Source organism: Lolium perenne, chromosome 2 (genome assembly GCF_019359855.2).
Source record: "Lolium perenne isolate Kyuss_39 chromosome 2, Kyuss_2.0, whole genome shotgun sequence".
NCBI classification, from domain to species: Eukaryota; Viridiplantae; Streptophyta; class Magnoliopsida; order Poales; family Poaceae; genus Lolium; species Lolium perenne.
The window spans coordinates 67,639,955-67,712,043 of NC_067245.2; the positions used below are offsets into that span (position 1 = coordinate 67,639,955).

Sequence of the window (72,089 nt, forward strand, 5' to 3'; positions counted from 1 at the left end):
TGGGTTTGCTTGACGAGCCTAGCATGTACAGACATGGCCTCGGGACAACGGAAACCGAAAGGTTGAACACGAGTCATATGGATGATATGATCAACATGTTGATGTTCACCATTGAAGCTACATCATCTCACGTGATGATCGGTTTTGGTGTAGTGGATTTGGATCGTGTACCACTTAACAACTATGAGGGATGTTGTATTAAGTGGGAGTTCATTAGTAATTAGATTAAAACATGAACTAATTATCATAAACATAGTCTGAGTAGTATTTTGAATTAATTTTGTAGTATTGGCATCCGCTTTCTACCATGCGCTAGTCTTGTTATTGAGATAGAAATACTGTTAAAATCTGACAAGAAACTTTACGGATTGGTACCGTATTGTTAAAGAATCAAGAATTGATTAAGTCCTATTGCAAATTTTTAGTAAACCTCACATTGTTGATTCAAAGAACTATGGTTTCAATTAGTACCTAAAGTTATCTTGTCTCCGTGAAACTTGAAGTTCAAATTTGTTTGAAAAGTAAGGAGCTGAAAATTTAGTTTTCAGAAATAATCAAGGTATGAGATATATGTGATATCTAAGACCTTATTGCAAGATGATAGAATATAAATTTGGTGAGACTACATAAACTCATAAGTTTTATGGGAATGTATGAAGGTTGAAGACGCCAGGCGTCACAATCCTCCAACTATTGGGGCACTAATAATATTCGCATATCCATGAAGTTATCATCCTTAGTATGCACCGTTGCTAAGACTCGTCGTTTCGAAGCATCACGTGATGATCGGGTGTGATAGATTCTACGTGTGCATACAACGGGTGCAAGCCAGATTTGCACATGCGAATACCAAGGTTAAAACTTTACGAGCCTAGCATGTACAGACATGGTCTCGAAAAGTCGTCATGATATAATGGATAAAATTATGAGTGAAATTGTTCATCATATTACAAAGTTACTAATAGTGAAATCTGAAACACTTGTCATATGATGATCAACTTAAAGTAAGAACCTCAAGGTTATTGGTATTTGACCAACAAACCTAGAAGTTAATAATGTTAAAGTGTTTTTCTGAATAATGAGGAAAGCTAAAAGAGAAACTGCAAAAGATATTTTGGCAAAAAGAAAAGAAAAGACTAGAAAGTCAAGCTCAGGTGTATATAAATGATATACATGTTATGGTTGTATTCCTAGTTAAGTCACACTATGAAATTTTTGTTTTCTATGCAACGTATCCCTACATAAAACTACTTTAATAACATCACTAGAGTAGCACATAGATAAATTATGATACAAAACACATTGCAATCATAAAGAGATATAGATAAGCACTTCACTATGCCATTCATAACAGTGAATAAGTATTCTGTGAAATATAGCCTAAGAGACCCACACGGTGCACACACTGTCACCTTTACACACGTGGGACAAGGAGTCTCCGGAGATCACATAAGTAAAATTCACTTGACTAGCATAATGACATCTAGATTACAAGCATCACCATATGAATCTCAATCATGTAAGGCAGCTCATGAGATTATTGTATTGAAGTACATAGGAGAGAGATGAACCACATAGCTACCGGTACAGCCCCGAGCCTCGATGGAGAACTACTCCCTCCTCATGGGAGACAGTAGCGTTGATGGAGATGGCGGTGGTGTCGATGGAGGAGCCTTCCGAGGGCACTTCCCCGTCCCGGCGGCGTGCCGGAACAGAGAGTCCTGTCCCCCAGATCTTGGCTTCGCGATGGCGGCGGCTCTGGAAGGTTTCTCGTACCGTGGCTTTTCCCGTCTCGAGGTTTTAGGTCGAGGGGGCTTAAATAGGCGAAGAGGCAGCGTCAGAAGGTCAACGGGGCGACGACACTATAGGGCGGCGCGGCCAGGGCCTGGGCCGCGCCGGCCTATGGTCTGGGCGGCCTGTGGCCCCCCTCTGGTCCTTCCCGGGTGTTCTGGAAGCTTCGTGGAAAAATAGGATGCTGGGCGTTGATTTCGTCCGATTCCGAGAATATTTCGTTACTAGGATTTATGAAACCAAAAACAGCAGAAAACAGCAACTGGCACTTCGGCATCTTGTTAATATGTTAGTTCCAGAAAATGCACAAATATGACATGAAGTGTGCACAAAACATGTAGAAATCATCAATAATGTGGCATGGAACATAAGAAATTATCGATACGTCGGAGACGTATCAGCATCCCCAAGCTTAGTTCCTGCTCGTCCCGAGCAGGTAAACGATAACAAAGATAATTTCTGGAGTGACATGCCATCATAACCTTGATCATACTATTGTAAGCATATGTAATGAATGCAGCAATCCAAAACAATGGTAATGACATGAGCAAACAAATGAATCATAAAGCAAAGACTTTTCATGAATAGTACTTCAAGACAAGCATCAATAAGTCTTGCATAAGAGTTAACTCATAAAGCAATAAATTCATAGTAGAGACATTGAAGCAACACAAAGGAAGATGAAGTTTCAGCGGTTGCTTTCAACTTGTAACATGTATATCTCATGGATATTGTCAATGCAAAGTAATATAACAAGTGCAATATGCAAGTATGTAGGAATCAATGCACAGTTCACACAAGTGTTTGCTTCTTGAGGTGGAGAGAAATAGGTGAACTGACTCAACAATAAAAGTAAAAGAATGGTCCTTCAAAGAGGAAAGCATCGATTGCTATATTTGTGCTAGAGCTTTTTATTTTGAAAACAAGAAACAATTTTGTCAACGGTAGTAATAAAGCATATGTATCATGTAAATTATATCTTACAAGTTGCAAGCCTCATGCATAGTATACTAATAGTGCCCGCACCTTGTCCTAATTAGCTTGGACTACCGGGATCATCGCAATGCACATGTTTTAACCAAGTGTCACAATGGGGTACCTCTATGCCGCCTGTACAAAGGTCTAAGGAGAAAGCTCGCATTGGATTTCTCGCTATTGATTATTCTCAACTTAGACATCCATGCCGGGACAACATAGACAACAGATAATGGACTCCTCTTTTATGCATAAGCATGTAGCAACAATTAATTTTCTCATATGAGATTGAGGATATATGTCCAAAACTGAAACTTCCACCATGGATCATGGCTTTAGTTAGCGGCCCAATGTTCTTCTCTAACAATATGCACGCTCTAACCATAAGGTGGTAGATCGCCCTTACTTCAGACAAGACGAACATGCATAGCAACTCCTCGAGTTAAACATCCTCAGTCATTGTCAAAACAATGACATACTCTGCCTTCGTTTGTAGAATCCGTCACAATATTTAGAACTCATCTAAATCTAGAATAGACTTCTTCTAGCTCATTGTGCTACCTTTTAAACAACACTTAGCCTAATTGAGATTGAAATTTTATTTTTATATGTGACCAAACTAATATCGGTGCAACACCTTACAGCGATTTGTTTGTCATTACCCCATACAAAACTATATATATCCTTGGTTCTTCTAAAGCACTCAGGGATATTCTTACTGTTGTCCAATGATCATTACATGAATCATTCTGGTATATGCTTGTAACACTTTAGAGCACAGGACATCTGATTGTGTATATATTATCCGTGATCTAAAATCACTCATGTGTTTTTACTCATTGAGTGTCATATACACTCAAGTCTTGTTAAACCTTCACATGAAAATAACACCTTATTATTTTTATATTGAACTACTTCAATATCCATTCTATGTACTTTGACTTAAACTTATTATGCATTTCAATATATCTTCATAGATCTTGACGCTAAACTTATTATGTGTTTCAATATATCTTCATAGATCTTGACGCTAAATATGTTTCAGTCCATGTCCTTGACATCAAGTATACAATTACATCATTTATAATCAATGATATGTCATCCACATATAATATTATAACTATGTCTCAGCGCTCCCACTTAATTTCTTGCAAATGCAAGCATCTTCATCGTTTCTGATGAAATCAAAACTCTTTGATTATTTCATCCGGTGAAGATTCCATCTACGTGATACTTACTTCATCCAGTGAAGTTTGTATACTTATCTAGTATTCCACGGACTAGCAAAAACTCTTTGGTTTGTATCTAGTATACATCCTTCATACACACTTCTAGTAAGGAATGTATTTCTGCCATCCTACTATCATATCTCATAAAAGAAATATGTAGCGATTACTAGAATAATCCACATAGACTATAAGCATTGCTACGGAAGATCTAATCTTATCGTAGTCAACTCTTTGAACTTTGTCGTAAACAACTTTTCGACAAGCGAGCTTCTTCAAGGATATTCCATCCAAGTCCATCAATTTTATAGATCTTTTTACTTTCAAAAAAGTATTCACCTATCTTGGATTTCATGGCACTTAGCCATTTTAACGGAGTCAGGGCCCATCATAACTTCTTTGTATGTAGTTGGTTCATTATTGTTCAAAATCAATCCTTTGTCCACAAATCATTTATTTTATCACAAAGTAAAGCATACCTACAAGGTTCAATGGGTGCTTCGATCTCCATGACTATAACTCTTTGTAGACATGGAAGCTATGATCGTCGAGGCCACTTCCGAAACCATTTCCGATGCTACGCTACTCTGATCATCATGCTCAGGTTCATAAACCTTATCAAGTTCCATTGTCCTCCCACTCAAATACTTCGCTAGAAACAATTTCTTGGAAATAAGTAAGAAACATCGACAAACACTTTTGTCTTTGACTTCATAGTGGAAAGAATTCCCAATCAATTCTCTGGGATAACCAACAAAGACATTCATCCGATTTTGGTTGTAAATTTATTTACTTATGCTACGCATACCAAAATTTAAGAAAGGACTATTAGGGTTTATACCCATGCCATAACTCATATGGTGTCATTTCAACGGATTATGATGACGTTCTATTTAGTGTAAAAAAGCGGTAGTCTCTAAAGCATAATCCACCAAAAATATAATGGCGTCATTTTATTTTATCTCATCATTAATCCAACAGGTTTGGATACATCTCTCGGATACTCCATCATCACTATGATACTCCAAGAAACGTGAGGTTGTATAACAATTTCATAACTCTCTTAGATGTTCGCTAAAATTCGTAATTCAAATATTTCCACCATGATCCAATCAAAATATTTGACTTTTCTATTACGATGATTTCCACTTCAAGCTGAAATTTATTTGAATCCATTCAAATATTTCAAACTTCTTCCTTATTGAATAAATATATCCACATATATACACTCAATTCATTGTTGGAAGTTTTCATGAAGTAGAAGAATCTCCCGCACACAACTATGCCCAATGAACCACATACATCATCATGTATGTTTCCACTAAGTTAGTTGCCCATTCAACTCTTGGCCTATGAACGGTATTTCAGTCATCTTCTTTAGAAGAGATTTGCAAGCGCCAAATGATTCAAAAATCAAATGACTCCAAAAATACATTTCCATGGAATTCCTTCATGTGTTCCTTTCTAACATGACCTAAATGGCGTTTCCACAAATGAGTGAAATTCACATCATTTGCCTTATGGCATTTTAGCGTCAGTGTTATGCATGTGTGCTTCACCATAAAGATTTATAATAACTTATCCATCGTACATGGAATGCTATCATAATTTGAACAACTCATTGTTTTCATTTAACCAGAACAAAACAACAATTTTGAAGTTCTTTATTATGAATCTGAAGGGCTAGATAGAATGCCAACGACGAACATAATAACACTTTATTTTTGTTTCAGACGTGCATTTGTCGTCGTGGTGAACAGACAGATGCCATAGGATGGCTTAAGTTGGGGCCGAATGGGCGCTAGAGGATTCGGGTGAGGGTTTTGGTAAGGATGGGATGGATTCCGGATGGATCTCCTAAGAACTTGGCCTTGGCCAGAGGTAGAAGAAGAAGAACACAAGAGCTTTCTCCCCTTTAGATCTTTCTATTCATTGATCACAAGAGGTTATAGGTTTCTGGATACAAGATTCAACATATGCCTCATGCCCGCGATGGGGGTGTGCCCCCTCTCCTTATATAGGGGAGAGGGTGGCTTACAGGGGAAGAAACCCTAGGAAACCCTAATGGCATCTTTGAACAGACAAACTACTTTACAAAGCTACTTTAATCATAGGTGACGCCGGTATCTCTTTAATCAGGGAGGCTGACGTCCTCCGGATGCTTTCAGCGTCACCTTCTTCTTTATCGTCAGTGCTTCGTTTAAAGCTACTTTGCTTAGCTCATCTTTGTCCTCTAGCCCTTGAGAGAATCTTTGACCAGTCTCGCCGACGTGCTTCAGTACACATCTTATCGGTAACCCGGTGTCTTCTTAGCTCATTCCGGTATACCCCTCTTGGGGATACTGGTATGGATTTACTTAGTGATGACCCACAAGTATAGGGGATCGCAACAGTCTTCGCGGGAAGTAAAACCCAATTTATTGATTCGACACAAGGGGAGACAAAGAATACTTGAAAGCCTTAACAGCGGAGTTGTCAATTCAGCTGCACCTGGAAATAGAATTGCTCGCAAGAGTTTATCAGTAGTAACAGTTTTATAGCAGTAACAGTAGTGAAATAACAGCAGCAGAGTAACAAAAACAGCAGTAGTGATTATAGTAAACAGCAAGATTAAAATACTGTATGCACAGGGATGGATGATGAGCGTTGCATGGATGAGATAAACTCATGTAACAATCAAGATAGAGCATTTGCAGATAGTAATAAAACGGTATCCAAGTACTAATCAATCAATAGGCATGTGTTCCATATTTAGTCGTATGTGCTCGCAATGAGAAACTTGCACAACATCTTTTGTCCTACCAGCCGGTGGCAGCCGGGCCTCTAGGGAATCTACTGGAAATTAAGGTACTCCTTTTAATAGAGCACCGGAGCAAAGCATTAACACTCCGTGAACACATGTGATCCTCATATCACCGCCTTCCCCTTCGGTTGTCCCAATTTCTGTCACTTTGGGGCCTCGGGTTCCGTACAACAATACGTGTATACAACTTGCAGGTAAGATCATAAAACAATGCATATCATCATGAAACAATAACATGTTCAGATCTGAGATCATGGCACTCGGGCCCTAGTGACAAGCATTAAGCATAACAAGTTGCAACAATATCATAAAAGTACCAATTACGGATACTAGGCACTATGCCCTAACAATCTTATGCTATTACATGACCAATCTCATCCAATCCCTACCATCCCCTTCAGCCTACAGCGGGGGAATTACTCACACATGGATGGGGGAAACATGGCTGGTCGATGGAGAGGCGTCGGTGGTGATGATGGCGATGATCTCCTCCAATTCCCCATCCCGGCAGAGTGCAAGAACGGAGTTTCTGGTCCCGAGACGGAGTTTCGCGACGGTGGCGGCGTACTGGATGGTTTCTGGCGACTTCGACTTCCCGTCTCGCGTTTTTAGATCGAAACCCTTAAGTAGTCCAGAGGGGGGCGTCAGAGGCTGGCCGAGGGGGCCACACGCTAGGGCGGCGCCCCCCCCCCCTACAGGCCGCGCCGGCCTAGTGTCTGGGGGCCCTGGGCCTCCCCCAGGCCTGCCCTTCTGGCTCCGTAAATCTTCTGGAAAAATAAGCCCTTCGGCATAAATTCTGGGGATTTTCCTGAAAGTTGAATTTCTGCACAAAAACGAGACACCAGAGCAATTCTGCTGAAAACAGCGTTAGTCCGTGTTAGTTGTATCCAAAATACACAAATTAGAGGCAAAACAATAGCAAAAGTGTTCGGGAAAGTAGATACATTTTGGACGTATCAACTCCCCCCAAGCTTAGCTTATTGCTTGTCCTCAAGCAATTCGATTAACAAGCGAGTGCGATAAAAGAACTTTCACGAACACATTTGTTCATATGATGTAAATATTCTCATGATATGGCAAGTACTTAAGCAATTCATAATAAGATACATGCAAATAAAATCATCTAATAGCTATGTCAATCATGGAAAAGGTACCAACAAATTAACAATAAGCATCATGAATCATGTCTATCAGCAGGATTGCAATGTTCATAAAAGGATATGATAAAGTGGTATCTCGCTTACCCGTATTTGTACAGCAAAACATAAATATCCTTAGACAAAGCATTGATGTTTTATCCCTAGTGGCAACAGCACATCCACAACCTTAGAACTTTCTGTCACTGTCCCAGAATCAATGGAGGCATGAACCCACTATCGAGCATAAATACTCCCTCTTGGAGTTACAAGTATCAACTTGGCCAGAGCCTCTACTAGCAACGGAGAGCATGCAAGAACATAAACAACATATGTATGATAGATTGATAATCAACTTGACATAATATTCAATACTCATTGGATCCCAACAAACACAACATGTAGCATTACAAATAGATGATCTTGATCATGATAGGCAGCTCACAAGATCTAACATGATAGCACAATGAGGAGAAGACAACCATCTAGCTACTGCTATGGACCCATAGTCCAAGGATGAACTACTCACGCATCAATCCGGAGGCGAGCATGATGATGTAGAGCCCTCCGGTGATGATTCCCCTCTCCGGCAGGGTGCCGGAGGCGATCTCCTGAATCCCCCGAGATGGGATTGGCGGCGGCGGCGTCTTTGGAAGTATTTCCGTATCGTGGCTCTCGGTAATAGGGTTTTCGCGACGGAGAGTTTAAGTAGGCAGAAGGGCAGAGTTGGAGGCGGCGCAGGGCCCCACACCATAGGCCGGCGCGGGCCCCATGCTGGCCGCGCCGCCCTATGGTTACGGGCCCTCGTGGCCCCACTTCGTATGCTCTTCGGTCTTCTGGAAGCTCCGTGGAAAAATAAGACCCTGGGCGTTGATTTCGTCCAATTCCGAGAATATTTCCTTTGTAGGATTTCTGAAACCAAAAACAGCAGAAAATAGCAACTGGCGCTTTGGCATCTCGTTGATAGGTTAGTGCCGGAAAATGAATAATAATGATGTAAAGTGTGTATAAAACATGTGAGTATTGTCATAAAAGTAGCATGGAACATAAGAAATTATAGATACGTTTGAGACGTATCAAGCATCCCCAAGCTTAGTTCCTACTCGCCCTCGAGTAGGTAAACGATAACAATGATAATTTCTGAAGTGACATGCTATCATAATCTTGATCAATACTATTGTAAAGCATATGAAGTGAATGAAGTGATTCGACGCAATGGTAAAGACAATGATTAAACAACCGAATCATATAACAAAGACTTTTCATGAATAGTACTTTCAAGACAAGCATCAATAAGACTTGCATAGGAGTTAACTCATAAAGCAATAGATTCTTAGTAGAAAGTTTTTGAAGCAACACAAAGGAAGATATAAGTTTCAGCAGTTGCTTTCAACTTCAACATGTATATCTCATGGATAATTGTCAACACAAAGTAATATGATGAATGCAAATAAGCAAGTATGTAGGAATCAATGCACACAGTTGACACAAGTGATTGCTTCTAAGATAGAAAGAAGTAGGTAAACTGACTCAACATAAAGTAAAAGAATGGCCCTTCGCAGAGGGAAGCATGAATTACTATTTTTGTGCTAGAGCTTTTATTTTGAAAACATAGAAACAATTTTGTCAACGGTAGTAATAATTCATATGTGTTATGTATAAGACATCTTATAAGTTGCAAGCCTCATGCATAGAATACCAATAGTGCTCGCACCTTGTCCTAATTAGCTTGGATTTACATGGATTATCATTGCATAACATATGTTTCAACCAAGTGTCACAAAGGGGTACCTCTATGCCGCCTGTACAAAGGTCTAAGGAGAAAGTTCGCATTGGATTTCTCGCTTTTGATTATTCTCAACTTAGACATCCATACCGGGACAACATAGAAAACAGATAATGGATCCTCTTTAATGCATAAGCATTCAACAACAGATAATATTCTCATAAGAGATTGAGGATTGGTGTCCAAACTGAAACTTCCACCATGATTCATGGCTTTAGTTAGCGGCCCAATGTTCTTCTCTAACAATATGCATACTCAAACCATTTGATCATGATAAATCGCCCTTACTTCAGACAAGACGAACATGCATAGCAACTCACATGATATTCAACAAATGTGTAAAAGTTGATGGCGTCCCCAGAAACATGGTTACCGCTCAACAAGCAACTTATAAGAAATAAGATACATAGCAACATATTCAATACCACAATAGTTTTTAAGGCTATTTTCCCATGAGCTATGTATTGCAAAGACAAGGAATGAAATTTTAAAGGTAGCACTCAAGTAATTTACTTCGGAATGGCAGAGAAATACCATGTAGTAGGTAGGTATGGTGGACACAAATGGCATAGTTTTTGGCTCAAGGATTTGGATGCACGAGAAGTATTTCCTCTCAGTACAAGGCTTTGGCTAGAAAGGTTGTTTGAAGCAAACACAAGTATGAACCGGTACAGCAAAACTTACATAAGAACATATTGCAAGCATTATAAGACTCTACACTGTCTTCCTTGTTGTTCAAACACTTCACCAGAAAATATATAGACTTAGAGAGACCAATCATGCAAACCAAATTTCAACAAGCTCTACGGTAGTTCTTCATTAATAGGTGCAAAGTACATGATGCAAGAGCTTAAACATGATTTATTTGAGCACAACAATTGCCAAGTATCAAATTATTCAAGACAATGTACCAATTACCACATGAAGCATTTTCTGTTTCCAACCATATAACAATGAACGAAGCAGTTTCAACCTTCGCCATGAACATTAAAAGTAACACTAAGAACACCAGTGTTCATATGCAACAGCGGAGCGTGTCTTTCTCCCATACAAAGAATGCTAGGATCTGATTTTATTCAAACAAAAAACAAAAATAAAAGCAAACAGACGCTCCACAACCTTAGAACTTTCTGTCACTGTCCCAGATTCAATGGAGGCATGAACCCACTATCGAGCATAAATACTCCCTATTGGAGTTACAAGTATCAACTTGGCCAGAGCCTCTACTAGCAACAGAGAGCATGCAAGAACATAAACAACATATGTATGATAGATTGATAATCAACTTGACATAATATTCAATATTCATCGGATCCCAACAAACACAACATGTAGCATTACAAATAGATGATCTTGATCATGATAGGCAGCTCACAAGATCTAACATGATAGCACAATGAGGAGAAGACAACCATCTAGCTACTGCTATGGACCCATAGTCCAAGGATGAACTACTCACGCATCAATCCGGAGGCGGGCATGATGATGTAGAGCCCTCCGGTGATGATTTCCCTCTCCGGCAGGGTGCCGGAGGCGATCTCCTGAATCCCCCGAGATGGGATTGGCGGCGGCGGCATCTCTGGAAGTATTTCCGTATCGTGGCTCTCGGTAATAGGGTTTTCGCGATGGAGAGTTTAAGTAGGCGGAAGGGCAGAGTTGGAGGCGGCGCAGGGGCCCCACACCATAGGCCGGCGCGGGCCCCATGCTGGCCGCGCCGCCCTATGGTTACGGGCCCTCGTGGCCCCACTTCGTATGCTCTTCGGTCTTCTGGAAGCTCCGTGGAAAAATAAGACCCTGGGCATTGATTTCGTCCAATTCCGAGAATATTTCCTTTGTAGGATTTCTGAAACCAAAAACAGCAGAAAACAGTAACTGGCGCTTCGGCATCTCGTTAATAGGTTAGTGCCGTAAAATGCATAATAATGATGTAAAGTGTGTATAAAACATGTGAGTATTGTCATAAAAGTAGCATGGAACATAAGAAATTATAGATACGTTTGAGACGTATCACCGCTATCCACCATATCCCTTTGCAACACACCGAAGGAGATCCATCCCCATAGTTCATCCATTCCATCCTCCATCTCCTCCATAGCCATAGCCATCACCATTGTAATAGAGATCTCCTTGAGAATTGGCGACCATTGTAAGAATATTGTGATTTCAATATAAGTATTTTGCACAATCATTTCTATCTTTGTATTTGATCTTGATATTATGTGTGAGTAGAGTCCTCACGGGCTGCGGGTTGGGGGTGAATTCTCGCAGCAATTATGTGCCTCTAATCTTATGTTATGTGTAAGGATTGAATAGGAGTTTTGCGATCGTGTATCCTTGTCTCTTTGCCTCGTCTTTGATGATCTGCAGGTACCCATGTCATTAGGGAGGATCAAGAGAAGAGGTGGGATGAGTGAAGAACGGTGTGCAATCGCGAAACCTCAGTGATAGAAAGGGGAAAGTACCGGTACATGTTTAGTGATTCATTCGAGATCATAGCATAATCATCTAGCTTAAGACTTTGATATGTATTTACTTAAAATCTATTGTTTCTTACGGCTGTGAGGACAATGGTTGGACCATTAGGCTCTTGTCACCTCTGGCTTTAGGGGCAAGGGTATTTACGGATGTGCTAGTCACAAATCTCTTATCTCTATTTTATTAGTTACATATATGAGCGTTATTTATATATATGTACGCATAGATGCAGGAGAAACCTTAGCCCTGGCCTATTTCCATCATTGAAGACAACCCCCTTAAAAGTAAACTAGATATGTCTGGTAAACTGAAGATGAAATACACTAGCAAAGTCTTGTAGACGTTTCCTTCATAAACCATTTAGCAGTGCTTCCAAAGATTTGATTAAACCTAGGTCTTCTTGGGAAAAAGCTTACCATACTACAATTCGTAATCTAGATCGGAGGTATCAACCCTTTTTCTGGCACCATTGCGGGGGAAGCAATTTTGCTATTCCGATAAAGTTATTAGAGACCTTGTTAGTTATCTAATTTTTAGTTTTAAGTTTATATTACTGTTATTAGTTTACTGTTTTACTTTTATTTGAAAACTGAAAAAAATTAGTTACTTTTTCTTTTTCAATCATAGAAGAAAAACCCAAAAAGATAATCACTATGGCAGAAAAGAAGCATGGGGAATATGCTATCCCAATGATAATTTTATTCGTGCATCCATAACTCATCCCACTGTTGAAGCGGAGAACTATGAAATTAAGCCTAATCTTTTAAGTTTGGTTCAGCATAACCAATTTGGAGGCTCAGCCGCTAAGGAAGTATGCACTTAAAACACATTCACTGAAATATGTGATATGATGCGCAGTACAGATGTTGAACCAAATCTTATTAAATTGTTTTTGTTTCCCTTTTCATTAAGAGGAAAAGCAAAAGACTGGTTGCTAGCTTTGCCTAAGGGCAATATAACTTCATGGTATGGATGCACTAATATATTTATGACTAAGTTTTTTCCACCAGCAAAGACTATGCAACTGCGTTCTAACAGTACATGTTTTAGACAAGAAGATCGCGAGCCACTAGCGTTTGCATGAAAAAGGATGAAGGGGGCCACCATGAACTATCCAAGTCATGGAATGGAGGAGTGATTAATCCTACATTTATTTTATAATACCCTTAACCCAATGTCAAGTCTATGCTTGATACTGCAGCAGGAGGAACATTTATGAGCAAGCCAGTTGAGCTGGCAAGGAGGCTTCTTGATGATATGCAAAGCAACCATGCCCAATGGCATGTAGACAGATCCTCTTGAAGAAAGGTGAATTCAATCACCGAAGGTAACAACGAGGAACTTACTTCAAAGGTAGATGAACTTTTACATATTCTAAAGGGTAAAGAAACTACCCAAGATAATGCCATCACCAATACTAAAGTTGAGGAAATAGACTTCATATCAAGAAATCCTTATAACCCTGCATGAAAGAGTCAAAACTATGACTCTAATTTTTCTAGACCATATAATAATAATGCATGAGTTCCTAATAATAACTTCACCAACGGTAATGGAGCAAGCAATAGTAATACTTCAATTGAAAGTACTTTCAAAAATTTATGCATGTTCAAGCTGAACAAAATAGTACCCTTACAAAGCTCACTAAAAATCATAGCACTATGTTAGAGAATTTATCTAACCAAACAGTTTCTCTTAAGAATGATGTTCAAGCTTTACAGGAGAGAACGAAGACCGTTGAGACACAACTTGGAAAGATAGCTGAAAGCCAAACTATTATACTTGCAAGATTTGCAGGTAAACCAGAATAAAACCCCGTTGAAGACCTCAAATGACGAGGATTGAAAGAAGTGGAGAAGCACTTGAAGAACTAGACTATAGCAATGCTCCAACACCCAAGTATCCTGTGGAAGATCTCATTAAGACGGTCACGGTAAGACACCTCGTAATCAACGAAGGTAATGATGAAAGGTACAGTATATTTATAAATGGCGTAGCATGCAAAGTACGTGATTTAGAGCAACAATATAAGAAGCTAGCTGAAAAACTTCCAGCTAAGCTTGATGATATATTTGAGCCCACTATTAAAATCCATTTGGAACGAATGAGGTGGCTGCACTTTGTGATCTTGGTGCAAGCATCTCCACAATTCCAAAGACTTTATTTTATAAGTTAGGAATGAGGACATTTAGAACAACTGAGCTAAGACTGCACTTAGCCGATTCAGCATATAGACAAGTTGTAGGGATAAAAGATAATATTATAGTAGAGATTAAAGGATGTCCTGCTCTTATTGATCTTATTATTGTGGACATGCCTGAAGATCCTATAGCTCCTATAATCTTAGGAAGGCCATTTCTTATAACTATTAGAGCACTAATCAATTTGCATGAAGGGAATGTGAGGATTAGACTACCATCCAAAGACCCATTTGTAGTGCACTTCCCTAGAAAGAAGAGCCAAAACTGATGATGATGGGATCATTACTTTGAAAGATAACTATTTTGGAGTGGGTCTTCCACTTCCAACTCTTAAGTGATCACCATCTTGGTCAAGCTAATTGACCTTAACTACAAGGGCTTCATGGCAGGCAACCCATGCTCAATAAAGTTTTTCTATCTAGTTTTTTTTCAAGTTTAATGCCAAGTATTTATAAAGAGTGTTCATGAGATCCTTGGAAAAGAGGAGAAGAAGTTAAGCAACAATGACTTTTTGATTTTCGATGCTAACGGTTGCGCATTCTTGATATATACTGTTGTTTTTTACTTAGCCATTTTTGAGGTAATGTTGATGCATAAAGGCACGTGAATATTGCACATAAATTTTTGATGTTCGCAGGTTCCAGTGACTTTAGCGACCATCGGTATAGTCGTACCAGACCATACCACGCTCCTGTAACGCATCCGCGGCCACGAAAGAGAAAAGCTGAAGATTTCGTCGACACATGCGTAACTTTGGCGACCATCAGTACGGTCAGGGCCGACTGTACCATGCGCCTGTATAGCTTCGATGACAGAAACATCAATTCTTCGAAAACATATTGTAAGTTTACCGAGCATCAGTACGGGGGTATACGACCATACCGCCCAACCGTACCGCGTCGACCGACCTATCCCAAGGCGGTTTCACCTGGTATGGGTGGAATACGCCCGTACCGCGCGCCCATACTGCGTGTCGGACGACTTAAACCGACAAGGAACATGTATGCAACCCAAATTTTCATAATCTCTCCCTCTTCCTCCTCCAAACTCAAACCTACTCCATTGGATCTCCAAATTCATTTGTTTTTTATTCGATTCCTTGCACTGCATCGAAGCATGGTACGTTTCTCCTCCGATCTCCAGCTTTTTATTCGCGAATACATGCTCTAGCTTTTGTCATTATCAATATAGATTTAGGCCATATTATGAACTTCATCACCTTAATGAGCATGCTAGATCGCAATTTTAGAGGAGATTCTTTTAGAAGTTATGTAGAGGATGATCATATATCTATTTCTATTCGATCAGATTTTTATTTTTTGTTGAATTTTTGTGAAGATGTGCTTAAGTTACTAAGCTACTAATTAATTTTTAGATGAACACAAGGAGCCGCTCGCGCGCTGTGGATGCGCAGGCTGCACTATGATACATTGCAAACGTATCTATAATATTTGATGCTCCATGCTTTTTTTTTACACCAATTGCTATATGTTCTGTTTACACTTCGTTGCACTTTTATACATTTTCCGGAACTAACCTATTGGCAAGATGCCATAGTGTCAGTTCCCTGTTTTCTATTGTTTTGTATTTCAGAAAAGTTGTAGAGGATATATTCTCGGAATTAGACGAAACAAAAGGCGAAGTTCCTATTTTACTGTAAAGAAGACGGAGTCCGGAGGAGAGACGAAAGGCTCCACGAGGGGGCCACACCAGCACTTGGTGTGGCCTAGGCCCTGGCCACGCCTAGAGGTGGTGTGAGCCTATTGGGCACCCACCGACCTCTCCATTCCGCCTATTTATTCACCTATTCGGGAAAACCTAAATACCTGAGACTCCATGCACGAAAAGTTCCGTCGCGGCCGATGTGACGCCTCAGAACCGGTACCATGAGGATCCCAGTGAACCCACCGAAATCCGCACGATATCGATTCTGAGACGCCCTCCGACACGACGTGCGCGACGAATCACACACGTGATGCCAGAGGAATTAACACGAGCGGTAACATTACAACAAGATTACAATAGAGCCCAAAAGAAACATATATATTATAACAACGACTCCAACGAGTCAAGATACAAATATACAACATAAGATCCGAATCATACAGAAGATCAAATACGTCCGAGTACGGACAAGATATAAATTAGACTAAGAGTCTTGAAGATAACCAAGTGGCGTCCATAACCCTGCCCAGGCCAAGCCGGAAGGGTATCCTTTCTAACGTCGTCTTTATCGAACATATCTTCATACTTGCCCGTTTATGTCCCAAAGCAGCAAGAAGTACGGGTTCGTACTTAATAAGACTTCAAGACGTATAAACATTTGTCAACCAGTCGTCCTTTGTACTTGAGGCACGCATGGGACTTAGATGACGCAAGAGGAACGTCATAGGTAATATGGTGGGGTTAAGCGGCAGCGCGCAAGCACTAAAAACCTATAGAGACACTTTACAACATTCGTCTATCACAGAAGGTGAGAGAGCGCATGAACTAACAGTTCTATACTCTGCAAACATAACTGATAACGCGTGAAGCACACGTCCGTTGGGAACCCCAAGAGGAAGGTGTGATGCGTACAGTAGCAAGTTTTCCCTCAGTAAGAAACCAAGGTTATCGAACCAGTAGGAGATGAAGGCCACGTGAAGGTTGTTGGCGGAGGAGTGTAGTGCGGCGCAACACCAGGGATTCCGGCGCCAACGTGGAACCTGCACAACACAATCAAAATACTTTGCCCCAACTTAACAGTGAGGTTGTCAATCTCACCGGCTTGCTGTAAACAAAGGATTAAATGTATGGTGTGGAGAATGATGTTTGTTTGCAAAACAATTGATAACAGAGTTTGCAGTAGATTGTATTCAGATGTAAAGAATGGACCGGGGTCCACAGTTTACTAGTGGTGTCTCTCCCATAAGATAAATAGCATGTTGGGTGAACAAATTATAGTTGGGCAATTGACAAATAGAGATGCATATACATATCATGATGATTACTATGAGATTTAATCAGGGCATTACGACAAAGTACATACACCGCTATCCAGCATGCATCTATGCCTAAAAAGTCCACCTGCGGGTTAGCATCCGCACCCCTTCCAGTATTAAGTTGCAAAAACAACAGACAATTGCATTAAGTATGGTGCGTAATGTAATCAACACAAATATCCTTAGACAAAGCATTGATGTTTTATCCTAGTGGCAACAACACATCCACAACCTTAGAACTTTCTGTCACTGTCCCAGATTCAATGGAGGCATGAACCCACTATCGAGCATAAACACTCCCTCTTGGAGTCACAAGTATCAACTTGGCCAGAGCCTCTACTAGCAACGGAGAGCATGCAAGAACATAAACAACACATATATGATAGATTGATAATCAACTTGACATAGTATTCAATATTCATCGGATCCCAACAAACACAACATGTAGCATTACAAATAGATGATCTTGATCATGATAGGCAGCTCACAAGATCTAACATGATAGCACAATGAGGAGAAGACAACCATCTAGCTACTGCTATGGACCCATAGTCCAAGGATGAACTACTCACGCATCAATCCGGAGGCGGGCATGATGATGTAGAGCCCTCCGGTGATGATTCCCCTCTCCGGCAGGGTGCCGGAGGCGATCTCCTGAATCCCCCGAGATGGGATTGGCGGCGGCGGCGTCTCTGGAACTTTTTCCGTATCGTGGCTCTCGGTAATAGGGTTTTCGCGACGGAGAGTTTAAGTAGGCGGAAGGGCAGAGTCGGAGGAGGCACGAGGGGCCCACACCATAGGGCGGCGCGGGCCCCTCCTTGGCCGCGCCGCCTTGTGGTGTGGCCACCTCGTGGCCCCACTTCGTATCCCCTTCGGTCTTCTGGAAGCTCCGTGGAAAAATAAGACACTGGGCATTAATTTCGTCCAATTCCGAGAATATTACCTGTGTAGGATTTCTGAAACCAAAAACAACACAAAACAGGAACTGGCGCTTCGGCATCTCGTTAATAGGTTAGTGCCGGAAAATGCATATAAATGATGTAAAGTGTGTATAAAACATGTGAGTATTGTCATAAAACTAGCATGGAACATAAGAATATATGGATACGTTTGAGACGTATCAAGCATCCCCAAGCTTAGTTCCTATTCGCCCTCGAGTAGGTAAACGATAACAAGGATAATTTCTGAAGTGACATGCTGCTATCATAATCTTGATCAATACTATTGTAAAGCATATGAGATGAATGAAGTGATTCGAAGCAATGGTAAAGACAATGACTAAACAACTGATCATATAGCAAAGACTTTTCATGAATAGTACTTTCAAGACAAGCATCAATAAGACTTGCATAGGAGTTAACTCATAAAGCAATAAATTCTTAGTAGAAAGTTTTGAAGCGACACAAAGGAAGATATAAGTTTCAGCGATTGCTTTCAACTTTAACATGTATATCTCATGGATAATTGTCAACACAAAGTAATATGATGAATGCAAATAAGCAAGTATGTAGGAATCAATGCACACGGTTGACACAAGTGTTTGCTTCTAAGATAGAAAGAAGTAGGTAAACTGACTCAACATAAAGTAAAAGAATGGCCCTTCGCAGAGGAAAGCATGGATTACTATTTTTGTGCTAGAGCTTTTATTTTGAAAACATAGAAACAATTTTGTCAACGGTAGTAATAATTCATATGTGTTATGCATAAGACATCCTATAAGTTGCAAGCCTCATGCATAGAATACCAATAGTGCTCGCACCTTGTCCTAATTAGCTTGGATTTACATGGATTATCATTGCATAACATATGTTTCAACCAAGTGTCACAAAGGGGTACCTCTATGCCGCCTGTACAAAGGTCCAAGGAGATAGATCGCATTTGATTTCTCGTTTTTGATAGATCTCAACTAAGTACATCCATACCGGGACAACATAGAAAACAGATAATGGACTCCTCTTTAATGCATATGCATTCAACAACAGATAATATTCTCATAAGAGATTGAGGATTAGTGTCCAAACTGAAACTTCCACCATGATTCATGGCTTTAGTTAGCGGCCCAATGTTCTTCTCTAACAATATGCATACTCAAACCATTTGATCATGATAAATCACCCTTACTTCAGACAAGACGAACATGCATAGCAACTCACATGATATTCAACAAAGGTGTAATAGTTGATGGCGTCCCCAGAAAATGGTTACCGCTCAACAAGCAACTTATAAGAAATAAGATGCATAGCAATATATTCAATACCACAATAGTTTTTAAGCTATTTTTCCATGAGTTATATATTGCAAAGACAAGGAATGAAATTTTAAAGGTAGCACTCAAGTAATTTACTTTGGAATGGCAGAGAAATACCACATAGTAGGTAGGTATGGTGGACACAAATGGCATAGGTTTTGGCTCAAGGTTTTGGATGCACGAGAAGTATTCCCTCTCAGTACAAGGCTTTGGGCTAGCAAGGTTGTTTGAAGAAAACACAAGTATGAACCGGTACAGCAAAACTTACATAAGAACATATTGCAAGCATTATAAGACTCTACACTGTCTTCCTTGTTGTTCAAACACTTCACCATAAAATATCTAGACTTAGAGAGACCAATCATGCAAACCAAATTTCAACAAGCTCTACAGTAGTTCTTCATTAATAGGTGCAAAGTACATGATGCAAGAGCTTAAACATGATCTATTTGAGCACAACAATTGCCAAGTATCAAATTATTCAAGACAATATACCAATTACCACATGAAGCATTTTCTGTTTCCAACCATATAACAATGAATGAAGCATTTTCAACCTTCGCCATGAACATTAAAAGTAAAGCTAAGAACACCAGTGTTCATATGAAACAGCGGAGCGTGTCTTTCTCCCACACAAAGAATGCTAGGATCCGAGTTTATTCAAACAAAAACAAAAAGCAAACAGACGCTCCAAGTAAAGCACATAAGATGCGACTGAATAAAAATATAGTTTCACTAGAGGTGACCTGATAAGTTGTCGATGAAGAAGGGGATGCCTTGGGCATCCCCAAGCTTAGATGCTTGAGTCTTCTTGACATATGCAGGGATGAACCACGGGGGCATCCCCAAGCTTAGACTTTTCACTCTTCTTGATCATATTGTATCATCCTCCTCTCTTGATCCTTGAAAACTTCCTCCACACCAAACTCGAAACAAACTCATTAGAGAGTTAGTGCATAATCAAAAATTCACATATTCAGAGGGGACATAATCATTCTTAACGCTTCTGGACATTGCACAAAGCTACTGAAAGTTAATGGAACAAAGAAATCCATTCAACATAGCAAAAGAGGCAATGTGAAATAAAAGGCAGAATCTGTCAAAACAGAACAGTCCGTAAAGACGAATTTTTTAGAGGCACTTAACAGGCTCAGATGAAAAAGCTCAAAACTATTGAAAGTTGCGTACATATCTGAGGATCACGCATGTAAATTGGCAGCATTTTACGAGTTTCCTACAGAGAGATCTACTCAAATTCGTGACAGGTAGAAATCTGTTTCTGCGCAGCAATCCAAATTTAGTATCAACTTTACTATTAGAGACTTTACTTGGCACAACAATGCAATAAAGTAAAGATAAGGAGAGGTTGCTAGAGTAGTAACAACTTCCAAGACTCAACAAAACAGTAGTAAAAACATACATGGGTTATCTCCCAAGAAGTGCTTATCTTTAACGCCTTTCAGCTAGGCGCAGAAAGTCTGAATCAAGTATTATCGAGAGAAGAAGCATCAACATCATAATTTGTTCTAATAATAGAATCAAAAGGTAACTTCATTCTCTTTCTAGGGAAGTGTTCCATACCTTTCTTGAGAGGAAATTGATACTTAATATCCCCTTCCTTCATATCAATAATAGCACCAACAGTTCGAAGAAAAGGTCTTCCCAAAATAATGGGACAAGATGCATTGCATTCAATATCCAAGACAACAAAATCAACGGGGACAAGGTTATTGTTAACCGTAATGTGAACATTATCAATCCTCCCCAAAGGTTTCTTTATAGATTTATCAGCAAGATTAACATCCAAATAACAGTTTTTCAATGGTGGCAAGTCAAGCATATTATAGATTTTCTTAGGCATAACAGAAATACTTGCACCAAGATCACATAAAGCATTACAATCAAAATCATTGACCTTCATCTTAATGATGGGCTCCCAACCATCTTCCAACTTCCAAGGAATAGAAGTTTCAAGTTTTAATTTCTCTTCTCTAGCTTTAATAAGAGCATTTGTAATATGTTTTGTAAAGGCCAAATTTATAGCACTAGCATTAGGACTTCTAGCAAGTTTTTGTAAGAACTTAATAAATTCAGAGATATGACAATCATCAAAATCTAAACCATTATGATCTACAGCAATGGGATCATTGTCCCCAATATTTTGAAAAATTTCAGCAGTTTTATCACAAACAGTTTCAGCAGTTTTAGCACTTTCAGGCAGTTTTGCACGCTTTGCATTAGGAATAGAAACATTGCCAACACCAATTATTTTACCATTGATAGTAGGAGGTTTAGCAACATGTGAAGCATCATCATTACTAGTGGTGGTAATAGTCCAAACTTTAGCTACATTATTCTCCTTAGCTAGTTTTTCTTCTTTTTCTTCTCTTTCCCACCTAGCATGCAGTTCAGCCATCAATCTAATATTTTCATTAATTCGAACTTGGATGGCGTTTGCTGTAGCAAATGACTTAATATCTTTATCTTCATTAGGCATAACTTTCAATTTTAAAAGATCAACATCAGCAGCAAGACTATCAACCTTAGAAGCAAGAATATCAATTTTACCAAGCTTTTCTTCAACAGATTTGTTAAAAGCAGTTTGTGTACTAATAAATTCTTTAAGCATGGCTTCAAGACCAGAGGGTACACTCCTACTATTGTTGTAAGAATTACCATAAGAATTACCATAATCATTACCAATATTAGAAGGATATGGCCTATAGTTGTTACCAGAATTATTCCTATAAGCATTGTTGTTGAAATTATTACTTTTAATGAAGTTCACATCAACATTCTCTTCTTGAGCAACCAATGAAGCTAAAGGAACATTATTAGGATCAACATTAGATCTACCATTCACAAGCATAGACATAATAGCATCAATCTTATCACTCAAGGAGGAGGTTTCTTCAACAGAATTTACCTTCTTACCTTGTGGAGTCCTTTCCGTGTGCCATTCAGAGTAATTTATCATCATATCATCAAGAAGCTTTGTTGCCGCCCCCAAAGTAATGGACATAAAAGTACCTCCAGCAGCTGAATCCAATAGGTTCCGCGAAGAAAAATTCAGTCCTGCATAAAAGGTTTGGATGATCATCCAAGTAGTTAGTCCATGGGTAGGGCAATTCTTCACCAAAGATTTCATTCTTTCCCATGTTTGGGCAACATGTTCATTATCCAATTGCTTAAAATTCATTATGCTACTTCTCAAAGATATAATTTTAGTAGGAGGATAATATCTACCAATGAAAGCATCTTTACATTTAGTCCATGAATCGATACTATTCTTAGGCAAAGATAGCAACCAATCTTTAGCTCTTCCTCTTAAGGAGAAAGGAAACAATTTCAGTTTTATAATGTCCCCGTCTACATCCTTATACTTTTGCATTTCACAAAGTTCAACAAAATTATTAAGATGGGCATCAGCATCATCGGAACTAACACCAGAAAATTGCTCTCTCATAACAAGATTTAGTAAAGCAGGTTTAATTTCATAAAATTCTGCTGTAGTAGCAGGTGGAGCAATAGGAGTGCATATAAAATCATTATTATTGGTGCTAGTGAAATCACACAACTTAGTGTTTTCAGGAGTATTCATTTTAACAGTAATAAAGACAAGTAAAGCAAACTAAATACAAGTAACTAATTTTTTTGTGTTTTTGATATAGAGAACGCAAACAAGACAAATGAAATAAAGTAAAGCAACTAATTTTTTTGTGTTTTTGATATAAAGAAAGCAAACAAAACAGAAAATAAAATAAAGTAAAGCTAGACAATAACAAAGTAAAGAGATTGGATGTGAGAGACTCCCCTTGCAGCGTGTCTTGATCTCCCCGGCAATGGCGCCAGAAAAAGTGCTTGATAACGCGTGAAGCACACGTCCGTTGGGAACCCCAAGAGGAAGGTGTGATGCGTACAACAACAAGTTTTCCCTCAGTAAGAAACCAAGGTTATCGAACCAATAGGAGATGAAGGCCACGTGAAGGTTGTTGGCGGAGGAGTGTAGTGCGGCGCAACACCAGGGATTCCGGCGCCAACGTGGAACCTGCACAACACAATCAAAATACTTTGCTCCAACTTAACAGTGAGGTTGTCAATCTCACCGGCTTGCTGTAAACAAAGGATTAAACGTATGGTGTGGAGAATGATGTTTGTTTGCAAAGAACAATAGAGAACATAGTTTGCAGTAGATTGTATTCAGATGTAAAGAATGGACCGGGGTCCACAGTTCACTAGTGGTGTCTCTCACATAAGATAAATAGCATGTTGGGTGAACAAATTACAGTTGGGCAATTGACAAATAGAGATGCATATACATATCATGATGATTACTATGAGATTTAATCAGGGCATTACGACAAAGTACATAGACCGCTATCCAGCATGCATCTATGCCTAAAAAGTCCACCTTCGGGTTAGCATCCGCACCCCTTCTAGTATTAAGTTGCAAAAACAACAGACAATTGCATTAAGTATGGTGCGTAATGTAATCAACACAAATATCCTTAGACAAAGCATTGATGTTTTATCCCTAGTGGCAACAGCACATCCACAACCTTAGAACTTTCTGTCACTGTCCCAGATTCAATGGAGGCATGAACCCACTATCGAGCATAAATACTCCCTCTTGGAGTCACAAGTATCAACTTGGCCAGAGCCTCCACTAGCAACGGAGAGCATGCAAGAACATAAACAACACATATATGATAGATTGATAATCAACTTGACATAGTATTCAATATTCATCGGATCCCACAAACACAACATGTAGCATTACAAATAGATGATCTTGATCATGATAGGCAGCTCACAAGATCTAACATGATAGCACAATGAGGAGAAGACAACCATCTAGCTACTGCTATGGACCCATAGTCCAAGGATGAACTACTCACGCATCAATCCGGAGACGGGCATGATGATGTGGAGCCCTCCGGTGATGATTCCCCTCTCCGGCAGGGTGCCGGAGGCGATCTCCTGAATCTCCCGAGATGGGATTGGCGGCGGCGGCGTCTCCGGAACTTTTTCCGTATCGTGGCTCTCGGTAATAGGGTTTTCGCGACGGAGAGTTTAAGTAGGCGGAAGGGCAGAGTCGGAGGAGGCACGAGGGGCCCACACCATAGGGAGGCGCGGGCCCCTCCTTGGCCACGCCGCCTTGTGGTGTGGCCACCTCGTGGCCCCACTTCGTATCCCCTTCGGTCTTCTGGAAGCTCCGTGGAAAAATAAGACCCTGGGCATTAATTTCGTCCAATTCCGAGAATATTTCCTGTGTAGGATTTCTGAAACCAAAAACAGCACAAAACAGGAACTAACGCTTCGGCATCTCGTTAATAGGTTAGTGCCGGAAAATGCATATAAATGATGTAAAGTGTGTATAAAACATGTGAGTATTGTCATAAAACTAGCATGGAACATAAGAAATTATGGATACGTTTGAGACGTATCAATAACACAGCCGATGTGTTCCCCCCTTCGCTAAGGAAGTACTTAGAAAGACACTCACACAGTTAACAAGTTTTAACCAGTTATTATTTAAGTTGTTCTATCTTACTATGCAAGTTGTTAGTATTGAAACAACAGGTGTAAGTTGTCTATGGTCGAGTCATACAGCTCCAAGTCGTTCACAACTGCGGACATGTATTATCGATAAGATTGTAACCCTGCAGGGGTGCCCAAATGTGCCCACACGCACGATCCACTCCAAAGGCAAATGGCAAAAAGGTGGAGCATCACGTCTCGCACTCTCGTTCACAACAACAATGTCCAGGAAGCCACCTAACTAAGTATGTGCCTGTGACTCCAAGAGAGAGTATTTATGCTCGATAGTGGGTTCATGGCTCTAGTAATTTGGGAGAGTGACAGTAACTTCTAAAATTGTAGATGTGTTGTTGCTACTAAGAAAAAACAACAATACTTTATCCAAGGATAATTATATTGTTTACTTTACACACTTTACTTAATGCAATAATCTGTTGCTTGCAACTTAATACCCAAAGTTGTTCGGATGATATCCTGAGGGTGGATTGTTAGTCATAGATGCAGTTGGATTACGGTCTATGAATCTTGTTGTAATGCCCAAAGAATCTCATAGTAATCATCTTGTCATGTATGGTCTTCATTCTTTCAATTGTCCGGCTGTAATTTGTTTACCCAACATGTTGTTTATCTTTATGGAGAGACACCTCTATTGAAGTGTGGACCCCGATCCTTTCTTTTACACTGATAAAACCATCTACTGCAAAGCACTGTTCTCTTTATTTCACTGCAAACAAACATCTCTTTCCACACTATACGTATAATCATTTCTTTTCAGGAAAACCAGTGAGATTGACAACCTCACTGTAAGTTGGGGCAAAGTAGTTTGGTTGTGTTGTGTGTAGATTCCACGTTGTTGCTGACATCGGTAGTGCGCCCTGCCAAAGTCAGCCAGCATCACCTTCAGAAGTGATTTCTTTCTCCTACTGGTCGATTAAACCTTGGTTTCTTATTGAGGGGAAACTTGTTGATGTGCTCATCATACCTTCCTCTTGGGATTTTCCAACTGCATACTCTACACAACATCAAGGGGGAAGCCAATGCCAATGTCGATGAAGCGGGTCACTTCAAGATTCTCGTTGCTCTTCTATAATTACAAGCAGTTGAGAACACCACTCTCAAACGTGGAGGTTCAAAGTGTGGGAGAAATAAATCAAAGACAAGGCAGAGAATGGAGGCACTACAATGACTATTTCACCGATGATTCCATGACAAAGGGTTAACCTTGTCAATACCCATGATGATGGACTTGGGTTTCTAGGAAGGAGGACACTGGCGAATCAACAAACCGGTCAGCCAAACTAGGTAGCCGACAAAAATTATGATCAATATCTCTCGCCGAGATTGTATTATATGAATCTAGGGTTACATGGTGTATCTTCTGGTTGAATCTATTCCCCCCTCGGTGGCTCCTCCTAGCCCTTATAGCGGGCTAGGTCTCAGAGTCCACCTCGAGGTCGAGTTACATCATAAGTCAGTTCACCCGATATGGGCCTAGTTTTCCTAATTTACACAACGTAAGTTCTTCGTCTTTGTTTGGATTTCTTCTGGGCTTTCCCTCATTCCTTCATGGACTTTTTACCAGGGACGTCAACGTTGATGACCCAATATGGCATACCCATGTCATTCCACATATACCCCCAAAGGATTTTCGCCGGGTATTTTGGATGTACAAGAAGTTATTCATGATGATACTGGATGGTGTTAGAGAGTTCGATTACTACGGGTGTGTTTGGTAGCCCGGGTCAACCGAGAATAACTATCTCTTCTCATACATGATGATCCTAGCTAAGTTCAAATGAGATAAGATGTTGTTTGGTAGCACATGTATGAGGTGAGCTAAGCTGAGATAAGATGTTGTTTGGTAGCACATGTATGAGATGAGATAGTGAGGATCCCTCAAAAAAAAAGATAGTGAGGATACCACCTAAATTTATTTTGCACAATTTCAATATTGGAACAAAGTTAGACTATATGTAAGTAAAATACACATTGACTCAATATTTTGTATTTGACTAGTAGTTATTTTTACAAAAAAAAAAATGCAGCTTTTTTTTGCAAATAGGCCCTCAAACAGAGTAACTAAAAAGCCATCGGGTCCTTCAGCTCCATCTGCACGGTTGAGCAGCACCGGCCGCAGGCCGTGGCTCGCTGGAGGTTGGTGCGGTGGCCGGCGGCAGCCGGCGGCCAACGGAGGGGCGGCGTCGGGCGGCCAGGGGAGGGGTGGCATCCAGGTGCGGCAGCAGGCGGCATCCAGGGGCGAGGCTGCTACGGCCGACGACCAGGGGAGGGGCGGCGTCGGACGGCCAGAGGAGGGGCGTCGTCGGACGGCCAGAGGAGGGGCGGCGTCGGACGGCCAGGAGGAGCGGCATCCAGCGGCGAGGGAAGGGACGGCCAGAGGAGGGGAGGGGAGGGTCGGCATCCAACGGCCAGGGGAGGGGGCGGCTGCGGCCGGCGGCCAGGGGAGGGGAGGGGCGGTGGCGGCCAGCGGCCAGCGGAGGGGAGAGGGCGGTGGCGGCCGGCGGGCACGGGAGCTGTCCATTGGAGGAGGAGCAGGTAGATGCTGTGCGGGAGCATTTTTTGGGGGAAATGAGGAGGCGGGGTGGGGTTTGGGGGTGTCGCGCGGGCCTCCCAGGAGAAGTTGCGGGATGGACTCAGCCAAGCTGGGTTGTGAAGCTCGATTTGAGCTTCACAACCTGGCCAGGCTGAGAGCCCCTTATCTGTATGAGGTGAGCTTAGCTCTCTCTAACCACCCGACCTAACAAACACCATCTCAGATGCTACAAGTGGGATGAGGGCAGATTTTCTGGGTTGACTCAACCTACCAAACACACCCTACTTCTTGATGAACAAATACTGCACCAAACTCCATGGTTTCTCACCAGTTTAGAGCATCTCTAGCAGAGCCCGTATAACTCCGAACCGAAAACGCGGAGTTCGGTCTCCTGACCTGTTCAGTTTAGATGGGTATTGTCACGGCGCATATTAGAAACCGAACTCGCGAACTGAAAAAACGAAAATCAAACATCGCGGGAAAATGTTATGCGACGATCTTGCGAAATTCAACCCATTTTGCTCGGATCGAGCTACATTCCTCAATGATTTACATTAAACTAGCCAAAATCCGTAGCCGTTCGAGCTACATTCGATAATTTCACACCTAAGCTACTAGATTAGGCCTCGGATTGTCACCGGGGTAGTTCTAGCAGCGGCGGAGGGTTTTTCCGCGCCAGCGACTCCTACGCGACGATGAGCGTGGCCACCTCGAAAGCCGCCGCCTCCGCCGAGCTCCCGCAGGCTAGAGGCAACCTATCTGCGTCGTCGTCGTTACCATCATCGCGCGGGGGAAGCGCTGGCAGCGACTGGCTGCACGAGCCAGCGGGGGCACCTCCTCGGCTTCTCCTTCGCGCGCCTCCTCGCGTGCTGCTCGGCGCGTGAAAGCACGCGGCCACTTCCGTGCCGCCCGCTTCCAAGCGCAGTCGGAGCGCACCCGCCTCGCGCGGTACGCCTCCGACCGTACACCCGGCAGACGTGGAGCTGGCTTCCCGCCGCCGATTCGGCCTCCTCCCCTATCTACACGTCTAAAGCGGCCCATTGCGGACGGAGGGGTGGTGGCTGCAGTGGAGGAGCGGCAGCGGAATTGCTCGCCGGAGAGGATGCAGGCGGCGGCGGAGGAAGTGGTAGCGGCGGAGGGGAGTAGGGTTTGGAAATCGAACTCCCCTCCACGGCCCCTTTTAATACGGGGTGGCCGCCGAGTTTCTCGGGCCCCCGGACTCGTTTTACGGGCCAGTCCGCGAGTTCGGGCTCCATTCTGGCCCACTTTGAGCCTGAACCCGTAAAGTCACCGGATTTTTTCGGTTTCAGCCCGTTTTACAGGCTCTGTTAGAGTTGCTCTTAAAAATACATTGCGACAATGAGGATGGTGCATCTGTAGTTCTTGAAGACGCAAAAGATGAGTACCTACGCATGCTTGTTCACTGTACAAATTATGCAGGGCAGTGGTTAGGAAGTTTAGACCACACTATTTGAGAGGGGCAAATGAAGATGCTACATGCCGGTTGATTCGTGGGATGCTCAGAAGCATAGATTGCATGCACTGGTCATGGAGCAATTCTCCATTTGCATGGCAAGGTTTGTACAAATGGAATCATAGATATTGTGATGTGGTACCTGAAGTTGTGGCGGATTATGACCTCTGGATTTGACACACTTTTATCAGCATGAAGGGTTCTCACAATAACATGAACATGCTACATTTGTTGAAGGCCACAAATATACCAAATGGTACTATCTTGCCTATGGCATCTATCCAATATGATCGACATTTGTGAAGACAACCAACGAGCCTCTATGTAAGAAGAAGTCTTATTTTGCCGGCAAGAGAGTTGCAAGAAGGATGTGGAGTGGGTATTTAGTGTGGCTATAAGCTCAATTTACTATTGTCAGACTGCTCTTACTTGGCCTCAAGAGGACATGTGAGAGGTGATAAATGGTGCGTGATGTTGCACAACATGATTATCGAGAGTGGACGCAAGAATCCAGCCATGGATGGTAATTCGTATGATAATCAGGATCCTCTTACCGATCTTAATCATTAGGTGCCTTCCGATTTTCTCACAATGCATGCGAAAATCTGTGACACCGACACTCATACGCAACTTCAAAATGATCTTGTTGATCATCTTTGGAGGCTCAAAGGAGAGGCCAATTAATTTTATTTGAATTACATCAATTATTAATTTAATTTGATTTTTTTACTTGTTGTAAAACTAGCTGGCAGGAGTGCGTGACCCGGCGTCTCCTTCTCCCACTTATATGAACCGCAAGCCCGGGTACAAACTCCATAGCCGATCTCGATGCGTCACGGGCGACTGAAAAGCTTCAGAAAATTTCAACTGAGTGGGTGCCGCGACGCATCGGGGAGGAGAAGCATGGAGACTTGGGTTCCCGATACCCTCAAATTCCACATCAGAATACTCAAACTGCTATTCAAGCCCTCAAATTCCCCAACTCCGCAGCGGCCGATGCACGTCAACGATTTGATTATTACCGACATTCTCCCCTTTCAATGGCGATCACAAGCGGCGAAACGCGCTGACCGCGCGTGCAAACCGCACAGCCACCTTCATTTGACCAACGATTTTGCGCTGGAAGAAGAAGACGTGGCCGGCAGATCCATGAAAGAAAAATCACTGTAATGATCTGTTTTCACGACGACGAGGTATACTGAACTTCTTAAGGAGTCTGACACCGGGCCACGATCACCACTCGTCCGTTCCCACAGCAGGCAAGGTATCAGACGGCCATGCCGCCATGCTAGCTGGTGTCTTACATCAGTTCTTAAACAAGCAGTTTTTACAGTTCCGAAGTCTAAACCAGAAGAGTTTTCTGGCGTGCGTGCTTGGTGAATGATGAAACTCCAGTTGAATTGAACGACAGGGACTCCATTTCCTGCTATGTTATTCAGAGCCTCCCCTCTGGTCATCGTCAATGTGCACGCTTTCCTTTATAAAAAAGCAGTGTGGAAGCGCATCCGTCCAGCTTATGCCATCGCATGGCACTCTGCTTCAGAATTTGGTCTTAAAAATTTCTCTGATAGCACATCCGTGAACAGAAAGAATAGTCTGATCACACAAGATGCGCTAAGTCTCGATGCAGTTTTAAAATGAGGTTGTTCCCTCCAAGCAACCCCTAGTAAAGTACGAGCTGATCTTTTGCCAAATGTCAAGAGCTTGTTAAGCTTGGACTTTGCAGCCATCTACAATTCGTAGATAAGACCTATCCTTTCTGTCCATGGCAGCATAAGCTCATTTTTCCACCTGTTGGTTGAGAACATTCAACAAACATGAGGTGAAAAAATGAGAGCTAACAAGAGAGATTATCCTGGAATACAGGTAGATAACCCAGTAGTAAGAATCAGGGAAGAATTGTATCAGGTGCTTCCATATGTATCTTAGTTTTCTCGGGTGCAATTTGGTGCTAAACTAGTAAACAGTTGGAGTGATGATCTTAAACTAGTGTTGACCCCCTCGGATCATTACACGGCTGCCCCCGTGGGAGCAAGCAAATCTACCGAGGAAACGCTGCTGCCTCACGCGCATCGATCCATCTACGGAGAATTAAGAAAACTTTGCACGAGGGGAGGTGACGGCGATCCGATTTCCCAGCCTTAAAACTGGGGTTCAACCCCCATTCGTGCGCCCTCAGCCATTGTACCCTTTTGCACGCCTCCCTAGGTTACTTCCCTCCGCACTCAACCTCTACACTGTGTAATCCTTGCCTACTCTACTTATATGCGCTGCTGCTACTGCTACTACTGCCGATCCTAGTTAGGATTAGTGTACTACCTAACCTGCGACTGGCCGCTTCGTCATGGAGAAGATGATTGGGTTGGACATGGACACGGAGGTGGTGATGTCGCCGGCTGCGAGAGCCGCCGTGTTTAGTAGCCCTTACTCCAGCCCCAGCACGGCCTTCCTGCTCCAGAGGAGAGTTCTTACTTGGTACGTACGCATGTTCAGCCAGCGGTTTCAGCTTTAGCTTCATGGCTGCAGATTGCTTGTTTGCTTTGGTCGACTTCTGATCGCTCTGAATAAATTGCAGGGCGAAAGAAACCGGATCGCCGGCGGCGGTACGCGTCCGCGTTGCCGACAGAAGCTTCATTCTGCACAAGGTCAGAGCTTGCCACGAACGAAGCTAATTATGGTGTGGTGCTGGTTCGTGTAGTGATGATGCTAATTAAGCTCTGTTCGTCTTCGTCGTTGCAGGATCCTCTGGCATCCAGATGCGGGTACTTCAGCCAGGCGATGGAGGAGGTGTCCGGAGACGTCGAGCTGCCGGCCAGCTTCCCCGGAGGCTCAGAGGCGTTCGAGGTGATCGGGCTCTTCTGCTATGGTGACGCCGTGGCGCTCGACCCGTTCAACGTGGCGGCCGTGCGGTGCGCGGCCGAGTTCCTGGACGTGGCCGGCTTGGGCGCACGCTGCGACCTCTACATCAACCAGGTGGTGCTGCAGAGCTGGGACGACGCCCTCATCGTGCTCCAGCGGTGCCAGCCCCTGCTCCCTGTCGCCGAGGAGCTCCTCATCGTAAGCCGCTGCGTCGAGTCGTTGGCGTTCATGGCTTGCATGGAGATCCTCGACCCCGAGCAGAGCCGGGACCAGCCCGGCGTCGACGATGTCGCCGTGCGTGGTCTGGTCGGCCGCCGCTGGGACGCCGAGATCGTCAAGGAGCTCGCCGCGCGCGATCTCTGGATCAAGGACCTCATCGCGCTCCCCTTCGAGTTCTTCAAGCGGATCGTGCAAGCGCTGCGGCGGCAGGGCATGAAGGAGAAGTACGTGAGCCCCGTGGTGCTCTTCTACGCCAACAAGTGGGTGCTCTCCAAGAAAACCCACAAGTTCTGGGCCAGCACGGACGAGTCCGGCGACGGAGGCGGCGAGACCGACGCGAACAGGAGGGCCACGGAGATCCTGCAGGGCGTTGTCGAGCTGCTCCCGGCGGAGGCGAGCGGCGGGGCCGTCCCGGCTGCGTTTTACTTCGCTCTGCTGTCGCGGTCGCTCACACTCCAGCTGACAGAGGAGACCCAGAAAAGGCTGAGAGGCCAGGTTGCGTCCCACCTGCAGTTCGCCTGCGCGGACGACCTGCCGCTGCCGGAGCAAGAAGCCGACAGGTCCATCGCCGATAGCCCGGAGGTGATTGCAATGGAGAGCATCGTGTCAAACCATGTCGCCATGCAACGGCAAGGGGCCGAGGGCGTCGCGGATTTGTGGGATCGGTACCTCGTGCAAATCGTGGGCGATCCAAAGCTCCGGCCTGAGCGGCTGGCAGAACTGATCGGTGTCGTTTCGGCCGGCGATCGGAAGACCCACGATCATCTCTACGAAGCAATCAACACATACTTACTGGTAAGACTAAGATAGATACTTGGTTGTTATTTAATTGTTGTTTTGAATTTTCAACCATCGCTAACAAGAAGAGGCTCTGTGTCACGTCAGGAGCATCCGGGTGTGTCCGGCGACGAGAAGGCGTCGCTGTGCGGGAATATCGAATGCCGGAAGCTCTCGCACGAGGCATGCATCCAGGCGGTGCAGAACGAGCGGATGCCGCTCCGGTTCATCGTGCAGGCGCTGTTCGTGCAGCAGATGCACACGCACCGCGCCTTCGCCGAGCGCTCTGACTCCTTCCGGTACATGCTCTCCGGCGAGCTGATCCCGGGCGTCGCCGGCGCGTACACGCCGAGCCCGGGGTGCCCCGTCCCCACGAGCCAGCCTCTTAGCACCACAAGTCCGTACACGGACGCCCACACCACAGTCGCGATGGACGGGAAGCTCCGCGCCCGCGACGACGACGCGTCGGACTACGAGACGGCGAGCTTCAGGATCCAGGCGCTGGAGCAGGAGATCATCTCGCTGAAGAAGACCCTGCAGCGGCACAACACCGTGAAAGGCGGCTCGGTTCGAAAGGACGGCAAAGAACCGAGCTTTAGGGCGGACGCGGCCGCGCCGGCGGCGGTCAGGCGGCGAGCCCCAGTGTCCGGCAGCTGCATCGGCTCCATGCGGTGGGGCTCGCAGCGGCGGTGCGCCAGTAGGATCCTGCGCGTCTTTACGAGACTGGCCGTGTTCGGGCGGAGCAGATCCAGAGGGAAACAGAGCAAGTGCAGGGCAGCAGCAGAGCAGCTCAGTTGCTTGTAGTGCCAGCAGGGACTCAGGGCAGTGAATTTTTTGAGCTTTCTGCATGTGGGATGGAAAATGCAGATGCCACGCTTGGAACCTGGCAACTATGGATGTATTGTGTTCTCTGTACATATTGCTAGCAATGATGAAGGCTTGAAGAAGAAATTACTGTCAGGTGGTCATTCGGTAGAGACAGCACATGGTGAAGGTACTTTTGTTAGGTTAGCAACTCCTAATATTAGCGTAGTTTATGAGTACTTTGGTCAGGGGATGTCTTTGTCATTAGGCTTGGTTTACTGTTGATTTGCTATTGTATTGTGTTCAGTTTCGAAGGTGATGTGAATAAGTAATAAAACCCTAGTCCAGGTCTAAAATTTGTGATGAACAATTTACGCAAATCGACAAAATCACAGTCGAGAGCTAACAACCTTTGGAAATCCTCCGGTCCACGTTTTAGTTGACGGTATCGTCTTTAGCTCATCGGGGATTAAACGAAGAACTTGCGCATTGGTGAGATTTGGTGGCGATGACAAAGAAGTGGGGTTGTGACTAGACGTGGAACTGTGAGAATCAGATATGTTTATGGAGAGGATGAACTGTATGTTAGATTGAGTGGATGTTATCACCAGATTTTGGCCAAATCAGGAGGTGGGCCGTAAGGGAGATGGGCTTGGAAGATTACACGTAGAAGATCTCTGAAGCGGCCTTGCACGAAGAGTTTGGGCTAGATTGCCCGTGTATCTTTAATTATAGTAGATTGCATCTTAGATTAAAAGTTAGAGTTTGTCTCGTGCACGGTGGGGATTATTCCCACGTTAGAAAGTCTCCTGGACTATAAATATGTATCTAGGGTTTATGGAATAAACAACAACCAACGTTCAACCAACAAATCAATCTCGGCGCATCGCCAACTCCTTCGTATCGAGGGTTTCTACCGGTAAGCATCATGCTGCCTAGATCGCATCTTGCGATCTAGGCAGCACAAGCTTCATGTTGTTCATGCGTTGCTCGTACTGAAGCCTTTTTGATGGCGAGCAACGTAATTATCATAGATGTGTTAGGGTTAGCATTGTTCTTCGTATAACATGCTATTGTAGTGCAACCCTTGCATATCTAGCCGCCCTTACACCTATCTTAGGTGTAGGGGCGGCACCCCGCTTGATCATTATTTAGTAGATCCGATCCGTTACGGTTGCTCCTTGTTCTTCAAGGATTAGTTTAATATCTGCAATAGTTAGGCCTTACAAAGGGTTGGAGGATCCAGCGGCACGTAGGGTGTCGTTTGCTAGTCCTAGACAGGATGTTCCGGGGATCAACCTCGTGTTGGTTTTTAGGCCTTGTCTAGGATCGGCTTACGATCACCGTGCGTGGCCGCGATGCCCAATCGTGAGTAGGATGATCCGATTATGCGGTGAAAACCCTAAATCATCGTAGGTCGTTTTAGCTTTATCTTGATCAAGCAGGACCACCATATATTCGTGCACCCCGTACGAATCATGGGTGGATCGGCTCCTTGAGCCGATTCACAGGATAACCAGAGAGCCGATCGAGGCTCGTATTTAATGTTTACGTGTATGCCATGCAGGAAACTAAGCGAGGCATCTCCATCACCTTCCTGACCAGGTATAAGTCAGGTGGCACGCCCTTGCATCAGCATCGGACGTGTGTACCAGAGGCTTTGCGGGCCGTCGCTCGGAGGGACCAGGGCCAGCCGTAGCCCTAAGTTGTTCCCGGCTCTACTGTGTTGCCCGTCGCTGCCCGCCGGTGGGTTTTGACCGCAACACATTCTGGCACGCCCGGTGGGACCAGCTTCGACATCAACCACCTCGCCATCTACATCTGAGATGGCGGACGGCACTCCAGTCACGTACGAGGATCTGACCGACGAGCTCAAGAAGAAGTATGACGAGGTCAAAGCCATCCTCGAAGCCGATCTCATCGGCTCTTTTCACAGAACCCGTTCACATGGCATCAGGTGGAAGGGGTTCTCGCCTGATGGTGCACTCGATGGGATAGACCTCTCTGCCCCGTCAGAAGAACGCACCAGGTCCCTGCGGCAGGAGATCAACTACTTGGTGGCTCACTCGCTACACCGCCACTCGGAGAACCTGGTGAACACTTTGGAGCGTGTCGCTCTTCGGGTGATCCAGGAGATCACGAGGCACCAGTACTCGCCGTCAGGACCAGCTCTCGGGACGCATCAAGGAGAGTTGCCACTCCAGTCCCGTCCACCACTGCCATTTGCGTTGGCAGCACCAGAAGTGCCGACTTCACCGGCATTCGTCGTCTACAAGATCGGTGGTGACCCTAGTGACTGCCAGTTCTTGCATGAGGCGCCTAAGGAGATCCCTCACGGGTACATGTGCACGTATGTGCCAGATTGCGGTAACTGGGCGCTCACAAACCAGGCCACAACATCAGGGACTTCTGGGAAAACAGGAGGAACGTCAGCGACAGAGCTTGAGAAGCAGACGTGGCTAACTAAGTACGCCACCCCGACGAACCTCCAGAGCTCAGCTCCTGCAGTTGGCTCAGAGCTGGAAAAGCAAGCATGGCTGGCTAAGTACGCCACCCCGGCGAATCTTCAGAGTTCAACTCCTGCAGCCAAAGACAATGCGGATCAGATCAGTACCATACTGAGAGACCAGTTCGGCATGGTGCCGAAAAGGAGGGCAATCGGCTATTCCAAGCCGTACCCCGACGAGTACGAGTTGATCCCGCTACCACCTAAATATCGGCTCCCTGATTTCTCCAAATTCAGTGGATCAGATGGTTCCAGCTCCATCGAGCATGTGAGCCGATATTTGGCACAGTTAGGAACGGCCTCAGTGTCGGATCCACTACGCGTGAGGTTCTTCTCACAGTCCCTCACGGGATCGGCTTTCGGGTGGTGTCGTGGATGTAACCACGGCAGATGCTACAGGGGGTAGCACTTCATTGATGCGAGGGGAAGGGAACATTGCCATCTACGGGTCGAGGTGCAAGAGACGCAAGGGTTTTACCCAGGTTCAGCCCCTCCGGAGAGTAAAAGGCCTACGTCCTGCTAGATCTTTATTGCTCAGTGGAGAATTACAATGGGGGGGCTCAGTCGGCGGCTACGCCGAGAGCTTACAGGGGGAGATTGGATCTCGAGTAAGGTGTCCTCTAGGGTTTAAGCTCGGGGGTTTATATAAGCACCCCCGGCCTAGGGTTACATGGAGATAACTCCGAATCATATCAGTTGCTACTAATCCGGGATCCGCTATCCCTCTCGCAAGTAATCTTCTTGTCCAGCCGTGTGGACCTCCTCCTTGGGATCACGGCCCAGTCGCCTTAGGGCCCAGTCGCTTAGGCGACTGGCGATCCACCCAAGCCTCTATCTTCATGGCGACTGGGACTGGCGACCCACCCCCTATGGGCATATCCCCATCAGGTGGTACACTTCGTTGCCACCAGACTCGATCCGGACTTGGAAGCAGTTGGAAGAACAATTCCATATGCAGTACCACTCAGAGGCTTCCGAGTCTGGCCTTGCCGATCTAGCACAAATACGTCAGAAGCGTGGAGAAACTGTGACAGAATACATCCAGCGCTTCAGGAATCTTAGGAACCGATGTTATTCGGTTCGTGTGACTGAAAAGGAAGCAGTCGAGTTGGCAGTGGCGGGCCTTGCAACACCACTCAAGGACATGGCCTCCCAAGCAGACTACCCCTCACTGGCGCACATGGTTCAGAAACTGTCGGCATATGAACAGCGCCACCCGGACCTGTACCAGGACAAATTCAAGCGTGCAGTAGTCCTGGTCGAGGCAGAGGAAGACGAAGTTTCTGCGGGAGATCAAGAGGTAGCAGTGGCTGAATGGACTGGGGGGCAACCCCCGTGTCCTGCAAATGGGTTAAGCCACCAGGTCCGCCCAGGGGATTCGATTTTGACGTGACCAAAACTGAGCAAATCTTCGACCTCCTGCTCAAGGAGAAGCAGTTGACGATTCCCGAAGGTCTCAAATTCCCCACGATACAGGAGCTGAACGGAAAGCCATACTGCAAATGGCATAACTCGTTCTCCCATGCCACCAACGACTGCAGGGTGTGGCATCAGCAGATCCAAATGGCGATAGAACAAGGACGTCTGATTTTCAACCAGTACGCCATGAAGGTCGACACCCAACCCTTCCCCGCCGTTAACATGGTGGAATGCACTTACCCTGAAGGTTGCCAGCTAGGATCCTCGTTCAGCATCAACATGGTAGGACCTGGGCACCACTCTGGCAAGGACGGAGACGAGGGCAGCTGCTCTCGTAGCAAGGACACAGAGGAGGCCGCTCCACGCGATCGGCTCCGTCATGATGGCAAGCGCTACGTTACAGAGGGAGAAGTGAAGAACATAAGATATCAGCGACCCCTCTCTGATCACCTCCTCAACAAGTATGTGAGTCAGTATGACCAACGCCGACGATCCAGCGATGATGATGAGAGAGATCGCCTGGCTAGAGAAGCCAGAAGACATCGTCGGCACGATCGCGATGAGGAGGAGTACGAGCGCCGTGCCAAAGGAAAATCAAGGGAGCAAGATGACAACGATAGGCACTGGGACTGCCCCTTCTTCAGACACTGCTGGGATTCAGGAATGAGCCGATTGCCCACAATCGGCAATTGCCCAGAATGCAACCAGAAGAAGAAGGAGGCAGCCAACGTATCCGTGTTCAAGCGCCTAGGGCCTCTCCCACCACAAAGCAAACGCGCTGAGTCCCCTCGGCTGGAAGATCTCGAGGATTCAGAAGACGAGGGACAAGAAGAAGAAGAAGACAGGTACCACCGGCCAAGGTGGTGCCCTGATGGACTCAGCCGTTCACAAAAGCGCAGGGTTCAGCGATTGCGCGGCCTGGAGGAAGCCGAAAGATTATACTTGCATACGCTAAGGAAGGCACGACCTGATCTGGCTGCGAAAGTTCAGCGAACCCTGGACGAAGAGGGTCGTCCACGGAAAATGGAGTGGCGCCCCAAGCAAAGGAAAGCCGATGATGAAACATCGGCTGGCACAAACATGGTGTTCATCCTTCCTTCGGAGGTTAGCGCTCCAGGATTAAACGATGCACTTAAGGTGGACGACAGCGAGTGCATCGACATGACAAAGGATGAGGTTGGGATGGTCTTGTCCACCGGCCTGACCGAGTAGCAAGAACAAACCAATGAGCAAGTATGGCGAGGCCGATCCTTGGGTTCGGCTCCCAAAAATCTATGAAGGGGCATTACAGAACCTTCACTGAGCGCTTCAGTCAATATGGAGGCCGATTCCAGCAATCGGCCAAAATTATCTTCATCACATGTTCTGCTTACATGCAACGTCGATTTACTTGGCAGCGGTTTTACGACGGCTGATGAGTTAAATCAACCTTGGTCTTACCGGTGCCGACGTGCAAATACAATGCCTTGGCTAAACTACAGAGCCGATATCTGCAGTTACCTGACAGATTCGGCTCGGGGGGCACCTAAACACGATGAACATGTGTACGAACATGTGTACAGTGAAACATTGGGGGCCGATTAGGAAAAATCGGCCAGTAAAAAAAAAATTCATAACATACAGCCGATGCAAGGGCATCGACTTTAGAATTAAGAAGCGAAGCCGATGCGCAGCCATCGACTCTAGTACAATTACACAAGACCAAGACCTACCGGCTATGTGCTCAGGGCTCACATTGTTGCCAAGAAGGTTTTCAGTTCGGCTGCAATGAGCCGACAACCCTTTGCGTCAGTTAAGCTGTTGGTGTTTCATCTACAACATCGGCGCTCAGTAGAAGGAAACTGATCAATGGGGGCAAGTCTGGCTGATTCTTCACCTAAGGTCAGAGCCTTTTTGTTTGATCTGTGCATCCTTGCCGGTATTCTCGCCTTGATTGAGGCTCGGGGGGCAACTCGCCCGAAAGTTTCTTGGCTCTGGAGAACCAATTTGGTTGGAATCGGCTGGCTCTACATCGCAACTGTTCTGAAGAGGGGTGCTTTTGTTACAGAGGTATCAGCTTTAGCATCCAAGCTGATTCAGCGACAGTTCCAGGGTCCTTGTAAAGACACCTGCTCAAGACCAAACCTCCGGCTTACTGCGATCGGCTGTGCTATCGTCATCGGTAAGACTGGCTAATTTGGAGGGATGACTGAATTAGCCTGTCTCGCAGATCATCGTGAGAGACCGATGCGTTGCCATCAGTCATTGAACATTGATTGGGCTAACGGTCGACAAAGTCAGATGAGGGAAAATCGGCTGAATCAGCATACAGGACATCGGCAAAATCAAAAGAAGTTTTCATTGATAATAAAATTTCTTACAAAGAGAAGCCGATTGTTCAACAAAAGGGAACAGATTACTACTGCCAACCCTATGCTAGTAAATCCCTACTCTAAGGGCTGTTGCTGTCTTCGCCGTCGCTGAGGTAGCTACCGTCATTGCTGCTGTCGACGAGTTCCTCGTTGCTGCTACTGTGACCTTCAGCAGAGGCCTCTTCCTCGTCATCATCATCATCCTCGTCTGACCAAGCCCAGCCCCGGATGCGCTTTGGTGGTGGTTCGTCGGAGGAGGTGTCGTCCTCCTGTTCCTTCTTCAGGTCGGAGGAGACGTCTTCTTCTTCGTCATCCTCTTCTTCTTTGGTGACGGAGGTGAATTTACCCCGGAAGGGAGGGTCGTCGTCATCGCTCTCCGCCTCCAGTGCTCCGTCAACCAGGTACCGGAGGTCATCTTCCCCGTCGGTTAGGGGCATGGCCCCATCTGACCAGACGAGGTCCTCACCCTCTGGCACGAAGTCGAAGTCCCACTCCCGCTTGTCCCAATGTTTGGGAGCACGACGGTTGTACGCCTCCATCTGGTCGTGCTCTGGAACCAACTCGCTTGAGGAAGAGGATTGGAGAGAGACGGAAGAGGAGGAAGATGACGACATGGCTATGGAAGAAGAGGGTTTTTTGGTGCCGATAGCTAGAACAGAGGAAGGGGATGAAGAGGGCTAATCGATCGGCACGGATAAATAATGAGAAGCCTGGTGGAAATTTAATGCCATTGCAGTTTCCGAGGAGGTGATGCTAAAGCTATCGAATTTTGCAGAGAAGCTGAAAAGACAGGGCATCATGATGAAGGATGCTGCAACAGGTCTGCTCTGCCATGACATGAGCCTTCGAAGGAAGCACAGAGTGGTTTTGAAATTATCATTGCCAAAACCAGGGGGGCATGTGTTATCACCAGATTTTGGCCAAATCAGGAGGTGGGCCGTAAGGGAGATGGGCTTGGAAGATTACACGTAGAAGATCTCTGAAGCGGCCTTGCACGAAGAGTTTGGGCTAGATTGCCCGTGTATCTTTAATTATAGTAGATTGCATCTTAGATTAAAAGTTAGAGTTTGTCTCGTGCACGGTGGGGATTATTCCCACGTTAGAAAGTCCCCTGGACTATAAATATGTATCTAGGGTTTATGGAATAAACAACAACCAACGTTCAACCAACAAATCAATCTCGGCGCATCGCCAACTCCTTCGTCTCGAGGGTTTCTACCGGTAAGCATCATGCTGCCTAGATCGCATCTTGCGATCTAGGCAGCACAAGCTTCATGTTGTTCATGCGTTGCTCGTACTGAAGCCTTTTTGATGGCGAGCAACGTAATTATCATAGATGTGTTAGGGTTAGCATTGTTCTTCGTATAACATGCTATCGTAGTGCAACCCTTGCATATCTAGCCGCCCTTACACCTATCTTAGGTGTAGGGGCGGCACCCCGCTTGATCATTATTTAGTAGATCCGATCCGTTACGGTTGCTCCTTGTTCTTCAAGGATTAGTTTAATATCTGCAATAGTTAGGCCTTACAAAGGGTTGGAGGATCCAGCGGCACGTAGGGTGTCGTTTGCTAGTCCTAGACAGGATGTTCCGGGGATCAACCTCGTGTTGGTTTTTAGGCCTTGTCTAGGATCGGCTTACGATCACCGTGCGTGGCCGCGAGGCCCAATCGTGAGTAGGATGATCCGATTATGCGGTGAAAACCCTAAATCGTCGTAGGTCGTTTTAGCTTTATCTTGATCAAGCAGGACCACCATATATTCGTGCACCCCGTATGAATCATGGGTGGATCGGCTCCTTGAGCCGATTCACAGGATAACCTGAGAGCCGATCGAGGCTCGTATTTAATGTTTACGTGTATGCCATGCAGGAAACTAAGCGAGGCATCTCCATCACCTTCCTGACCAGGTATAGGTCAGGTGGCATGCCCTTGCATCAGCATCGGACGTGTGTACCAGAGGCTTTGCGGGCCATCGCTCGGAGGGACCAGGGCCAGCCGCAGCCCTAAGTTGTTCCCGGCTCTACTGTGTTGCCCGTCGCTGCCCGCCGGTGGGTTTTGACCGCAACAGTGGAGCGGTTGACTTTTTTTTTTTAGATAATGGGCGCTTTATTACTCAAGAGAAGCAATTACACCCGACCTCTGCTTAGCTAAGATGCACACAGCCGTTTAAACGAATCTTAACAATGTTTTGGAACTAAAAGCAGACGAAACACATAACAAATGTGAATGTAAAAAACGCCTAGGAAGAAGTAGGAGGGCCAATCCGTAGATTATGTTGTCACCCATGTAGGGAAAAAGTATCCCTCGCTGTATCCTCCAACCGTGTACAGACCTCCATAAACAGGTCTCGGTTCTCCACCTTCTGAAGTGCAGACCACGAACGGAGAGTAGTTGTACATCTGTAAATAACCTGCAGAAGAGAACAATCTTTGTTATTAAAAACTTTGTCATTTCTACTCAGCCATAGCGACCATATCATGGCAAACGCCCCCACCCTAATAAACGTTCTAAATCTGTGATCGATACCATGAAGCTAATTACCAAAGATATTGGCCACACTAGTTGGGGGATACAGATCTGAAACTATTTGGATGCATGACCATATAGACCTGGCAAAGCGGCATTGGAAGACAGATGCTTAATCGTCTCATCTTGTTGACAAAAAACGCACAGCGAATTCCCATGCCAATTTCGTTTCAGAAGATTGTCTTTGGTTAGGATTACTCCACGACGCAAATACCAGCCAAAAATCTTAATTTTTAGCGGTATCTTCATCTTCCAAATCTTCTTGTTCTTATCAACTGGTATATCTGGTTGGAGGATGGCATTATGTAACGAACTTACAGAGAATTTCCCATTGGGCTGTAAGTTCCAATGAAATTCATCATGCCCTTCCAACAACTGAACGGATGCCAAACGCAACAGTAAGGCATTCCATGCAATAAGTCTCGGGCCGATTAAATCTCGTCTAAACGTCACATTCGATGGTGAGGTTGCCATTACAGAAGCAATGGTATCACGTTTGCGACAGACAATGCTGAAAATTGCAGGATATTGTTCTGAGAGGGGCCTATTCCCTAGCCATGTATCCTCCCAGAACCGTATCTGCGATCCATCCTTTATAATGAAAGTACCATATTTGAAGAAGAATTTCTTCGTGGCCATTAGGCCAGCCCAAAAATGCGAATCTCCCGGTTTCCAAAGGATCTGGGATAACACTTTCTCGCCTATGTACTTCCTTCTAACCAAGGTTTGCCATACGCCATTCTCGGTAAGTAGTTTAAAAAGCCACTTCCCCAATAAGGCTGAGTTCTTGACCTCAAGGTCATGTACTCCTAACCCACACATATCTTTATGTCGGCATACAACAGACCACTTGACCAGCCGATACTTCTTTTTCTCACTATCCCCTTGCCAAAAGAATCTCGATCTATAATAATCAAGTTTGTGTAAGACACCTTTTGGCAGGATGAAGAAGGAAATCATATACAACACCATATTGGTGAGTACAGAATTAATGAGAACCAATCTTCCTCCAAGAGATAGAAATTTACCTTTCCAACTACTAAGTCTCTTCTGTAGTCTTTCTTCGACCAGTTTCCATTCAGCTATCGTCAATCTCCAATGATGAATCGGAATACCCAGATAGTTGATAGGAAACTATCCTTGCCCACAACCAAACAGTTCTGAATAGTCGGCGACTGAGTCCTGAGCATTGCCAAAATAGAACAATTCACTTTTATGGAAGTTAATCTTGAGCCCTGATAAATGCTCGAAGGCATCCAAAATTAGCTTAAGATTTCAAGCTTTATCAAGATCATGTTCCATAAATAAAATTATATCATCGGTGTATTGAATGATTGATAAACCCCCATCCACCAAATGTGGGATCACTCCTTCAATTTGGCCGTCCGTTTTAGCTCTTTCGATCAGAATAGCGAGCATATCCGCCACAATATTGAATAAAAGTGGTGATAGAGGGTCGCCTTGGCGTAAACCTTTCCGTGTCTGGAAAAAGCGTCACGTGTCATCATTGACACGAATCACAACACTTCCTCCATACACAAAATTATTGATCAACGCTCTCCACTCCGGTGAAAAACCTTTCATCCGGAGCGTCTGATGAAGAAAAGACCAGTTAACTTTATCATAGGCTTTCTCAAAATCTAATTTTAAAATTACCCCATTCATCTTTTTGGTATGCAACTCATGGACCGCCTCATGTAGAACTACAACCCCATCTAGGATATTGCGTCCTTGCATGAAAGCGGTCTGCGATGGCCTTACCACATGATCAGCCATAGAATTCAGTCTAATGGTGGCCACTTTCGTGAATATCTTGAAACTTACGTTTAAGAGACAAATGGGTCTAAACTGTTGGATCCCTTCTGCCTCTTTAACTTTAGGTAAAAAGATAACCTCACCAAAATTTAGATGGAATAATTCTAGTTGTCCATCATGCAAAGCACTGAACATTTCTAGAAGGTCACCTTTGATGGTATCCCAGAAAATCTGATAAAATTCAGCAGGGAAACCATCCGGACCCGGGGCTTTGTTGTGTTCCATTTGGAAAACCGCTTTATTAACTTCCTCCTCTTGGTAAGGGGCTGTTAAAATAGCGTTCTCTTCCTGAGACACTTGGGGTATATCAGCTATTTGAGTCTCATCGAGAGTGAATGAACTCTCATCAGGAGGACCAAATAGATTCTTATAATAATTAGTGATGTAAGATTTGAGTTGTTCATGGCCTTCAATTAAACCCTCGTCTTGTACCAGAGATTGAATACGTTTTTTCCTGTGATGGCCATTGGCAATCCCATGAAAATATCTCGTATTAGAATCTCCTTCCAGGATGAATTGGGCTTTAGAACGCTGGTACCATTTCAACTCTTCTTCCCGAAGAAGTCTCGCTATATGAGTATTGGACTGCATTTTCAACTCCACTTCAATACTCGTTAACGGTCTCACTTCAGCAAGCGCTTCAAGCTCGTCAATGATATTCGATAAGCCAAGCTTCTCTTTTTTAAGAATACCAGATGTATGACTAGCCCAACCAGAAAGGTGTTTGCGAAGAGCTCGCATCTTTTTATTCCACCTTATAACCGAATTACTGCCATATACTGGTCTTTCCCGTACATTCTTAACCATCTCATGGAACCCTTCCCGCTGTAACCATCCAAGTTCAAACTTAAATGGTTTTTTCGACAGCGGTCTTGGTAATCCGGTAGTTAAGAGTATAGGAGCATGATCCGACAGTTTTTCAATACGTTCTAGTGCACGAACCGACACCATCGGGAATTTATCCTCCCAACTGGAGTCCATTAGTATGCGGTCTAGTTTCTCGTATGTTGGGTCAGGTAAACTATTAGCCCATGTAAACTTCCGGCCAATCATTTTAACCTCTCTCAAATCTAAGCTATCAATGACAGCATTAAACAAGAAAGGCCAATGACCGGCAAAAGGGCCTTTACTTTTCTCATGGCGGAACCTCAGCAAATTGAAATCCCCCCTATAAGAATAGGGTTAGGATCATCCTTTGCAAGGTTCACAAGCTCACGTAAAAAGTCAGCCTTAAAATTGTCCTATGCCGCCCCATAAATGGAGACGAGACTCCAAATGAAATTGTCCGCCTTATTCCGGATTGTGAGTTTAATACGATACTCACCATCAGAATTAGCTAACACTTCCATGGAATCCGATCGTACTCCAATGAGCAAACCACCGGACCTACCTCTGGGTGGGCGAGAAAACCATTCAAAGTCCAGTCCACCGGATAACCGGTTTAAGAAACTCTGAGAGTAATCCCGCTTCCCAGTCTCAGAAATAGCAATAAAATCTAAATTATAATCTCTACAACAATCAGCAATATGAGAGTGCTTATCCAAGTCACAAAGACCTCTGCTATTCCTAAACATGCCATTCATTTAGAAACTGATTTAGATTTTTTAGCTACACCTGAACTATGTTTCTTCTTCTTTTCAGCGGAGGAATTAGAAGACCGTCGAGAGGCTTTTAGGTCATAAAATGACTCTAACCCCGACTGTTCTAATTCTACCTCTGAAATACCACCTACTAGAGTAGAAAGGAGATGACCATATGAGATGACATCGTCTTCCTCCTCCTCTAGAGAAGATAACTCAGCTCCTATCGAGGCCTTCGGAATTACCGCCAAACGGTCATATTCCAAATGCCTTAAGACATTAGCCGATATCGATATGTCCTCCGAAGTGTGACCCAAAGAAACACCTACACTACCCAACGTGGAAGAAATCTTGGAATCCGAAAATTTAGTAAAGGATGTAGAGGGATGCTTCGTACCTACCGCATCAAGGTTCTTAGCCGCCTTACGGCGCATCGCCTTCTGCAACATCTCCTCATCCGTCACCCCAGCCCCGTCTTCAGTCATCGCATACCGCCCACTCCTCCTCGGCTCAGGCTGAAGAATAGGAGGAGGCGGCGGGTGGGAAGGCTTTGGACCAGGCGGGGGTAACTGCGCCAAAGAACCGAGAGGCGTCGACGACCGAAGTAAGGAGGGAGACGGTGGTGTAGACCCCCCTTGACCTCGGTCTGAAGACGCACGCGGCTGGGTCCCCGAAGACGAAAGGGAGAAGGCGGTGCTATAGACTCCCCTACCATCCCGGCGGCACCCAGCGGTGCCCGCGAAAGGCCAACGATAGCCCCATCAGAGGGTGGCGGCGAAGCGAGTTGACTTTGAATCAAGATAAATAAATAAAGTAAAGCAAGTACGTTTCAAGCTTGATACTACCTTATTTGGTTCATCTTTTAACCCTGTAAGAGCATCTCCACCGGCGCCCCCCAATAGCCGCCGGCAGGGTCGCCGGCACTGCTGTATGGGGGGCGCCAGCAGTGCATTCTCTATTTGGGGAGGATGTTCCCACACCGGCGCCTTCCATACGGCGGCCCCCAAAACTTTTTTCATTTTACAATATTTTGAAACAACATATCAATCACATTTTATTCATACTATATTCAATAATTCATACAATCACACAAATAGAATTAAATTATTCATGCAATCAAACAAATAGTACTTAAATTATTCATACAATCAATCAAACAAATATTACTTAAATTATTCATACAACCAAACAAATAGAAATAAAATCATGTATTGTTAGCAGCTCATCTCCTCGCCCACAAATGCGCAGCTAGATCCGCCTTTAGTTGTACATGGACACCTGCATCTCGAACTCCATTGTGCATATGAAGAAAAACGGCAAATTCTTGGGGTACATGCTCTACCTCAGCAAGTGGCTCTTGATAATAAAATGGTTGATCATCCTGCACAGGTTCGTCGCGCTCTCTCTCAATGATCATGTTGTGCATGATCACATAGGCATTCATCACCTCCCACATCCGAGACTCGGACCAAGTGAGAGCAGGGTACCTGACAATGGCAAAACGCTGCTGAAGCATCCTAAAAGCACGCTCAACATCCTTTCTCAAGAAAAAGGATGAGACTCAACAAATCTTCATCGACTTTGCCACCGAGGTGCAACATCAACACAACCTCACTATATTGGCAATAAGAAGTGACAACTGCTCCGAGTTCAAGAACTACACACTCAATGACTTCCTTAGTGACACCCCTCAACAAAATGGTGTTGCGGAGAGGAAGAACCGGACTCTCATGGATATGGAAAGGTCTATGTTGTCGGAGTACAAATCTCACTATGACTTTTGGGCCGAAGCCATCTCTACCGCATGTCATTCTTCAAATCGGATCTATCTCCGCCAGGGCTTGAACAAGACTCCTTATGAAATCCTCACCGGAAACAAGCCCAATATCTCCCACTTTCGAGTATTTGGTTGTAAGTGTTTCTATAAAATCAAAGGAGTTCGCTTTTCTAAATTTGCACCTAAAGATTTGGAGGGTATTTTTGTTGGTTATGGTGCCGAATCTCACACTTATAGAGTCTTTGACAAAGTCTCGGCGATTGTCATTGAATCTTGTAGTGTGACATTCGAAGAAAATGATGGCTCCCAAGTGGGGCAAGTTTATGTTTGTGCAGATGATGAAATACCTCAAGACTCCATAGTAAGAATGGGGATGGGATTTCACCTCCCCATTGAGGGACACGGTGTGGCGCCTCAGGAAGGACTATGCTCTACTCAATTGGAGCCCTCATCCTCACAAACTCAACAAGCTCCGGATCTTGTGGACAATGTTACACCAATCGAAGAACAAGCTCAAGACTCTCCCTCTCATGAGCAAGATCAAGTACAAGATCAACCTAATGAGATTGATGGAGAAGCACAAAGTGTTGAACAAGAACAACCCAATAATGATGGTGCAACCTGACACGCGTACAGCACGCGACCGTTGGGAACCCCAAGTGGAAGGTGTGATGCGTACAGCAGTAAGTTTCCCTCAGTAAGAAACCAAGGTTTATCGAACCAGTAGGAGTCAAGAAGCACGTTGAAGGTTGATGGCAGCGGAGTGTAGTGCGGCGCAACACCAGGGATTCCTGCGCCAACGTGGAACCTGCACAACACAACTAAAGTACTTTGCCCCAATGTAACAGTGAGGTTGTCAATCTCACCGGCTTGCTGTAACAAAGGATTAGATGTATAGTGTGGATGATGATTGTTTGCAGAAAACAGTAGAACGAGTATTGTAGTTGATTGTATTCGATGTTAAGAATGGACCGGGGTCCACAATTCATTAGAGGCGTCTCTCCCATAAGAATAAGCATGTTGGGTGAACAAATTACAGTTGGGCAATTGACAAATAAAGAGGGCATGACCATGCACATACATGTTATGATGAGTAGTGTGAGATTTAATTGGGCATTACGACAAAGTACATAGACCGCTATCCAGCATGCATCTATGCCTAAAAAGTCCACCTTCGGGTTATCATCCGAACCCCCTCCAGTATTAAGTTGCAAACAACAGACAATTGCATTAAGTATGGTGCGTAATGTAATCAACGAATATATCCTTAGACATAGCATTGATGTTTTATCCCTAGTGGCAACAGCACATCCACAACCTTAGAGGTTTCTGTCACTCCCAGCATTTAATGGAGACATGAACCCACTATCGAGCATAAATACTCCCTCTTGGAGTTACAAGTATCAACTTGGCCAGAGCCTCTACTAGCAACGGAGAGCATGCAAGATCATAAACAACACATAGATGATATTGATAATCAACATAACATAGCATTCACTTATTCATCGGATCCCAACAAACACAACATGTAGCATTACAGATAGATGATCTTGATCATGTTAGGCAGCTCACAAGATCCAACAATGATAGCACAATTAGGAGAAGACGACCATCTAGCTACTGCTATGGACCCATAGTCCAGGGGTGAACTACTCACTGATCACTCCGGAGGCGACCATGGCGGTGAAGAGTCCTCCGGGAGATGATTCCCCTCCCCGGTAGGGTGCCGGAGGCGATCTCCTGAATCCCCCGAGATGGGATTGGCGGCGGCGGCGTCTCTGGAAGGTTTTCCGTATCGTGGCTCTCGGTACTGGAGTTATTATCGACGAAGGCTTAAGTAGGCTGAAGGGTAGGTCAGGGGGCGACGCGAGGGGCCCACACAACAGGGCCGCGCGGCCAGGGGGTGGGCCGCGCTGCCCTAGTGTGGCGTCGCCTCGTCGCCCCACTTCGTATCTCCCCCGGTGTTCTGGAAGCTTCGTGGAAAAATAAGATCCTAGGCGTTGATTTCGTCCAATTCCGAGAATATTTCCTTACTAGGATTTCTGAAACCAAAAACAGCAGAAAACAACAACTGGCTCTTCGGCATCTCGTTAATAGGTTAGTGCCGGAAAATGCATAAATATGACATAAAGTATGCATAAAACATGTAGGTATCATCAATAAAGTGGCATGGAACATAAGAAATTATCGATACGTTGGAGACGTATCAGCATCCCCAAGCTTAGTTCCTGCTCGTCCCGAGTAGGTAAACGATAACAAAGATAATTTCTGAAGTGACATGCCATCATAATCTTGATCATACTATTGTAAGCACATGTAATGAATGCAGCGATCCAAGACAATGGTAAATGTAATGAGTAAACAACTGAATCATATAGCAAAGACTTTTCATGAATAGTACTTTCAAGACAAGCATCAATAAGTCTTGCATAAGAGTTAACTCATAAAGCAATAATTTCAAAGTAAAGGTATTGAAGCAACACAAAGGAAGATTAAGTTTCAGCGGTTGCTTTCAACTTGTAACATTTATATCTCATGGATATTGTCAACATAAAGTAATATAACAAATGCAATATGCAAGTATGTAGGAATCAATGCACAGTTCACACAAGTGTTTGCTTCTTGAGATGGAGAGAAATAGGTGAACTGACTCAACATAAAAGTAGAAGAAAGGCCCTTCGCAGAGGGAAGCATCGATTGCTATATTTGTGCTAGAGCTTTGGTTTTAAAAACAAGAAACAATTTTGTCAACGGTAGTAATAAAGCATATGCATCATGTAAATTATATCCTACAAGTTGCAAGCCTCATGCATAGTATACTAATAGTGCCCGCACCTTGTCCTAATTAGCTCGGATTACCTGGATTATCACCGCAATACATATGTTTTAACCAAGTGTCACAAAGGGGTACCTCTATGCCGCCTGTACAAAGGTCTAAGGAGAAAGCTCGCATTGGATTTCTCGCTTTTGATTATTCTCAACTTAGACATCCATACCGGGACAACATAAACAACAGATAATGGACTCCTCTTTAATGCTTAAGCATTCAACAACAATTAATTTTCTCATATGAGATTGAGGATATTTGTCCAAAACTGAAACTACCACCATGGATCATGGCTTTAGTTAGCGGCCCAATGTTCTTCTCTAACAATATGCATGCTCAAATCATTCAACTCATGGTAAATCGCCCTTACTTCAGACAAGACGAACATGCATAGCAACTCACATGATATTCAACAAAGAGTAGTTGATGGCGTCCCCAGGAACATGGTTATCGCTCAACAAGCAACTTATAAGAAATAAAATGCATAAGTACATATTCAATACCACAATTGTTTTTAGGCTATTTGTCCCATGAGCTATATATTGCAAAGATAGAGGATAGAAATTTTAAAGGTAGCACTCAAGCAATTTACTTTGGAATGGCAGAGAAATACCATGTAGTAGGTAGGTATGGTGGACACAAATGGCATAGTGTTTGGCTCAAGGATTTTGGATGCATGAGAAGTATTCCCTCTCGATACAAGGTTTAGGATAGCAAGGTTATTTGAAACAAACACAGTATGAAGCGGTACAGCAAAACTCACATAAAAGACATATTGTAAGCATTATAAGACTCTATACCGTCTTCCTTGTTGTTCGACCCTTACTAGAAATTATCTAGACCTTAGAGAGACCAATTATGCAAACTAAATTTTAGCAAGCTCTATGTATTTCTTCATTAATAGGTGCAAAGTATATGATGCAAGAGCTTAAACATGAGCACAAAAATTGCCAAGTATCAAATTATTCAAGACATTCTACCAATTACTACATGTAGAATTTCCCGTTTCCAACCGTATAACAATTTAACGAAGCAGATTCAACCTTCGCCATGAACACTATGAGTAAAGCCTAAGGACATATTTGTCCATATGCAACAGCGGAGCGAGTCTCTCTCCCACACAATGAATGCTAGGATCCATTTTATTCAAACAAAACAAAAACAAAAACAAACAGACGCTCCAAGCAAAGTACATAAGATGTGACGGAATAAAAATATAGTTTCACTAGAGGAACCTGATAATGTTGTCGATGAAGAAGGGGATTCCTTGGGCATCCCCAAGCTTAGACGCTTGAGTCTTCTTGAAATATGCAGGGGTGAACCACCGGGGCATCCCCAAGCTTAGAGCTTTCACTCTCCTTGATCATATTGTATCATCCTCCTCTCTTGATCCTTGAAAACTTCCTCCACACCAAACTCAAAACAACTCATTAGAGGGTTAGTGCACAATCAAAATTCACATGTTCAGAGGTGACATAATCATTCTTAACACTTCTGGACATTGCACAAAGCTACTGAAAGTTAATGGAATAGAAAAATCCATCAAGCCTAGCAAAACAGGCAATGCGAAATAAAATGCAGAATCTGTCAAAACAGAACAGTCCGTAAAGACGAATTTCTAAGAGGCACCAGACTTGCTCAAATGAAAATGATCAAATTGAATGAAAGTTGCGTACATATCTGAGGATCACTCACGTAAATAGGCATGATTTTCTGAGTTACCTACAGAGAATTAGGCCCAGATTCGTGACAGGAATAAATCTGTTTCTGCGCAGTAATCCAAATCTAGTATGAACCTTACTATCAAAGACTTTACTTGGCACAACAATGCAACAAAACTAAGATAAGGAGAGGTTGCTACAGTAGTAACAACTTCCAAAACTCAAATATAAAACAAAAATGCAGTAGTAAAATCATGGGTTGTCTCCCACAAGCGCTTTTCTTTAACGCCTTTCAGCTAGGCGCAGAAAGTGTGTATCAAGTATTATCAAGAGACGAAGCATCAACATCATAATTTGTTCTAATGATAGAATCAAAAGGTAACTTCATTCTATTTCTAGGGAAGTGTTCCATACCTTTCTTGAGAGGAAATTGATATTTAATATTACCTTCCTTCATATCAATAATAGCACTAACAGTTCGAAGAAAAGGTCTTCCCAATATAATGGGACAAGATGCATTGCATTCAATATCCAAGACAACAAAATAAACGGGGACAAGGTTATTGTTAAAGGTAATGCGAACATTATCAACTCTCCCCAAAGGTTTCTTTGTAGAATTATCAGCAAGATTAACATCCAAATAACAATTTTTCAATGGTGGCAAGTCAAGCATATTATAGATCTTTCTAGGCATAACGGAAATACTTGCACCAAGATCACATAAAGCATTACAATCAAAGTCATTGACCTTCATCTTAATGATGGGCTCCCAACCATCCTCTAACTTCCTAGGAATAGAAGCTTCACGTTCTAATTTCTCTTCTCTAGCTTTTATGAGAGCATTTGTAATATGTTTTGTGAAAGCCAAATTTATAGCACTAGCGTTAGGACTCTTAGCAAGTTTTTGTAAGAACTTTATAACTCCAGAGATGTGGCAATCATCAAAATCCAAACCATTATAATCTAAAGCAATGGGGTCATTGTGTCAACACCCGGATTTTTAAGTCCAGATGCCTGTTATGCCATACATCGCAATCCCATGAATATTGTTGTTGCGAGACATAACAGTTGAATATCATAAGTCATCATCCATTACATACCATAGTCATCTTACAAATAGAGATCACATGATCCAATATTACACAAATAATTGATCTATTGATCAACGGACACAAAGTTCATAGTTCATAGCGGAAGCGTAAGTAGAAGGGACTCTCTAGTCCACAGGCCAACGTCTGACGTCAGAAGAATTCCTATTTGTCGTGGACATCCTGGTTGCCGTCATCTTGATAGTTCTGCTCCTCTTCAGGGTCTGGCCATTTGAATAGCCAGGGACACAGCCGTGAGTACTTTAAAGTACTCGCAAACTAATACTAATGTAAGTGCTAATAATTCTAGTAAGGGGTGCTAAGCTCTAGTTTATTTTGCATAAAGCCAATTTTAGTTCACAAACATTTTGTAAACCACTCTTTATGTGCCAACTAACTCAAGTGGGAACATTAGTGTCATTCCCACCATGCAGTTGTGATTCAAAGTCAAAGTCACCTTTCAAGTTCAAATCCACAAGTCACCCTTCACCATTCATAGTTTACAAAAAGTTCTGATGACGAAACAGTATGGCCTTTCCAACTGTCCATAACCGAGGACGCGGCTATTCGAATAGATTTAACTCTGAAGAGGTTGTACACTTGTGCCACAACAATTGCAATAGCTCGTCAGGGGTAACTGGCCCTGATTTATCGTACGCAGTACGCGAACTACCAATCATAACCTTTCATTTACATACCCTAGTATAGGCACCTCTCCCCATGAGCTTGGCCTCCCAGTGAAGACAGACGGTCAGCACGGGAACCGCACAGGCTTGGGCCGGACATTCACCTCATTTCGCATCATATCATAGCATCTCATTTCGTTTGTTGTAGAGGCAGCTTTCGGCATAACCCCGATGACGCTTGTTTAGAGGGAACCCATACTAAGACACACAAACTTCCGGTTAAGCCCTACCCAGATTCAGGTATTGTGGGGGTACTTGTAAAATTGGAATGGTATCGCATCCGAACCCAACCATCAGTGTTTTTTTTTGTAAAATTCACCAAGTCATTCACCAGTCATATTCACCTTCAAAATCTCTCAATAGAATGACTCATCATTCCAAGGTTTTCAAAGTTATTTCAATTCCCAAGTTCCCAATTGGAGTAGTCACTTTCAAATTAGCACTAGCATCTATATATGAGAGGTGCTAAGTATTTTGCTTTGCTTCTAGGCTAACTTTGATACTCTTGTACTAATCCAATACTAACCAAGTGAATCATGAATCAAAAAGTACTTTGATAAAACAAAAGTAAATAAAACTTGTAAAGTAAAACTGGGAAATAGGATCATAAGCATAAAGTAAATAGGGTAATGCCTTGCTCATAGTGAGCTTTGCACTTTGCAAGAGTATTATCTTGCATTGGTGTTAACTTGCAAAAGTCTAGCTTGCATTGGTGATAGCTTGCTGACTTTACTACTCTAGTAAACTTCTTTACTTTGACCAAAGTTAACTATAAAAGCAACTTATTGAGAAAACAAGTAAAAACTGGTAATGTATAAACTTGGGATAGGCTTATGTAAGAAAAGGTAAGATTCATGGTGCTTTGCCCCAAAGGGGCTTTGCACTTTGCAAGAATATTAGCTTGCATTGGTATTGGCTTGCCTTGGTTGAAGTGGGGGTCCAAGTTCTCCTCTCCTTCCTTTTTGTAGAAGTCCTCCTCCTCCTGATAGTCTCCTGTACTAGCGTCTAAAATACGAATGCGGGGTACACAATCATCATACCAAACTTACACACTAAACTAAGCACACACAAGCTTCACACAACTTAAACTAGCATCACACACTACTATTAAGTGGGTGGATGTGTTCCTTTCTTATTTAAGAAAAATAATTCCCTCTCATACTAACTTAGGTGTTAACTTTAATTACTTAGAGAAATAATTTCCTCTTATTACCTTATTAAGATTTAAGTTCTCTTATGAATAATATATGACCTAGGTTGACCAAAGTCAACCTCTTCAAACTCATCATTTAAGAAAATGATTTAAATGAGGTTCCATACCTCATACAATTTAATACTAACATGGTAGTGATTTAATGTCACCAAATACTCAACATGAGATTATATAGACCATGGTCACTACCTCATGTTGAATTACTTGAGACCAAGATTTAAATGAGAGGAAAACCTCTCATATGATTTAACACATAGTTGTAACTAGGTTAACAACTACCATTGATGGTGATTTAACATCATTAACAATTCATTGGCTATTCTAACATTACTTGTATTTACACCAATTATTCTATTCACACAAATACTACAATTGGGGTGCATTGGTTGGGTTGCTTGAGGGAAATAATTTCCTCTCCTTACATATGTAAATGATAATTTCCATATGGTTCTTGAGAAATACTTTTCTCTCATTGAAATCTTCTTAAGATTTAATTTCTCAAACAATCATACATGAAATCATGTTGACCCAAGTCAACCATTCATCATCATCATTTGAAAAATTGATTTAAATGAGGTAGAGTACCTCATACCATTTAATAACACTACATATGATTTAAATCTCTAAGTAATCCATATAAGTGAGTTTGGCCAGGGGTCCAAACATCACATGAATTCATTTGAGATAAGATTTAAATGAAGTATAAGACTTCATATGAATTACTTAATAGTTTTGGACAATATCAACTAGTTAAACTAGCCATATTCTCCACTACTTAAACTAGGGCATGATCATGCAAAGTGACCACACTATTTTCTTGCATAAACAATTAGTGTAAGTCAAATGGGAGCTATTGGAGTTGGAATTAACTTCATATCTATTTTGGTTGATTTTTAAGAATTATTCGAAGGCAGAAAAGTCCCTGTCTTGTTTATTTTGCTACATTAATTCTACAAATAATTTTGAGATGAGACCAGTGGCATATTGTAGATCTTTTTCATAGCTTTCTATCAATATAAAATTTGTTAACATTGGCCAAGCCAAACAGATTGTATTGAAATTCAAAGTGGGGTTCAGTATTGGAAATTGTTTGAATTGAATTAATTCCAAAATGACTAGGTGGGCTGGCGGGAAAAAAATGGGCCGAAACGGTTTGAAACGCGGCACAGGGGAGTTGGGCCGGCCCAGTAGTGCGTCCAGCGCAGCGGGCCAGCTAACAGGGGGACCCACCCGTCAGTGACGGTGACTTACCGAACCGGTACGGGCTGCTGAGAGACGTTGGATCAGAAGCAGATCTGACGGCCGAGGCTCGTCATCTCCGTCGGGGAGAAGGGCTTGCTGCCGCGGCGGAGGTAGGGGGTCGGCGGTGCAACGGAGGTTCCCGCGGGGCTCTGCGGTGTGCGAGGCGACGTTGTCGATGGTGCTGAAGCTCCTGGTAGCAGTGGCGAGGCGCGGGGAAGCGTGGATCAACGGCGTCGAGGTACTGGCTCCGGCGGAGGTGATCTTGCGATTGGAGCTTCTCCGGCGATGGAGGGTGAAATTGAGGGGTGGAGAAGGGTGAGAGAGAGGAGGGAGGTCGATTGGTGTGAGAAATGGAGGCGGGATCGTCCTCCTTTTATAGGGGCGAGTTGGCCATGAGGGGTGCGGCAAGGGTGACAGAAGAGCGGCGGCTCCGGCGAGGGAAGGGGGTCGGCGAGGTAGGCGCTAGCTAGGTGTGGTCGAGGCGGTGCTAGCGAGCTAGAGAGCGAGGTGGGGGACAGGCTGCTGAGCGAGAGCGATGACGAGTACGAGCGGCACGGGCGCGGGAAAATGGCGAGCTGGTCGACGGCGACAGGCGGCGTGAGGACACGGGGCCATGTCTGGCGGGTTGGCAATGCGACGACGAAGCTCAACGTGCTCCGTGGTGGTCCAGGGCGAGGTTGTGCTGGCGAGGCGACTCGTGGCCAGGGCATGTCCACGGGCGCGCGCACGACGTCCTCGGCATGGCCCTGGGCGCTCTGGGCACGACGTGTGCCACCAGTGGGGTCCTCTTCTCCGGCAATGGTGGCTATGGTTGGATGCAGGGGAGCAAAGGGGGTCCAGGGGACATGATGGCAGGGTGTGGTGGTGAGAGGAGAGGGGGGATGGTGTCCATGGTAACCATGGCCGGCATGGCCATGGCATGCATGCTTGGGCAGCTCCTCCTAGGGTTGCTGTGCATGGAGAGGGTGAGAGGGGACAAGAGATCAAGGTGGAGTGATTTGGGGCAGGGTAGGGTTAGCTAGGACACTATTTCAAATAGTGTTGTATTGTTCCATAATTGCCCATTTCCATTTCTTGCAAATTTTGGTTAAATTCATATGGTTGCAAGATTTGAAAAAGGTGTGTTTGGTTAAGTTGCAAATGACCAGGGACAACTATGTGTGGTGGTGGAATTTTCAAATTTAAAGAAAAACAAAAATGGCTAAGTGGAGATTGTTCCCCATAATAAAAAGTGCTAACTTTGGATGAGCATAGCAAATGATCAAAAATGATTTTGGCATGGTGGTCTTTACAAAAAGTGTTCACCTTGATGTTGACTTTGAAATGGTGCAAAGAGTTAGCAAGAGTTGGTTTGAGAAACTTGAATGGCAATGGCTCAAAGTAGTGATCAGGCTATAAATTTCAGTTTTTACCATTATTGTATGTGAGCAAATTTTGAGTTTGAATTTGATTTGAAATGTGTTTCTTTGATTCCAATAGTTGTAATAAGTGTTTAGTAACATTGTTCAACTAAGGGTGAAGGCCAAAATGGTCTAGGGTCAAGATTTGATAATTTGGCCCTATGTGTATGTGAGTGAAAAAATGGAATTATCTCACTATTTGATTTCTCTCCCTTTGGTTTGACTTTTCTTGACTCTAATGTGATTCTTATTAGTTTAGAAACATTTTCAAACCGTTGAAACCATTTCAAAGGGTCTTGCTCAAAGATTTGTAAAATTGGCCAAAACACATGAGAGGTGACATGTCAATTCTTCTTATTCCTGTAAAGTGCTCCCCTTGCTTCACTTGGGCAAGGTTGAGGGTCAATTCAGGGTTAGATTAGGTTTAGAGATGGTTTCACACCATTTGGTCAAGGTAGAAGTGCATAGGACAAGAATTGGTGAAAATGGCTATGTGTCACATATGCCTCTATGCATATGTGGCATTTGATTCTTAATTTGACTAGGCTTGCCCCAAATGATGTTGTTGAGTGTTGGAATGGTATATAGGAGTGATCCAACCATTCACTAGAAGTCTTAGGGTCAAGATCCTCAATTTCACAAATTTGATATTTTGCTCTCATATGCCTCTATGGCATTATTACTTTCTTTTTAAAATCTTTTGTTTCATTTTGGATTGGGTTGGAGAATGACTAGATAAGGTTTATAAAGGTTTTCCAATCTTCTAAATAAGGTAGAAAGGCCTAGGGTAAAGTTTTACAAAAATAGCCATAGGCACATATGCCTCTATGCATATGTTTGATTTTATTTTGTTTCACCCTTGAATTGGTTGGTAAGTGCTTTGTTGAGTGGGTTGAGGTATTTCAATTCATCTACTCAATGTAGACAGGGCAAAGCTCATCATTTTCCAAAAAGTATCCCTAGGCTTGCATATGCCTTTTTCTTAAATAAGATCTTTCCTTTTTATTTTATTTCTCAAAGATTGATGACAAGAGGGATGAGGTTTAGGATTTAATAAGTTTGGCAATGGTTAACCACCATTTAGCAAAATAAGAAAAGGTAGTGTTCAAGATTTACAAATTAAGGCTATAGGCCCACATATGGCTTTTCCTTTATTTTAGGTTTCTCAAAATATATCCAAATGATTTTTGAGAAGGTTAGGGTTTAGGGTTTTTCTTATTTGATTTCTTTCTCTTTTAATTTCATTTGGTTTGTGATCTTCACTTGATCACTTTAGGGTTTTAGGCTTTATCACCTAAGCATAATAACACTCATCAAGGCAAAACACAAGGAATAGGTAGGAGCATTAAGCATAGCACCCTATAGAAGAAAAGTTTTTGTTGGTTCTCATTTTTGGAAAAAAGTAAATTTATTTTCTCTTTGTTTTGAAATTTGAGGTGTTACAAACCCTTCCCCCTTAAACAAATCTCGTCCCGAGATTTTAAGAAAAGTTAGGTTCCTAAGAGATATTGGGCGATATGATGTAGCAGGGAACATACTTGGCATGTTCTGAGGTGCTTCTTGCGCTTCGGTGGCCGTCATGTTGTAGTAGTGACCATTGCGGTTGTTCGGGTAGTTTGGAGCAAACTTTCTTCTAGTTGCGATACGGCGCTGCTGCTGTGCAGGTGCAGCGGTGTTGGCGGCAATCTTGGCAAGCTTCTTGGGGCATTCATTGGAGTAATGACCCACAGTTCCACATTCATAGCAGGTTACCGTTGACTTGTCCTTTTGGGCAATGGGTACAGCATTGCTTCCAGTCCTTGGGGCGTTGTTGGCGGCTTTCATCGGGCACTTGTTAGAGTAATGACCAGTAACACCACATGCATAGCAAGTCACCGTGGACTTGCCTCTGGGGGCATGGTTGGGCATTGGGGTGAGCTGCTCCAGTGATGCTATTCTCACGCGGAGGCGAGCAATGAGGTAGTCCTTCTTGGCGTGCTGATGGCGAAGTGCCTTGCGCTCCATTGTAAGAATGTTGATGGTGTCAGTCATCTTGGCGTGCTCAATGTGCATCTGGTTGGCCTGGGCACGGGAGTTGTTGCGGGTCGGAGGGCCATCTGAAGATTGAGGTAGATGATGAGATAAGAGGGGAAATTTCTATGGTTTGTTTGAGTTAATAGTTCAAAAAGTTCAAAGCTTGAAAACTTGAGTAGTGTTGAGGGGGTAAAAACCAGCAACACTTTTTCATTCATACCAAACATCACACATTACAAATCTAACACCCGTTGGTTTGAAGAACCATTCATTCGCGCTACGATACAAGGGGATCCTGGTACAACTCACACCTACTTAAGTGCTGGGGTGATACTACTCTTCCGGGTGGATTCTTCGTCTTCACGGGTGAGGTGCTTGGCGAGAGACGAGGGCGTTGTCCAAATCCCTGCGGGTTTTGTACTGCCTGAAGTCCTAATGGGCTACATAGGGGTTCATCACCGGGGTTGGGGGCATGGTCATCGGTCTTCCCATGGAGTCATGTCTTGGGTAGTAGATGAAGCGAGTGTTCTTGATCTTGTCCTCATTTTGTCCACACAGACGGGAAATTGCTTCTTGCATAGCTTTGTCTAGTCCTTCCTTCCAAGTGTTTCCTGTTACAGAAATCCAGATGGTTTCCCATACCGGGGCATCATGCTTCCTTCGTAGATCAGTAGAAACGTCCCACCGAGGTGGTTCTCCTAACTGAGTTTTGAGGGGTATTCCGAAGAACTCGGGATACGGGTGTCCTAGATATTCCACTAGTTGCTTCAACTCCTTTTCGAACCTTAGGTCGCCTCCGGGACCAAGCTGATAGGACTCCCATTGGTACTTCATCTGTGAGCAATTAGGATAAGTAAGTTAAAGAAGTAGTCAAGTGTGCAACATTTTAGGTAGGCTTGTAAAGAAAGTAAAGTATAGATTTCTCATTTTTGCAAAAGATCTCCAGGATAAGAGTAAGAACAAGTTTTCACAAATATTCACTTCATCGGTTTTTGAAACTAAGTTTTTCAGACGTCCATTCTAACTAGGGTCTCCTAAGGTCAAACAATGGCTCTGATACCAACTTGTCAACACCCGGATTTTTAAGTCCAGATGCCTGTTATGCCATACATCGCAATCCCAGGAATATTGTTGTTGCGAGACATAACAGTTGAATATCATAAGTCATCATCCATTACATACCATAGTCGTCTTACAAATAGAGATCACATGATCCAATATTACACAAATAATTGATCTATTGATCAACGGACACAAAGTTCATAGTTCATAGCGGAAGCGTAAGTAGAAGGGACTCTCTAGTCCACAGGCCAACGTCTGACGTCAGAAGAATTCCTAGTTGTCGTGGACATCCTGGTTGCCGTCATCTTGATAGTTCTGCTCCTCTTCAGGGTCTGGCCATTTGAATAGCCAGGGACACAGCCGTGAGTACTTTAAAGTACTCGCAAACTAATACTAATGTAAGTGCTAATAATTCTAGTAAGGGGTGCTAAGCTCTAGTTTATTTTGCATAAAGCCAATTTTAGTTCACAAACATTTTTGTAAACCACTCTTTATGTGCTAACTAACTCAAGTGGGAACATTAGTGTCATTCCCACCATGCAGTTGTGATTCAAAGTCAAAGTCACCTTTCAAGTTCAAATCCACAAGTCACCCTTCACCATTCATAGTTTACGAAAAGTTCTGATGACGGAACAGTATGGCCTTTCCAACTGTCCATAACCGAGGACGCGGCTATTCGAATAGGTTTAACTCTGCAGAGGTTGTACACTTGTGCCACAACAATTGCAATAGCTCGTCAGGGGTAACTGACCCTGATTTATCATACGCAGTACGCGAACTACCAATCATAACCTTTCATTTACATACCCTAGTATAGGCACCTCTCCCCATGAGCTTGGCCTCCCAGTGAAGACAGACGGTCAGCCTGGGAACTGCACAGGGCTTGGGCCGGACATTCACCTCATTTCGCATCATATCATAGCATCTCATTTCGTTTGTTGTAGAGGCAGCTTTCGGCATAACCCCGATGACGCTTGTTTAGAGGGAACCCATACTAAGACACACAAACTTCCGGTTAAGCCCTACCCAGATTCAGGTATTGTGGGGGTACTTGTAAAATTGGAATGGTATCGCATCCGAACCCAACCATCAGTGTTTTTTTTGTAAAATTCACCAAGTCATTCACCAGTCATATTCACCTTCAAAATCTCTCAATAGAATGACTCATCATTCCAAGGTTTTCAAAGTCATTTCAATTCCCAAGTTCCCAATTGGAGTAGTCACTTTCAAATTAGCACTAGCATCTATATATGAGGGGTGCTAAGTATTTTGCTTTGCTTCTAGGCTAACTTTGATACTCTTGTACTAATCCAATACTAACCAAGTGAATCATGAATCAAAAAGTACTTTGATAAAACAAAAGTAAATAAAACTTGTAAAGTAAAACTGGGAAATAGGATCATAAGCATAAAGTAAATAGGGTAATGCCTTGCTCATAGTGAGCTTTGCACTTTGCAAGAGTATTATCTTGCATTGGTGTTAACTTGCAAAAGTCTAGCTTGCATTGGTGATAGCTTGCTGACTTTACTACTCTAGTAAACTTCTTTACTTTGACCAAAGTTAACTATAAAAGCAACTTATTGAGAAAACAAGTAAAAACTGGTAATGTATAAACTTGGGATAGGCTTATGTAAGAAAAGGTAAGATTCATGGTGCTTTGCCCCAAAGGGGCTTTGCACTTTGCAAGAATATTAGCTTGCATTGGTATTGGCTTGCCTTGGTTGAAGTGGGGGTCCAAGTTCTCCTCTCCTTCCTTTTTGTAGAAGTCCTCCTCCTCCTGATAGTCTCCTGTACTAGCGTCTAAAATACGAATGCGGGGTACACAATCATCATACCAAACTTACACACTAAACTAAGCACACACAAGCTTCACACAACTTAAACTAGCATCACACACTACTATTAAGTGGGTGGATGTGTTCCTTTCTTATTTAAGAAAAATAATTCCCTCTCATACTAACTTAGGTGTTAACTTTAATTACTTAGAGAAATAATTTCCTCTTATTACCTTATTAAGATTTAAGTTCTCTTATGAATAATATATGACCTAGGTTGACCAAAGTCAACCTCTTCATACTCATCATTTAAGAAAATGATTTAAATGAGGTTCCATACCTCATACAATTTAATACTAACATGGTAGTGATTTAATGTCACCAAATACTCAACATGAGATTATATAGACCATGGTCACTACCTCATGTTGAATTACTTGAGACCAAGATTTAAATGAGAGGAAAACCTCTCATATGATTTAACACATAGTTGTAACTAGGTTAACAACTACCATTGATGGTGATTTAACATCATCAACAATTCATTGGCTATTCTAACATTACTTGTATTTACACCAATTATTCTATTCACACAAATACTACAATTGGGGTGCATTGGTTGGGTTGCTTGAGGGAAATAATTTCCTCTCCTTACATATGTAAATGATAATTTCCATATGGTTCTTGAGAAATACTTTTCTCTCATTGAAATCTTCTTAAGATTTAATTTCTCAAACAATCATACATGAAATCATGTTGACCCAAGTCAACCATTCATCATCATCATTTGAGAAATTGATTTAAATGAGGTAGAGTACCTCATACCATTTAATAACACTACATATGATTTAAATCTCTAAGTAATCCATATAAGTGAGTTTGGCCAGGGGTCCAAACATCACATGAATTCATTTGAGACAAGATTTAAATGAAGTATAAGACTTCATATGAATTACTTAATAGTTTTGGACAATATCAACTAGTTAAACTAGCCATATTCTCCACTACTTAAACTAGGGCATGATCATGCAAAGTGACCACACTATTTTCTTGCATAAACAATTAGTGTAAGTCAAATGGGAGCTATTGGAGTTGGAATTAACTTCATATCTATTTTGGTTGATTTTTAAGAATTATTCGAAGGCAGAAAAGTCCCTGTCTTGTTTATTTTGCTACATTAATTCTACAAATAATTTTGAGATGGGACCAATGGCATATTGTAGATCTTTTTCATAGCTTTCTATCAATATAAAATTTGTTAACATTGGCCAAGCCAAACAGATTGTATTGAAATTCAAAGTGGGGTTCAGTATTGGAAATTGTTTGAATTGAATTAATTCCAAAATGACTAGGTGGGCTGGCGGGAAAAAAATGGGCCGAAACGGTTTGAAACGCGGCACAGGGGAGTTGGGCCAGCCCAGCAGTGCGTCCAGCGCAGCGGGCCAGCTGACAGGGGGACCCACCCGTCAGTGACGGTGACTTACCGAACCGGTACGGGCTGCTGAGAGATGTTGGATCAGAAGCAGATCTGATGGCCGAGGCTTGTCGTCTCCGTCGGGGAGAAGGGCTTGCTGCCGCGGCGGAGGTAGGGGGTCGGCGGCGCGACGGAGGTTCCCGCGGGGCTCTGCGGTGTGCGAGGCGACGTTGTCGATGGTGCTGAAGCTCCTGGTAGCAGTGGCGAGGCGCGGGGAAGCGTGGATCAACGGCGTCGAGGTACTGGCTCCGGCGGAGGTGATCTTGCGATTGGAGCTTCTCCGGCGATGGAGGGTGAAATTGAGGGGTGGAGAAGGGTCAGAGAGAGGAGGGAGGTCGATTGGTGTGAGAAATGGAGGCGGGATCATCCTCCTTTTATAGGGGCGAGTTGGCCGTGAGGGGTGCGGCAAGGGTGACAGAAGAGCGGCGGCTCCGGCGAGGGAAGGGGGTCGGCGAGGTAGGCGCTAGCTAGGTGTGGTCGAGGCGGTGCTAGCGAGCTAGAGAGCGAGGTGGGGGACAGGCTGCTGAGCGAGAGCGATGACGAGTACGGGCGGCACGGGCGCGGGAAAATGGCGAGCTGGTCGATGGCGACAGGCGGCGTGAGGACACGGGGCCGTGTCTGGCGGGTTGGCAATGCGACGATGAAGCTCAACGTGCTCCGTGGTGGTCCAGGGCGAGGTTGTGCTGGCGAGGCGACTCGTGGCCAGGGCATGTCCACGGGCGCGCGCACGACGTCCTCGGCATGGCCCTGGGCGCTCTGGGCACGACGTGTGCCACCAGTGGGGTCCTCTTCTCCGGCAATGGTGGCTATGGTTGGATGCAGGGGAGCAAAGGGGGTCCAGGGGACATGATGGCAGGGTGTGGTGGTGAGAGGAGAGGGGGGATGGTGTCCATGGTAACCATGGCCGGCATGGCCATGGCATGCATGCTTGGGCAGCTCCTCCTAGGGTTGCTGTGCATGGAGAGGGTGAGAGGGGACAAGAGATCAAGGTGGAGTGATTTGGGGCAGGGTAGGGTTAGCTAGGACACTATTTCAAATAGTGTTGTATTGTTCCATAATTGCCCATTTCCATTTCTTGCAAATTTTGGTTAAATTCATATGGTTGCAAGATTTGAAAAAGGTGTGTTTGGTTAAGTTGCAAATGACCAGGGACAACTATGTGTGGTGGTGGAATTTTCAAATTTAAAGAAAAACAAAAATGGCTAAGTGGAGATTGTTCCCCATAATAAAAAGTGCTAACTTTGGATGAGCATAGCAAATGATCAAAAATGATTTTGGCATGGTGGTCTTTACAAAAAGTGTTCACCTTGATGTTGACTTTGAAATGGTGCAAAGAGTTAGCAAGAGTTGGTTTGAGAAACTTGAATGGCAATGGCTCAAAGTAGTGATCAGGCTATAAATTTCAGTTTTTACCATTATTGTATGTGAGCAAATTTTGAGTTTGAATTTGATTTGAAATGTGTTTCTTTGATTCCAACAGTTGTAATAAGTGTTTAGTAACATTGTTCAACTAAGGGTGAAGGCCAAAATGGTCTAGGGTCAAGATTTGATAATTTGGCCCTATGTGTATGTGAGTGAAAAAATGGAATTATCTCACTATTTGATTTCTCTCCCTTTGGTTTGACTTTTCTTGACTCTAATGTGATTCTTATTAGTTTAGAAACATTTTCAAACCGTTGAAACCATTTCAAAGGGTCTTGCTCAAAGATTTGTAAAATTGGCCAAAACACATGAGAGGTGACATGTCAATTCTTCTTATTCCTGTAAAGTGCTCCCCTTGCTTCACTTGGGCAAGGTTGAGGGTCAATTCAGGGTTAGATTAGGTTTAGAGATGGTTTCACACCATTTGGTCAAGGTAGAAGTGCATAGGACAAGAATTGGTGAAAATGGCTATGTGTCACATATGCCTCTATGCATATGTGGCATTTGATTCTTAATTTGACTAGGCTTGCCCCAATTGATGTTGTTGAGTGTTGGAATGGTATATAGGAGTGATCCAACCATTCACTTGAAGTCTTAGGGTCAAGATCCTCAATTTCACAAATTTGATATTTTGCTCTCATATGCCTCTATGGCATTATTACTTTCTTTTTAAAATCTTTTGTTTCATTTTGGATTGGGTTGGAGAAGTACTAGATAAGGTTTATAAAGGTTTTCCAATCTTCTAAATAAGGTATAAAGGCCTAGGGTAAAGTTTTACAAAAATAGCCATAGGCACATATGCCTCTATGCATATGTTTGATTTTATTTTGTTTCACCCTTGAATTGGTTGGTAAGTGCTTTGTTGAGTGGGTTGAGGTATTTCAATTCATCTACTCAATGTAGACAGGGCAAAGCTCATCATTTTCCAAAAAGTATCCCTAGGCTTGCATATGCCTTTTTCTTAAATAAGATCTTTCCTTTTTATTTTATTTCTCAAAGATTGATGACAAGAGGGATGAGGTTTAGGGTTTAATAAGTTTGGCAATGGTTAACCACCATTTAGCAAAATAAGAAAAGGTAGTGTTCAAGATTTACAAATTAAGGCTATAGGCCCACATATGGCTTTTCCTTTATTTTAGGTTTCTCAAAATATATCCAAATGATTTTTGAGAAGGTTAGGGTTTAGGGTTTTTCTTATTTGATTTCTTTCTCTTTTAATTTCATTTGGTTTGTGATCTTCACTTGATCACTTTAGGGTTTTAGGCTTTATCACCTAAGCATAATAACACTCATCAAGGCAAAACACAAGGAATAGGTAGGAGCATTAAGCATAGCACCCTATAGAAGAAAAGTTTTTGTTGGTTCTCATTTTTGGAAAAAGTAAATTTATTTTCTCTTTGTTTTGAAATTTGAGGTGTTACACATTGTCCCCAATGTTGGAAAAAAATTCAGCAGTTTTATCACAGGCAGTTTCAGCAGTTTCAGGCAGTTTTTCACGTTTTGCATTAGAAGTGGAAACATTGTCAACACCAATTATTTTACCATTAATAGTAGGAGGTGCAGCAACATGTGGAGCATTAGCATTGCTAGTGGTTGTAATAGTCCAAACTTTAGCTATATTATCTTCTTTAGCATTTTCTTCTTTTTCCCACCTAGCACGCAATTCGGCCATCAATCTTATATTCTCATTAATTCTAACTTGGATGGCATTTGTTGTAGCAAATGACTTAATATCATTATTTTCATTAGGCATAACTTTCGATTTCAAAAGATCAACATCAGCAGCAAGACTATCGACTTTAGAAGCAAGTATATCAATTTTCCCAAGCTTTTCTTCAACAGATTTGTTAAAAGCAGTTTGTGTACTAATAAATTCTTTAAGCATGGCTTCAAGTCCATGGGGTGTATTCCTATTATTGTTGTAAGAATTCCCATAAGAATTACCATAACCGTTGCCATTATTATAAGGATATGGCCTATAGTTGTTACTAGAATTGTTCCGATAAGCATTGTTGTTGAAATTATTATTTTTAATGTAGTTTACATCAACATGTTCTTCTTGAGCAACCAATGAAGCTAAAGGAACATTATTAGGATCAACATTTGTCCTATCATTCACAAGCATAGACATAATAGCATCAATCTTATCATTCAAGGAGGAGGTTTCTTCGACAGAATTTACCTTCTTACCTTGTGGAGCTCTTTTCGTGTGCCATTCAGAGTAATTAATCATCATATTATCAAGAAGCTTTGCTGCGTCGCCTAGAGTGATGGACATAAAGGTACCTCCAGCAGCTGAATCCAATAGGTTCCGCGAAGAAAAATTCAGTCCTGCATAAAAGGTTTGGATGATCATCCAAGTAGTCAGTCCATGGGTTGGGCAATTTTTAACCAAAGATTTCATTCTTTCCCATGCTTGGGCAACATGCTCATTATCCAATTGTTTAAAATTCATTCTGCTACTTCTCAAAGATATAATTTTAGCAGGAGGATAATATCTACCAATAAAAGCATCCTTGCATTTAGTCCATGAATCAATACTATTCTTAGGCAGAGATAGCAACCAATCTTTAGCTCTTCCTCTTAATGAGAAAGGAAACAATTTTAATTTTATAATGTCACCATCTACATCCTTATACTTTTGCATTTCACATAGTTCAACAAAATTATTGAGATGGGCAGCAGCATCATCAGAACTAACACCAGAAAATTGCTCTCGCATAACAAGATTCAGTAAAGCAGGTTTAATTTCAAAGAATTCCGCTGTAGTAGCAGGTGGAGCAATAGGTGTGCATAAGAAATCATTATTATTTGTGGTTGTGAAGTCACACAACTTAGTATTTTCAGGAGTACCCATTTTAGCAATAGTAAATAAAGCAAACTAGATAAAGTAAATGCAAGTAACTAATTTTTTGTGTTTTTAATATGGAGAACAAGATAGTAAATAAAGTAAAACTAGCAACTAATTTTTTTGTATTTTGATATAATGCAGCAAACAAAGTAGTAAATAAAAGTAGAGCAAGACAAAAACAAAGTAAAGAGATTGGAAGTGGAGACTCCCCTTGCAGCGTGTCTTGATCTCCCCGGCAACGGCGCCAGAAATTTAGCTTGACACGCGTACAGCACGCGACCTTTGGGAACCCCAAGTGGAAGGTGTGATGTGTACAGCAGTAAGTTTCCCTCAGTAAGAAACCAAGGTTTATCGAACCAGTAGGAGTCAAGAAGCACGTTGAAGGTTGATGGCAGCGGAGTGTAGTGCGGTGCAACACCAGGGATTCCGGCGCCAACGTGGAACCTGCACAACACAACCAAAGTACTTTGCCCCAACGTAACAGTGAGGTTGTCAATCTCACCGGCTTGCTGTAACAAAGGATTAGATGTATAGTGTGGATGATGATTGTTTGCAGAAAATAGTAGAACAAGTATTGCAGTTGATTGTATTCGATGTTAAGAATGGACCGGGGTCCACAGTTCACTAGAGGCATCTCTCCCATAAGAATAAGCATGTTGGGTGAACAAATTACAGCTGGGCAATTGACAAATAAAGAGGGCATGACCATGCACATACATGTTATGATGAGTAGTGTGAGATTTAATTGGGCATTACGACAAAGTACATAGACCGCTATCCAGCATGCATCTATGCCTAAAAAGTCCACCTTCGGGTTATCATCCGAACCCCCTCTAGTATTAAGTTGCAAACAACAGACAATTGCATTAAGTATGGTGCGTAATGTAATCAACGAATATATCCTTAGACATAGCATTGATGTTTTATCCCTAGTGGCAACAGCACATCCACAACCTTAGAGGTTTTTGTCACTCCCCCAGATTTAATGGAGACATGAACCCACTATCGAGCATAAATACTCCCTCTTGGAGTTACAAGTATCAACTTGGCCAGAGCCTATACTAGCAACGGAGAGCATGCAAGATCATAAACAACACATAGATAATATTGATAATCAACATAACATAGCATTCACTTATTCATCGGATCCCAACAAACACAACATGTAGCATTACAGATAGATGATCTTGATCATGTTAGGCAGCTCACAAGATCCAACAATGATAGCACAATTAGGAGAAGACGACCATCTAGCTACTGCTATGGACCCATAGTCCAGGGGTGAACTACTCACTCATCACTCCGGAGGCGACCATGGCGGTGAAGAGTCCTCCGGGAGATGATTCCCCTCTCCGGCAGGGTGCCGGAGGCGATCTCCTGAATCCCCCGAGATGGGATTGGCGGCGGCGGCGTCTCTGGAAGGTTTTCCGTATCGTGGCTCTCGGTACTGGAGTTATTATCAACGAAGGCTTAAGTAGGCGGAAGGGTAGGTCAGGGGGCGACACGAGGGGCCCACACAACAGGGCCGCGCGAGCAAGGGGGTGGGCCGCGCCGCCCTAGTGTGGCGTCGCCTCGTCGCCCCACTTCGTATCTCCCCCGGTGTTCTGGAAGCTTCGTGGAAAAATAAGATCCTGGGCGTTGATTTCGTCCAATTCCGAGAATATTTCCTTACTAGGATTTCTGAAACCAAAAACAGCAGAAAACAACAACTGGCTCTTCGGCATCTCGTTAATAGGTTAGTGCCGGAAAATGCATAAATATGACATAAAGTATGCATAAAACATGTAGGTATCATCAATAAAGTGGCATGGAACATAAGAAATTATCGATACGTTGGAGACGTATCAGCATCCCCAAGCTTAGTTCCTGCTCGTCCCGAGTAGGTAAACGATAACAAAGATAATTTCTGAAGTGACATGCCATCATAATCTTGATCATACTATTGTAAGCACATGTAATGAATGCAGCGATCCAAGACAATGGTAAATGTAATGAGTAAACAACTGAATCATATAGCAAAGACTTTTCATGAATAGTACTTTCAAGACAAGCATCAATAAGTCTTGCATAAGAGTTAACTCATAAAGCAATAATTTCAAAGTAAAGGTATTGAAGCAACACAAAGGAAGATTAAGTTTCAGCGGTTGCTTTCAACTTGTAACATGTATATCTCATGGATATTGTCAACATAAAGTAATATAATAAATGCAATATGCAAGTATGTAGGAATCAATGCACAGTTCACACAAGTGTTTGCTTCTTGAGATGGAGAGAAATAGGTGAACTGACTCAACATAAAAGTAGAAGAAAGGCCCTTCGCAGAGGGAAGCATCGATTGCTATATTTGTGCTAGAGCTTTGGTTTTAAAAACAAGAAACAATTTTGTCAACGGTAGTAATAAAGCATATGCATCATGTAAATCATATCCTACAAGTTGCAAGCCTCATGCATAGTATACTAATAGTGCACGCACCTTGTCCTAATTAGCTCGGATTACCTGGATTATCACCGCAATACATATGTTTTAACCAAGTGTCACAAAGGGGTACCTCTATGCCGCCTGTACAAAGGTCTAAGGAGAAAGCTCGCATTGGATTTCTCGCTTTTGATTATTCTCAACTTAGACATCCATACCGGGACAACATAGACAACAGATAATGGACTCCTCTTTAATGCTTAAGCATTCAACAACAATTAATTTTCTTATATGAGATTGAGGATATTTGTCCAAAACTGAAACTTCCACCATGGATCATGGCTTTAGTTAGCGGCCCAATGTTCTTCTCTAACAATATGCATGCTCAAATCATTCAACTCATGGTAAATCGCCCTTACTTCAGACAAGACGAACATGCATAGCAACTCACATGATATTCAACAAAGAGTAGTTGATGGCATCTCCAGGAACATGGTTATCGCTCAACAAGCAACTTATAAGAAATAAAATGCATAAGTACATATTCAATACCACAATAGTTTTTAGGCTATTTGTCCCACGAGCCATATATTGCAAAGATAGAGGATAGAAATTTTAAAGGTAGCACTCAAGCAATTTACTTTGGAATGGCGGAGAAATACCATGTAGTAGGTAGGTATGGTGGACACAAATGGCATAGTGTTTGGCTCAAGAATTTTGGATGCATGAGAAGTATTCCCTCTCGATACAAGGTTTAGGCTAACAAGGTTATTTGAAACAAACACAGTATGAAGCGGTACAGCAAAACTCACATAAAAGACATATTGTAAGCATTATAAGACTCTATACCGTCTTCCTTGTTGTTCGACCCTTACTAGAAATTATCTAGACCTTAGAGAGACCAATTATGCAAACTAAATTATAGCAAGCTCTATGTATTTCTTCATTAATAGGTGCAAAGTATATGATGCAAGAGCTTAAACATGAGCACAACAATTGCCAAGTATCAAATTATTCAAGACATTCTACCAATTACTACATGTAGCATTTCCCGTTTCCAACCATATAACAATTTAACGAAGCAGATTCAACCTTCGCCATGAACACTATGAGTAAATCCTAAGGACATATTTGTCCA

At 43.3% G+C, this 72,089-nt stretch overlaps 1 protein-coding gene across 1 annotated transcript; it reads left to right on the top strand.

Moving 5' to 3' along the window:
- The first annotated feature begins 31,255 nt into the window (after positions 1 to 31,255).
- Positions 31,256 to 34,184, top strand: LOC127332863 (BTB/POZ domain-containing protein At5g48130). The gene is made up of 4 exons (XM_051359199.2): positions 31,256 to 31,663; positions 31,764 to 31,833; positions 31,928 to 33,061; positions 33,152 to 34,184. The coding sequence occupies exons 1-4, from the start codon at positions 31,533 to 31,535 to the stop codon at positions 33,845 to 33,847; spliced, it is 2,031 nt and encodes a 676-aa protein (XP_051215159.1). The 5' UTR covers positions 31,256 to 31,532; the 3' UTR covers positions 33,848 to 34,184.
- The last annotated feature ends 37,905 nt before the right edge of the window (positions 34,185 to 72,089 follow it).

Excerpts from the sequence above, each read along its gene's own strand:
- LOC127332863 (XM_051359199.2), top strand. The coding sequence starts at position 31,533 with ATGGAGAAGATGATTGGGTTGGACATGGACACGGAGGTGGTGATGTCG. Across the intron at positions 31,664-31,763 it reads CAGAGGAGAGTTCTTACTTG|GGCGAAAGAAACCGGATCGC; the intron begins GTACGTACGCAT and ends AATAAATTGCAG. Across the intron at positions 33,062-33,151 it reads CAATCAACACATACTTACTG|GAGCATCCGGGTGTGTCCGG; the intron begins GTAAGACTAAGA and ends GTGTCACGTCAG.